The sequence below is a fragment of the Mobula birostris genome, chromosome 22 (assembly GCF_030028105.1).
Source record: "Mobula birostris isolate sMobBir1 chromosome 22, sMobBir1.hap1, whole genome shotgun sequence".
Taxonomy (NCBI): Eukaryota; Metazoa; Chordata; class Chondrichthyes; order Myliobatiformes; family Myliobatidae; genus Mobula; species Mobula birostris.
The window spans coordinates 64,393,439-64,465,527 of record NC_092391.1 but is presented as its reverse complement, the minus strand read 5'-3'; the positions used below and the strand labels follow the sequence as shown (position 1 = coordinate 64,465,527).

The following is a 72,089-nucleotide window of genomic DNA, read 5'->3' as shown; positions in this document are numbered from 1 at the left end:
TATGATGGCTTTGGGCTTCTACTCACTGGAATTCAAAAGAATGAGAGGTGACCTCATTGAGTCCTATTGAATGTTGAAAGGCCTCTGTAGAGTGGAAGTGGATAGGATGTTTCCTATGTAGTGGAGTCTATGACCAGAGGGCACAGCATCAGAATAAAACAGTGATTCCCAACTGGGGCGGGTATGTGTCTTAAGGGGGCGTTAGGGAAAATAGAAGTCGTTGGGGAGGGGGGTCGTTCAAGATTCTTAGAGGTAGCAGTGAGCAGCACCCTAATTTGAAGCACGAGACCTGACCAACCGTTAGAACAGGCACTTCCAAAAAAAAAGGTGAGGGACTGGAACCATAGCCCTGCAGGTGAAGCACACTCGTCATCACAACATGTCTGAAACTCGGCAATCTTATCCAACCGCACCAACCAGGCACACCTTATTGGAGATGTATAAATTATCAACCAGGGTGCCCAACAGTTCCCCTTGACTCATGGCATGGAACGAGTTCAGGCCATTTAACAGTTGGTAAATCAAGTACACCCTCTCACCTTTCTCTACAGATCTACAGAAAGCAGGTCATGCAACAATATAGTGCTGGCGGAACCAAACAGTGAAATAGAACTAATCAGTAAACCTACCAACCCTAAGCATTCCTCTTGAGGTGTTCAAAGCGAACTCTGGTTCATGTGTGCAGCAAGGAACCATCTTGAAGGATTATGAGACCTTATGTGATTGGTCAGTTGCACTAACTGGAATAGTATAAAAGTAGCTTGCCGAACAACAACTCTATCCCGACTAACATTCATATTCCAAACTGAATCCTTCTCAATGTAATTTTCACTGTCGTGAACATCTTCATCTTCACCTCGCCATTTCTTTGCTTGCCGCTCTCATCATCCCAACCATGTCAACTCGTTGCTGTCGTCAGCATCCGGTAGGCATTTTCAGTTTGTGTTAATTTTTTAATTTTAATTTAGCCCCTTTAATGATGGGTAAATACATAAGGCATGATTTCTATTTGTTTGAAGGTAGTCAAGCCATGAATTCCAAACCTGCTAAGAGGCAGAAAATGTGTTAGTACAATGTTACATACCTGGAGTATGGTTTCATTCAATTCCCATCAGATCAGCAACGTCCATGTGTCTGATTTGTAAAATTGTACTCTCTAATGCAGCCATGAAACTAAAAGACACCCTGAAAAGGCTACTTATGGTATTACTCTGTTTCAGAAGATGAAAGAAGCATTTGAAAAGAGTTGCACATTTGAGTCATTTGCTGAGCTGGAAATGACCTTGACAGTGGTCTCATTGCTTCTGATAACATTTCCAAAATGATAGCAAAATGCGGAAAACCTCATACATTTGGTGGCACATTAATAAAGCCTGCTGTATCAGAAGTGCTCACCACTGTTCTCAAAATGGATACCAGTATTTTAAAAACAATTCCTGAGTAATAACTCTGTAGCTCATCGTATTAATGAAATGAGTGAAGACATTGAGTATCAGCTATGCAAAGAGCTACAAAAAAAAAAACAGAATTTGGGATACAACTGGATGAGGCAGCTGTGCAAGACAATGAGGCATTGCTAATATGCAGTTTATCAAAAATGGAAGTTTCAATGAAATTCTCTTTTGTAAAAAGTTAAAAACAACTATCAACGGACAATCAATCTGCAATGAGCTCAAATTATATATTGAGGATAAAAGTATTCCAGTTAGGAACATGATTTCTTGTGCAACAGGTGGAGCACCATATGACAGGTTGCCATGCTGGTTTAGTGGCATTTATGAAAAAAATAAGTTCCAAGTCTTTTTGCAAACTATTGTGCAATTCATTGTCAACATCTTGCAGTCAAAAACCTCAGCCAGTGACTTTGTTCAAGCATGACTCTTGCAATATCTGCTATTAACAAAATTCAAGCTCATCCATTACATAGCAGAATATTTTGCCAGTTATGCCAAGATAATGATGTAAGCAAGGTTTAGGGATAAATAAGAAATTAAAGCAGAATCATTCTTCTCATGCTAGCATATGGTAGACATGATTTTACACTATGGGGGTGCCAGAAAGTATATTGTGCCAAAGATGGACATTGACAAGTATGGACGTGCTTTGGTGATGGTGGGAGGAAGGGTTGGCAAAGTACATTAGAGGGCATTGGGCTGAAAAAAGTTGGGAAACACTGGAATAGAGGAACATCCATTTAGAACAGAGATGAGGGAGAATTTCTTTCACCAGAGTGATGAATCTAAGGTAGTAGTTGATAGGTTGCTGGTTAGTAAAGGTGTGAAGGGATATAGGGAGAAAGTAGGAGTCTGGGGCTGAGGGGGAAAATGGATCAGCCATGATGGAACAGTGGAGCAGACTCGATGGGTTAAATGGCTTAGTTCTATATCTTATGGCCTTGCAATATACAAATAACAAGCTGCAATTTATAATTCAATAACAAAATCTGACCATTTATTAATGTATATTTGCATTTGACACCCTGTTTTCCTTGATGTTCAGTGTATGTATCATTGGAAAGCTTGAGTGTATGGCGCTCTATCCTATTGTTGTAGAGTCAGAGTCAAAGTCAAATTTGAGTTTATTGTCACATGCTCAAGTAGATTTAGACACAGGTAAATTGGTAAGTTGATTTAAAATGGTAAATCAGTTTATTTTTGTAGTATATACTTAAGTACAGTGAAAAGCTTGCCTTGCATACTATTTGTACAGACCAATTTATTACAAAGGTTCATTGAGGTGAAAGGTACAAGGTAAAACGATAACGATATACAGAATAAAATCTAACAGTTACAGAGGAAGTGCAGTGCATGTATACTATTGGGTGCAAGGTCATAATCAGATAGATTGTGTGGTCAAGAGTGCATCTTATTGAACAAGGGAAGCATTAAATTGTCTTTTAACACTGGGACAGAAGCAGCCCTTGAGTCTGGTGCGACTAACTTTCAGGTCTCTGTGGCCCATTCCCCTGGGGGGAGGGAGAAGAGAGAACATCTGGGGCGAATGGGTCTTTGAATATGTTGGCTACTTTACTGAGGCAGTGAAAGGTTTATATAGAATCCATGACTGGTTTGTATAATATTCTGAGTTGTGTCCACAACTCTGCAGTTTCTTGTGGTTTCAGCCAGAGTAATTGCCATACCAAACCATGATACTTAAGGATAGGATGCATTCTTGGACATAGAAAAGTAAAGCAGTCAGGCCCTTTGGTCCATGATGCTATGCTGACCTTTAGCCGTACACCAAGAGCAATCTTACCCTTCCTTCCCAGTTAGCCCTCCGCTTCTCTTTCATCCATGTGCCAATCTAAGAGTCTCTTAAATTCTCCAACTTCCAGTAATTCCCTCCCCCTCCCTTCCTCTATCCCTATTTCACTCTGCCCCCTCCACCAGCTCCCTATCACCTCCCTCATGGTTCTGCCTCCTTCTACTACCCATTGTGCTTTCCTCTATTCCTTCTTCACCTTTCCTGCCTATCACCTCCCTGCTTCCCCTCCCCCACCCCTTTGTCTTTCTCCTTACTGGTTTTTCACCTGGAACCTACCAGCCTTCTCCTTCTCAATTTCATTCCTTACAAGGCGCAGATTGGAAGTCTATGTGGGGCGCCACTCCTCGACAGACTAGAGCAATGTGTGATTTAAGTGCCTTGCTCAAGGGCACAAACACGCTCCCACAGCTGAGGCTCGAACTAGCAACCTTGAGGTAACTAGACGAATGCCTTAACCACTTGGCTACATGCCCAACGCCAGATGCAGAGTATCCATTAATGCAGCCAGCCACTGTCTGAGTGATGGAGTTTCCTACTTTTTCCAGAACATCAGTATGAGATTCTTTCCATTAAGTATGCCATAGGTCAGGATTTGTTGCTGGGTAACCTGGAATTTATTTGACCTCGCAGAGGTTCCAAAAATTATTAAAATGAAGTCTGGTATTATCTGAACCTTTAGTAACTTCAACAGGACCTCAAATATTTGCTTCCAATACTCTTGTATCCTGGGACATAAAGCATAACTATGCAACAGATTTGCCTCCGAGGACTTGCATTTCTCACACATTGGAGACACCTTTGGGAATATTTTATGAATCCTTATTTTTGAGTAATGCAGTCTATGTCGGATTTTAAATTTTATTAAACAATTCCTGGCATTGATGGAACAGGAGTTAACATACTCCAAAGCCTCATTCCATATAACCTCCTCTGTCTCTGTACCCAACTCATTTTCCCACTCTTTTTTAATATTATCCATTGTTGTTTTGTATGGAGTCATACAGATAGGTGATGATGTGTTCTGTCCTGAAACATGATCTTAAATGATTATCTAATTTATCAGGTTTTGCCATCTCAAAACCAGAAAGGTGTGATCTTATAAAGTGTTTTAGCTGGAGATACCTGAAAAAATTACTCTTTTGCATTCTGAATTTGTCCTGGAGCTGCCAAAATGACGCAAAAATCCCTTTTATGTATGAGTCTCCAACGTTGCATATCCCTAATTCTCGCCATGCATCAAAGGCCCCATCTATACATGAGGGGATAAAAGAGGGGTTTGCTGATCTAGGTACAAAAAAAGATAATGTTCTGAGTTTCAAATGCTTCCCCATTTGTCTGCACATCTGTATGGTGCTATGGATAATGGGATTGCCTCTATAACTAGGGTTACTGTACAGCAGCTTAATCCAAGTTGTAAATATTTAACCGAATAGGGGACATAATGATTGCCCCTATGGAATATGATAGGAAATCCTCACGCTCCATCTCCAACCATCCCGGAAGTACAACTGTATCATCTATCCAGTATGCTATATGTCTAACGTTAGCAGCCCAGTAATAAAAAATAAAGTTCGGTAGTGCCAGCCCCCCACTAGTCTTATTCTTGCAGAGATGTTCTTTCCTAATTCGATGGGCTTTATAATTCCATATATAAGGTAGAATTATCGAATCTAATCCTTTAAAAATGGTTTTGGTAAGATAGAGGGGCAGGTTCTGAAATAGACAGAGCAGTTGGGGAAGAAAGATCATCTTGCCTGCATTTACTCTACCCACTAAAGAAATTGGGAGCATCTTCCAAAACTCTATAATCCTTTTAATCGTTACAATTAGAGTGATAAAATTTGCTTCAAATAGAGAACTATACATTTTCGTTATTACAATTCCAAGGTAAGTAAAATTCTCAAGGGTTATTTTGAATGGAAATTGTTTAAGTCCCTCCTGTTCTACTCAGACTGGGAATAATTCACTTTTCTCCCAATTAATCTTATACCCTGAGAAAGTGCCAAATAAATTGACTATTTCCAGCAAACCTGGAATAGTAATATATGGTTTTGTTACAAACAAAACATCGTCCACATAAAGGGACATTTTGATGATAGTATATTCTGTTTTGTACCCATAAATCTCGGGGTGAGAATGTATAGTCTCCGCCAGTGGTTCCAGAGCCAACGCAAACAATAAGGGACTTAATGCACAGCCCTGTCTTGTGGCCCTGTGCAAACTGAATGGTTCCGAGAGGGTCTGATTAGTTAGTATTTTAGCACTAGGGTTACTGTACAGTAGCTTAATCCAAGTTATAAATTTGCCTCCCATTCCAACTTTTTTCAAAACCTCGTAGAGGTATTGCCAATCCACTTGGTCGAACGTTTTCTCAGCATCTAAACTTAATATTATAAGGTCTTCCTTAGGATGTCTTGGGGAATGCATTATATTAAGAAGGCACCTAATGTTATGGAAATAATTCCTTTTTGGGATAAACCCTGTTTGATCTGAGTGTACCAATTTATTTATCTGTTGACTGAGTCTCCTTGACAGCGTTTTAGTCAATTTTTTCTGATCCGAATTTAGCAGTGAAATCGGCCTATAAGATCCTACCTCCTCTGGGTCTTTGTCCTTCTTCGGAATAACCGTGATAATGGTCTCATTCAGGGTTTGGGGTAATCTGCCAGTTCCAAACGACTTTCTATACATCTTTACCATATAAGGTGCTAATAAGTCACTAAACTTCTTATAAAACTCATTACCCATTCCATCCGAACCTGGACTCTTGCCATTTTTCAGGGATCTTACTGTTCTTACTATTTTGTCATTTGTAATCTCTGCTTCCAAAGCCTGACACTCTGTCAGATTGAGTGAACATAGCCTACAAGTGTCCAGAAATGTATGCACGCTCCCCGTCAGTACATTCGATTGAGATGTACATCATCTTTCATAATACTGACAGAATCTTTGATTAATGTCTTTGTGTGAGTCTGATTTAATTTTCTGAATGGCCGGATCACTTTCCAGTTTGCGTAGCTGTCTTGCCAGCAATTTGTGCGGTCTATCACCAAATTGAAAGAAATTCTGTTTTGTAAACATAAAGGCTCCGCACGTCCTTTCTGAGAGTATTTGGTTCAGTTTGATTTTAATGCTGAAACTCTGTTGTATTTTTCTGCGGATGGTCGTCACGCATTCTTCGTGTCTAGTTTACGTATTTTTTCTTCTAGTTCTATTTGTTCTGCTCTACTACGTTTCTTTAGGGAAGACTGAAAATAAATTATACATCCTCTAACATAAGCTTTAAATGTTTCTCATAGTAGTCCTGAGGGTGTTTCACTATTATCATTTGTCTCAAAAAACAATAAAATTTGCCATTCTAAATACTCACAAAACTTTGGGTTTGTAAGTAGCTGAGGATTAAACCTCCAATTTCTATGTATTTGCTCGACTCATCCAGCTTTAGTGAAAAAGTAACAGGGCTGTGGTCTGAGATGACAATATTATTGTATCTTACGTTATCGACTTGTGGCAGTATTTTGTGTTACGTACTCCGTAACTGGGTTGCCAAACCAGCAGAAATGGATGACTCAGTTGGAGTCTGGATTACTGGAACTAAGAAAGTTTTATTAAAGAAATAAGCAACACAGTACTCTAATCAAAAGGATAATAAATACAACCGTTCAGCAATGATAAACACACGTATACACAGAACTAGGATAATAGGATCAATCAAGCTCTATCGTTGTCTAGGGGTAAATGACCAGTTTCAAAGTGACGCAAAGTTCAGTTCAATTGAGTTCAGTTCAGTTCACAGTAATCACTGGTGGATGGGGCGGGGGGGGGGGGCGAAGGAGAGAGAGGGCGAAAGCGAATGAATATTCAAAACGGCTTCCACACAGACCTTCGATATTCCTCGCAGTCAGCTTTCGGGCGAGCCCTTTGTAATGTCTTCTGAGGTCACCGACTGTGACCCCTCCGTTTCAGATACGATCGTTCCTCTGCAGTGAAACTGGCACCCAGACAAGGGCGGACACACATCAGGTTCCCGCCGATCGTACCTTTCCACCCTGTGCATCTATGGCTTGGTCCCGCGACCAGACCTCCAAAACTCCCACCAACTTGTGGAAGGCACACTGCTTCCAGGGTCTCATTACCTCGTGATGTCATGTGTGTCCTGCCTCAGCGAACCTTCCCTTTTTATCCCCCTGCTGGGATATCGCCTGTCCATCACACTTCAAACAGTTCAGGGTTCAAACAGGAGCCGATCTTGACAGTTCTCAGACCGGTGTCTCCTTCCGTTACTCTCTCGTCTCTTCATTAACATTTTCAAATGCTGCTCCATTGTTTTCCTTATCTCTCTTTCTCCTGAAGACAGGTGGCAGATCAACTGTTGATCCCACTGGTGCCAGCACAGGACAGTTAACATCTTAATCTATGTGTACTTTTTTTAACCCTCTTTCATCACACATCTCACCTTTAAGGATTTTTACCGGGGTAAAAATTACAAACATGAATACATTATTTGATACACACAAATATACATCTTCAACAGCTATTTGGCTTATACAGAGAATTTTAAGTTGTCAACACCTGACAGACAGTCAGCAATCACATTTTCTGTTCCTTTTATATGTGTTATTAATAATCCCCTAAACCAGGCTCCAATTTAGCAAACTTCATAGTGGCTGAAAACACTGATGAATTGCGATCGGTGTAACCTCTCATTGGGTTTCGTCCCGGACCACGATAACAAGGGTCGTCCCATCCCGACTTAGTTTTCTTCCGCAAGGGCTTAGTGGGGGGGGGGGAGAGGGGTAGTACCCGCAAAGTTATTGCAAAACTTCCTACAGTACCCCACCATCTCCAAGAGCCTTCTGAGGGCCCCCTTGTCTGTAGGGGTTGGGATGTCAGAGATAGCCCACACCTTAGCTTGCATCGCTGCCAGCTGCCCCTGTGTTACCACAATTCCCAGATAAGTGACCTTCGTGTGGCAAACTCATTTTTTTCAAGGTTCACTATCAAGCTGGCTTCAGACAGCCGTATTACATCGCCAATATACACTTCTGTGTTCGTTAGCCCTTTCGTCCCTGAATTACTCATTCTATAGGAATGTTGCTCACTAGGCTGACCTAGCGTGACAAACACCACCCAGCGTCCCAGTTCTTTGCATCGCCTCGGGACAATCAAACAGACGTGTGCGAGCCATTTAATTACTTCTCCTAAAGAGTTGCTTTGTTCGGGGATTAAGGGAGAGACCTTATCAGCAGAGCTGGCCAAAACAATAGCCTTCTCCCATCTGGTCGATACCATACTCATCTTTTCAAAATGGTTTTTTTCCCTTATCAGGGGGACCCTAGCTTCATTGATTTCTGCGCTAACACTGACTAGGTTTGTTAGCATATCAAAAGCCCGTGACCGTCTCAGTTCGCGTCTGCCATAATCAATAACATCCTTCCTCCTGTGCAGCCAGTAAACCTCTGTCATGATTCCGCCGACTGTTTCCTTCAGCACCTCAAAATGTCCACCGAGGGGTACCTTGTGGGCCAGGTTAAAAATCTCATCCCCAGAGATTTTTGGCACCATCCCCCATTCCTCATCTGCGGTACTTGGTCTCCCTTCCTCCCTTAGCACCTCCCCCTTCACACCATAGCCTACTGACTCTCTTCCTAACTCTGTTTCACAGTGAGCTGTTTCCTTGTCTCGCTCCTGTGCCTGTATAAAGTCCTTCTTTTCTAATGATAAATCTCCCTTAATTTCCCCACTTCCTCCTGTTTCATTACGCTCCTTCTTTTCACTTTCTAGCCCCTCCTCGTACAAGGCTGGCAGAAACATCTCAGCTATCTTTATATCAGCCTCTGCAGCCCTCCTCGACATCCGCCGAGTTACTGCGCAAACGGGATAAACCTGCGAGTCCATGAGCGGGGCCTCAATGCTGGCAGGCTGACTTGTCAATCTCACGGCTGGGAACACAATTCCCCCCGCGAGGTCATTACCGAGTAAGACTTCCACGCCTTTCATCGGTAATTCGGACCTCACCCCGATCGTGACTAGTCCAGAGACCAAGTTGCTTTGTAGGTGTATCTGGTGCAAAGGGACTGCCTCTGTCCCTTCCCCAATACCTTTGACCTTGACCTCCCCAGTCTGGGTCTCTGAACCAAACTCTAATACACTCTTCAATATCAATGACTGACACGCTCCCGTGTCTTTCCAGATCCACACTGGAACTGGTTTTAACCCCTCCTTCACCGACACCAATCCAGCTGAGATAAACCTCTCGCGCCCTTCCAGAACTTTGGCAGACCTTTCCTCTCCTAGCGGTTCGTTTACCAGCTCGATACAGCCAGTCAAAATCGCCGTTTTTCCTTTTTCTGTCTCCTTCTTTGGGGCAAAGCATGTGGACGCAAAGTGTTCGACTTTCCCACAATTATAACAGACGACCCCAGGAGACTTCCTACCAGACTGCTCCCGGTCTACCGTATCCTTCTCACTATTCCCCGGCTTATTTTCTGACTTTTCTGGCGGACTCTCCCCGCCATCCTGACTACCTTTCTGGTGGCCTTTACTCGGGGCAAACTTCATTTTATGCGTCAACGCGTACTCATCCGCTAATTTAGCAGTTGTGGCTAACGTGGCCGCCTCTTTCTCATCTAGGTAGGGTCTCATACCGTCAGGGACACAACCTTTAAACTGCTCAATCAGGATCAGCTGTAGCAGTCTGTCATAATCCCTATCTACCCCCTTCGAGGTGCACTAACGCTCACAATGTGTCTGCATCTCACAGGCAAACTCTAAATACGTGCGGTTCCACTGCTTCCTCGTATTCCGGAACCTCTGCCGGTATGCCTCCAGGACCAACTCATAAATCCTGAGGATGGCCCCTTTCACCACCTCATACCTCTGGGCATCTTCCACGGACAAAGCTGAGTAAGCTTGTTGGGCTTTTCCTTTAAGTACACTCTGAAGCAAAACAGCCAACTTATCCCTCAAACAACAGGAATTCTGCAGATGCTGGAAATTCAAGCAACACACATAAAAGTTGCTGATGAACGCAGCAGGCCAGGCAGCATCTCTGGGAAGAGGTACAGTCGACGTTTCAGGCCGAGACCCTTCGTCAGGGCTGCGTTTCAGGCCGAGACCCTTCGTCAGGACTAGTCAGGACTAGTCCTGACGAAGAGTCTCGGCCTGAAACGTCGACTGTACCTCTTCCTAGAGATGCTGCCTGGCCTGCTGCGTTCACCAGCAACTTTTATGGGTGCCACTTATCCCTCGGCCAGTCCTGACTTGTAGCAACTTTTTCGAAATGGAGAAAGTACCGATCCACATCGGTATCATCAAATGGGGGAACCAGCCTAACCTCCTGGGTCGCCCTGAACCCTCCACCTTGGTTCGGCACGGGCCCCTGCTCTGCCATCATCTTTAACTTCTCCAGCTCAAATTCCCTTTCCCTCTGCCTCTCTAATCGCTCCAACTGTTTGTCCCTCTCTCTCTCTTGCTGTTCTAACTGTCTCTCTCTCTCCTGCCGTTCTATCTGTCTCTCTCTCTCCTGCCTTTCTAACTGTTTCTCTTTCTCCTGCCTTTCTAACTGCCGTACCCGGAACTCGTGCTCGAGTCTCAGTTTTTCAAGCTGCTCCAGCAGGTTTTTCAACAGACACCACCTCCAGCTCCCCTTGGGGAAACACACCTTTAGATACATAGTGCTCTACGATAGCTCTGTGTATCTCCTCTCTTCTCATTGTCGACTTCCCCTTAACAAGATTCAACCGTTTGGCCACAGCTGCCAATTCCGCTTTCCTGGCATCTTCTAATGCCTCCAAGGTCGGTGCCTTTAGAAATTCCTCAATCTCCATTTCTGCTGTTTGCCTTTTCTTTCTTTCGGGAATTTTAACCCAATCAATTACTCCGTCCCAAATTTAGCGTTCAAAATCCCGGACGAGAACCCCACTTATGTTAAGTACCCCGTAACTGGGTTGCCAAACCAGCAGAAATGGATCACTCAGTTGTAGTCTGGATTACTGGAACTAAGAAAGTTTTATTAAAGAAATAAGCAACACCGTACTCTAATCAAAAGGATAATAAATACAACAGTTCAGCAATGATAAACACACGTGTACACAGAACTAGGATAATAGGACCAATCAAGCACTATCGTCGTCTAGGGGTAAATGACCAGTTTCAAAGTGACGCAAAGTTCAGTTCAATTGAGTTCAGTTCAGTTCACAGTAATCACTGCCGTGCCAGTGGACGGGGCGGTGGGGGGAGGAGAGAGAGGGCGAAAGCGAATGAATATTCAAAACGGCTTCCACACAGACCTTCGATATTCCTCGCAGTCAGCTTTCGGGCGAGCCCTTTGTAATGTCTTCTGAGGTCACTGACTGTGACCCCTCCGTTTCAGATACGATCGTTCCTCAGCAGTGAACCTGGCACCCAGGCAAGGACGGACACACACCAGGTTCCCGCCGATTGTACCTTTCCACCCTGTGCGTCTATGGCTTGGTCCCACGACCAGCCCTCCAAAACTCCCACCGACTTGTGGGAGGCGGTGCTTCCAGGGTCTCGTTACCTCGTGGTGTCGTGTGTGTCCTGCCTCAGTGAACCTGTCCCTTTTTATCCCCCTGCTGGGGTATCGCCTGTCCATCACACTTCAAACAGTTCAGGGTTCAAACAGGAGCCGATCTTGACAGTTCTCAGACCAGTGTCTCCTTCCGTTACTCTCTCGTCTCTTCATTAACATTTCCAAATGCTGCTCCATTGTCTTCCTTATCTCTCTTTCTCCTGAAGACAGGTGGCAGATCAACTGGTCATCCCACTGGTGCCAGCACAGGACAGTTAACATCTTAATCTATGTGTACTTTTTGTAACCCTCTTTCGTCACATTTGCCATCAAGGAGGAAATAGTCAATCCTAGTATATACGTTATGAGCTCTAGAGTGGAATAAATACTCTCTCCCTGTTGGGTTGAATTGTCTCCATATCTCACACAGATTCATATTCTCCATATATGTTTTCAGCAGGTTACTTGCCTTTGATGGTAATGCACTCTGATTGGAAGATCTGTCTAAATACATATCCAGAACAAAATTAAAATCCCCTCCAATAATCAGGTTAGTGCTGGAGACCTCTGGTATCAATCCTAGAAGTCATCTAAAAAATTCTGGGTCACCTCAGTTTGGTCCGTAGATATTCAGTAAGGTAACTAGCATAGATTGTATTTCCCCAGTAACTATAACATATCTCCCACCCTTGTCCGCTATTGTTGTTAGGTGATGAAATGGAACGCTTCTGCGAATTATTATTGCCACACCTCTGGAGGGGGAGCGAACGTCGACTCAGACCATGAGAGGCCTGCGTCGGGCATTTTCATGCCTTACAAGGTGCAGCTTGGAAGTCTGTGTGGGGCGCCACACGTTGCACAGACTAGAGCAATGTGTGATTAAGTGCCTTTCTCAAGGACACAAACATGCTGCTACAGCTAAGGCTCAAACTGGCGACCTTGAGATAACTAGACGAATGCCTTAACCACTTGGCCACGTGCCCACCCCTAGACTTCATTGGAAACTTTGAGGAATATATTTGGCCTATCCACTTGCCCCTAATTTTACAGTGAGTTTCATTCTTCAAATGTGTTTCCTGCACGAAGATCACATCGGTCTGTAGCGATTTTAGGTGAGGCAGCACTCTACCACTTTTTACCGGCTCATTAATCCTATTTGCATTCCAGGAACAAAAAGTAATGCGATTTCTTGTCCCCTGACCTCCTACCATCTCAGTATTTAACATCTGTATGATAATGTTTTTGATTTGTTCTGGACCTTGTAAATCTATTGGTCATTAGAAATGAATGGATCCTAAACAGCACTCCCTTACCCCTGTCCCTCCCTCCCCCCACAACCCCCATCACCCTTGAAAGCTCGAAATAACCAACAAAAAACACATATCTCCATACACAAATACACCTAGTCAAAACCCTAGGAATAACTTCTTGATCTCTAACACTTCTCTGAACCAGTTTAGTAGCTCCCCAGTTATACAGATGGTCACAAAGCCAAATCTGGCATCGGAATGACAGAACCGAGAAAAGGAAGCAAACAGAGATTATCGAGATGTTAAAGTAAGTTTGATTCTCAAAGCTATAACTTACTCTAGCACCAGAAGGTCTAGCACCATTAACAACACACTCCTCATATAACACCAGTTTAGAGCAACTCTTATCTGTGCACTCATAGAGCCTTAATCTGACATAGTACAATCCAAATACTGCATAATTCAAAGAATCCTGTTTTCTACAGGGATTAGAGGCAGGGCCTCATTAATGTTCAAAACGCACACAATTTCCTACCGCGGAGTTTTACATGGGGCATCTTCATTCTGTAAGGGTTTCTTCTCACTCCGCACAGTCACTTCTCAGCATTTCCCAAATGACGTTCTGCATACCTGTGAGCTTCTTCTGGATCTGTAAACACCACCTTGGTTCTATTAATTGTCACTCGTAGCTTCGCAGGATAGAGGAGGCCAAACTTTACTCCGGGTCTATTCGCAGCAACCTCCTGACCGGTGTGAAAGCCGCACGTCGTTTAGCACCATGGATAGAAGGTCTCTGAAGATCTGAGTCCATTGTCCTTGATATTGTAGATTCTTAGTACCTATTGCCTTCCTCATATCTTCAAATACATGGATTCTCATGATCAGGTATCGCGGTGGCTTGTCGTCCCCCAGGTGCTTCCGAAGTGCTCTATGTGCTTGGTCTATCACTGGAACTTCTTACAGATTTAGAGCTTCTTTTAGCATCTGTGCCACGAAATCTCTTGTCTACTGCCCATTTTCCTTCTATTGTAGGCCCACAGTTCTCAGATTCTGTCATTTCGAATGTCCATCTAAATCCAGGCATTTTTCAGTAAGTTCAACTTGCCCACAAAGTCGTTTCACCTTGCCTTCCAGCTCCACAACTATGTCCAAAGCTCTATTAGCCGACTCTGCTATCTCTTTCAGAGTTTGATCTTGTGAATTCAACTGGGCTTTCAGTGCGGTAATCGCAGCGTCATTTTCCGCTTTCAACAAAGCAATTTCACTTCTCAAAGCGACCACTACCTCCAGACATCCCACTTCTCCCGGAAGATCCGGGAGTCTCCCGCATATTGATAGTGGCTCCCTGATGCCTGGAAATTATATACAAGATCCTGGAAATCGATTTTTTTGAGCAGGAGGGGGAGAGGGAGAGGGAGAGCGAGCATCCTGATTGGTCTCTCTTTGTGCTAAGTAGACCTATCAGTTTTCTCTGTGGGCGGCCTTTACAGTCGACGTCAAAAATAATGACAGTGTTGTTCGCTGCACTGTTTGCAACAGTGATTTTTCTATTTAAAATATAAAAGACATGTTGAGGTGAGTTTAACAGGTGTCATTTGTTCATTAGCATAGCTAACGTTATTTAAACTAGCTGGCTGGCTGCTACGGAGTTACTCTATTGATGTACTATGTGATGAGGCCAAACTCCCTGTAGACTTGCTTAAACTTGTAATAGAATAAACATGATTATATATTATTTTAATGTCACATATTCTGCATATACCCAACTTAGTTTACAGATTAGACAAAATCACTAAACAAAGTATTACACACACCCGTGGAGGTCGACCCGGGAAGGGGGAGGAGGGGTGCTACCTCCCTGAAATGAGTTTTTGCAGAGTGGGATGTCTGGCTACCTCTGCAACTTTTTCTTCAATTTTCTTACAGATGTCTGACTTCATCGTAGTTAGCTCTGCACGTAGCGACTCCATGGCCACCAATACCACATTGTTGTCCATACTCTGTGCACGTGGCTCCATGTGGCCCTCACTCCTGAGCTCCAAGGCGTCAATTGGGCCTGTTTCTTCATTCGTCCCTGCCTTAGGCATTCCTCTCCTCGGCATTTTGTAGCGCACTCCTTCACTCTTTCTCCTTCTGGTGTGTATTGAAGAGCACCTCCCCTTCGTTTCCCACCCTAAACCTCAAATTGACTTTGTGTAAATGAAGTTTTAATATCAAATCTGCCGGGGCTACAGGAGGGTGCGTCCTACTTGCTCATGGCTCAACAACGCCCCCTCCTATCAGCTTGTATGGCAACTTTGTAGGATCTATGAACCCTAGGATCTCTCTGTTCTTTCAAAGATTGACCTTCCAAAGTGTTTCACTTTACACTTTTCTGAATTGAACTCTCATCCTAGCTCTGCATCTTGTCAAAGTCCAGTTTTACCCATGACAACCTCCTGCACCACCCACTTTCATTTCATCTGCAAGCTTACTAACCCAGCCTTCCACACCCTCATCTGTCATTAATAAAAATCACAAAGAACAGGAATCCCAGGAAATATCCCTGTGGAACACCACTGGTCACCGGTCTCCAGGCAGAACACTCTCCATCTACAATCTGCCTCGGTGAGCAAGCCAGTTCTGAATTTATGCTGCTGATTTTCCCTGGATTCCATGCCTCCCAACCTTCTGAATCAGCCTACCATGGTGAACCAATTTCTTGTCTCCTGCATCCTAAGGGTAACTACTTCCCTGTAGCTCCTGTCTATCACCTCCTCATTCTCCATACGAGTTGAAGGTCATCAAGCCACAGCTCCAGTTTTGAATACCTTTTCCCAGGTGCTGTAACTCAGTGCACCTGGTGTAGATGTGTTTACTTGAGAGACCGGAGGTCTCCCAGACTTCCCACGTCTCACACAGAGAACAAAGCACTGCCCTCAGAGCCATTCTCACTACCCTAACAGATGAGGGATGAACAGATAAGGACAGACGGAGAAGAACTTACAAGACAATGTTCCTCACCCAAACCTGATCTCACCTGAGCCTGATGAGCCAAAGCCACTCTAAACACTGGCACACTCCAAATGAATGGCCTTGCCCCTTGCACTTGAATTATTCTTACTGGCCCTTTCTAATGAACGCCTCTTGCTAATTGGTTGTTCCTCAACTCAGAGGATCTGCCACGAAACTCTGCTTTTGAAATCTTGATTTCCCTGCTGATTAAAAGGTGGCTCTGATGTGGATTGTCCAGTAAGCCAAATAGAAGAATAAAAATTAGATATTGCTTCTCAGAAATGTGAAAAAAATTGTATCAACATAGTCATAACAGAGGCCCAACTCATCCATGCTGACCAAGACCATTTATGCTGGTCCTATTTGGCCCTTATCAGTCTAGCCTTTCAGTCTCCATGTGTCATTTTACAATCTGTTATTGTACAAGCCTCAATCAATTCCAGTATCTGCTTGTTCCATATCCCCACCAGTCTCTGGGTGAAAGTTTGTTCCCCATGTTGTTTTAAATCTTTCCCCTTTCTCCTCAAATCTTTGCCTCTTAGATATGATTCCCCTTTGCTAAAAAAAAGGTTGCATTCAATTTTTAAAACCAATGGGAAGGTTTATAACGTATTTGTCAGACTGCACTTGGAATATTCTAAGCAGTATTACGCCACTTACCTAAGAAATGATGAACTGTCATTGGACAGGGTCCTGAGGAATTTCATGAAAATTATCCCGGGAATAAAAGGGTTCACATATCTGCAACATTTGATGGTTTTGGGCCTGTATTCACTGGAACTTAGAAAGCTGAGGGGGAATCTCACTGAAATCGATCAAATATTGGAAACCCGAGATACAGTGGACGTAGAGAGGATGTTTCCAAAAATGAGGTAGTCTAGGACTGAAACACACAGCCTCAGAATAAAAGGACATCCTTTTAGGACAGAGATGAGGAGAAATTTTTTCAGCCAGTGAATCTGTGACATTCATTGCCATGGGTGGTGGTGGTGGAGGCCATGTCATTGGGGATACTATATTTAAGGCAGAGGCTGATAGGTTCTTGATTAGAAAGGGCATCAAAGGTTATGGGGAGAGGGCAGAGAAAGGGGTTGCGGGGGGTAAAATCAGCCATGATTGGTGGAGCAGACTCAATGCGTTTATTGGCCTAACTCTGCTCCTATGTCTCATGAGAAAAAAATTTCCTTCACTCCAAGCATTAAAGTGGTGGCCTGCCCAAGTTTTACTTATAACACAGGACTTGGATTCACAACAACATTCTTCTCATCTCAATATGATGGAGGAATTCAGCAAATCGGGCAGCATCAGTGGAGAGGAATCAACAGTCGGTTTGGGCTGAGATTCATCAGGACTGGAAAGGAAGGGGGAAGAAACCACTGAAAAGGAGGGGTGGAGAGGGAAAGGGGTACAAGTTCATAGGTGATAGGTGAAGCCAGGTGAAAGGAAAGGTGTGTGGATGGAGGAGGAATTAAGTGAGGAGCTGGAAGGTGATAGGCAGAAAAGGTAAAGTGTTGAAGAAGGAGGAATCTGATAGGAGAGGTGAGTAGACCATGGGAGAACGGGAAGGAGAAGGAGACATCAGAGGAGGCGATGGACAGGTGAGCAGAACAGAAGGATTAAGATGGGAGCCAAGGGTGAGATGGCAGCCAGCATGGGGAATGGGAAATAGATAAGGGGGGAGGGAGAAATTACTGGAAGTTAGAGAAATCAACATTCATGTCGCCAGATCAGAGGCTATCCAGACAAAATATTGTTCCTCGATCCTGAGAGTGTTCACATTGTGGGAGTAGAGGTGGCATGGACCAACGCGCCAGAATGGAAATTGTATGGGTTGCTATCAGCAGTTTATGCCTGTTGTGGACAGAGCAAAAGTGTTCGACAAAATGTCGGGTCTCTACGATGCTCCACCGGGACCATTGGATACTGTAGATACAACAGGCTTGCAAGTAAAGTGTTACCTCTCCTGGAAGGACAGTTTGGGGTCCTGAATGGTGGTGAAAGTGTAGGTGTAGCACTTGTCCCAGTCATTACAGTTTCTGAGGCCAACAGGAGAGCATCCTTCAGAAGGGTGAACCCATGGAAAGCATCCAGCCCAGCAGAGTACATTGCCGAGTACTAAAGACCTGTGCTAATCAATTGGCTGAGTGTTCACTGAGATCTTTAATCTCACTTCAGCTGTCTGAGGTACTCAGATGATTCAAGGAAGATTCAATTACACTGCAGCTTAAGAAGAACATGATAACCTGCTTCAATGTTCCAGTCTTGCAGTAGCACTTACATCCACTGTGATGAAGTGCTGTGGGATGTTGATGAAAAGTATCAAGTCCTGCCTGAGAAGCAGCCTGGATTGGCTCTAATTTACCTACTAGCACAATAGGTCCACAGCAGTTGCCATCTAAACCCTGGAACATCTGGACAGCAAAGATGCATACATCAGGATGATCTTTATTGACTTCAGTTCTGCATTTAATACCATCATCCCCTCAAATCTAATCAATAAGTGCCGGAAGGCCCCAATACCTCCTTGTTCAATTGGATCCTTAATTTTCTCACTTGCAAACCTCAGTTAGTTCAGATTGGCAACAATACCTCCTCCACAATCTCCATGAGCACAGGTGCACCACAAGACTGTGTGCTTCGCCCCCTGCTATACTCATTTCATACTTATGACTGTGAGGCTAAGCACAGCTCTTGCCACATTTTAGTTCACTGATGACAGCACTGCTGTAGGCTAAATCAAATATGGTGATGAATCAGCATATAGGAGAGAGATTGGAAACCTGGCTGAGTGATGCCACAACAGCCTCTCATTCAATGTCAGGAAGACCAAGGAGCTGATTATTGACTTCAGGAGGAGGACACCAGAGGTCCATGAGCCAATCCTCTTTGGGATATCAGAGGTGGAGAGGTTATCATTTAAATTTTATATGATCTGTCCTGGGTCCAGTACCTACATGTCATTACAAAGAAAGCACAGCAAAGCCTTGACTTTCTTACAAATTTCGTGAAGAATCTGCCTATCCTCTAAAATTTTGACATAATTCTGTAGATGTGCAGTGGACAGTATATTGACTGGTTGCATCATGGCCTGGTATGGAAACAACAATGCCCTTGAATGGAAAAACCCCACAGAGAGAGTGGATATGGTTCAGTCCATCACAGGTAAAGCTCTCTGCACCATTGAGTGCATCTACATGGAGCATTGTCGCAGGAAAGGAGCATCCACGAACAAGAACTCCCGCCACCCAGAACATGCTCTCTTCTCACTGTTGCCATCAGGCAGGAGATACAGGTGCCTCAGGACTCACATCACCAGGTTCAGGAATAGTTATTACCCCTCAACCATCAAGCTCGAACTGGAGGATTTTATTCAATTTCACTCACCTCAACCCTGAACTGTTCCCAAAATCTATGAACTCACTTTCAAAGACTCTTCATCTCATGTTCTCAGTATTTACTGCTTGTTTATTCATTACTATTATTTTTATCTGTTTATATTTGCACAGTTTGTTGTCTTTTGCACATTTGTTGTTTGTCAGTCTTGTCAGGTGAAATCTTTCATTGATTCTATTGTGTTTACTGTGAATGTCCACAAGAAAATGAATCTCAGGGTAGTATAGGGTGACTCAAACCTGACTGTCCAGGTAGGCCCACACTTTCTGTTTGCTCCTGCCCCAATGAATGACCCAAGGCTTTGTGAATCAAAAGGTCAAGGTGTTGGGACCAGAGGACAGGGACTCCGCTAGGATTACTCTTGTCTGAGCTGAACGGAAGCTCTGGCCTGCAACTAATGGTCTCCTGAATTGGCTGCAGAGATCCCTTATATCTGTGGACTTACTTTTGTGAGCTTCAGTTCTGAGAGCTATTGTCTTGTTCTTCACATACTTGGAGGATGCCTTGGGGTTTTCCTTAATCCTACTCACCAAGGCATTCTCATGTCCCCTTCTGGCTCTCCTAATTCCATTCTTAAGCTCCTTTCTGGCAACCTTATCATTTTTTGGAACTCTATCAGTATCTAGTTTAGAAACATAGCACAATACAGGCCCTTCGGCCCACAATGCTGTACCGAACGTACCTACTTTAGAAATTACCTAGGGTTACCCTTGGCCTGCTACCTTCCTATTATTTTTCTAACCTTTCATAAGCTTTTCTTCTCTTAACTAGTGTAATGCCCTGGTTCACATCTTTACTGTTATGTTGTAGGTATTTCGTTTAGCAGCTCTGCAAGAGCAGTCTGTTCTGCTTTCATCCTGTTTGGATTATTGTGGAAGATAAGAGATGATGTGAAATGTGTGCCATCCAGTTAGTGGGAGGTTTTCTTGGTGAGGGACGATAAGGTTGGTCTTGGGATTTTGTTTGGCGGGAGATGGAGAGAGAAGACGCTGGGGAGAACCGGTTGTAGCATAAGATCTGGTGGGAGACCCATTTGTACAAGATGGATTGCGAGCGACGTTTGGAAGGTGGTGTGGGCATTCATGCTGACCAAGGGCCCAGCGCGTGAGTGACAAAGAAGTTCAAGATGAGCTCCAACTTGTGCACATTTAACTGTTTAATTAAAATGGGCCCTTTTCTTTTAGTTATTCTTTGCTAACCATTTAATTAAGGTTCATAAATATAATTCCTTTAATCGTATGCAGTGTACTATCTGTTATTTTGTGGCACTAATTTGTAACAAGGTGGCAAATTACACAGCATCTACACAAACCGGGGATTGGGGTGGAATGAGCCATCTCAATCTCACGAGTTTGGCGGGGCTTGATAGCGTCTCCCTTGGCTTAGGTAGCTGAGGAAACTAGGGTGTTTCACTAGATTTTCCACATCATTTGTACACATGATTCTTTTACTTTACCACTGTTTCCCTGTCTCAATGGAATACACCTGTGCAGAATACCATGCAAATGTTCCCTGAACATTCGCCACCTTTCTGCCATGTATTTCCATGAGAACATCTGCTCCTAAGTTCTTGCCTAATAGCATCACATTTCCCCCTACCCAATTAAATGCTTTCCTAAATTGTCTGCTCCTATCCCCCTCCAGTGCTATGGTAAAGGAGATAGAGTTATGATCACTCTGTCCAAAATGCTCTCCCACCGAGAGATCTGACACCTGACCAGGTTTATTTCCCTATACCAGATCAAATACAGCCCCTCCTCTAGTTGGTTTAGCTACATATCGTGCCAGGAAACCTTCCTGAACACACCTAACAAACTCCACCCCATCTAAACCCCTTGCTCTGAGGAGATGCCAGTCACTATTAGGGAAGCGAAAATCTCCCATCACAATAACCCTATTATTATTACATCATTCCAGAATCTGCCTCCCTATCTGTTCCTTGATGTTCCTGTCACTACAGGGGGTCTATATAAAGTTATTGCCCCCTTCCTGTTTCTAACTTCCATCCACACTGTGCCAGCAGACAATCCCTCCATGGCTTCATCCTCTTTTGTAGCCGTGATACTATCCCTGATTAGCAGTGCCACTCCCCCTCCTCTTTTGCCACCCTCCCTGTCATTTTTGAAACACCTAAAGCCTGGAACACTCAACAGCCATTCCTGCCCTTGAGACATCCAAGTCTCTGTAATGGCCACAATGGCACAGTTCCACATATTAATCCATGCTCTGTTCATCTGCCTTGTTGATGATACTCCTTGCATTAAAATAGACATCTCAAACTATGAGCCTTAGTGCTTGTTTATTCTATCATCTGCCTATCCTTTCTCACAAACTCCCTAGATGCTGTCTCTGCTTGTGCACCAACCACTCTATTCTCTGCCTATTCACTTCAATTCCCCCTACCGCCCACAAATCTAATTTAAACCCTCCCCAGTAGCATTAGCAAACCTCCCTGCCAGGATATTGGTCCTGCTCACCTGTCCTTTTTGTATATGTCACACCTGCCCTAGAAGAGGTCTCAATGATCCAGAATTCTGAATCCCTGCCCCCATTCCAATCTTTCAGCCAAGTTTTTATCTGCCACCTCATTCATTCCTATCCTTGCTGTCAGACGGTACAAGCAGCAATCCTGAGATTACTACCCCTGAGGTCCTGCTTCTTGCTTCCTTCCTAAATATGCTTTCAGGACATTCTCCTTTTTTCTACCTATGTTGTTGGTACCAATATGTACCACGACCTCTAGCCACTCATGCTCCCATTTCAGGATATTGTGGACATGCTCAGAAATATCATGAACCCTGGCACCTGGGAGGCAAGCTACCATCCATGTTTCTTTCTTACACCCACTGAATCGCCTCTCTGTCCCTCTAACTATAGAGTCCCCTATTACCGCCATCATCCTCTTCCATTCCCTACCCTTCTGAGCCACAGGGCCAGACTCAGTGCCAGAGGCATGGCCACTGTTGCTTCCCTCAGGTAGGTCACCGCCCCCCCCGCCCACCAGTACTCAGAATGGAGTACATGTTGCTAAGGTGGAAGACCACAGGGTACTCTCCACTAACTGACACTCTCCCTTCCCTCTCCTGACAGTCACGCTCTTATCTGTCTCCTCTGGCCCCGGGTGACTACCTGCCTATAGCTCCTATCAATCTCCTCCTCACTTTCCTTAACAAGCTGAAGGACATTGAGCTGCAGCTCCAGTTCCCTATTTCAGTATCTAAGGAGCTGCAACTTGGTGCACCCGGTGCAGATATGGCTATCAGGAAGGCTGGAAGTCTCCCAGACACCCCACATCTGACATCCAGAACAGAAAACTGGCCTTACAGTCATACCCACTCTCCTTAAGTTCAAGGTAAAAAAAGAGATATGAAAGTAACTTACCTTCTTACCTCACCGAAGCCCCGATGAGCCAAAGCCCTACTACTCTGACTCGTGCTCCTTCTCCCTTTTGTCTCAGAACCTTCTCAGCAGCCTTCCATGATAACAAGCTACTGCGTCTGCACAGTAGACAACAAAAAGGAATGCATATCAGGGGCCCATGCCTTTTTCTTCAGAATCAGGTTTATTATCACCGGCATGTTTCATGACATTTGTTAACGTAGCAGCAGCAGTCCATGCAATGCATAACATAGATGGAAAAGAATTATAATAATAATAAATAAATAAATCAATTACAGTTTATGTATATTGAATAGAGTAAAAATCGTGCAAAGAACTGAAATAATGTAGTCTCGCATAAACGTGCTACTAAAGAAACACATGGAGCCAGAGAAAGCTGAACTCAGAATGCCTTTACTGATTCAAAATCGCACGCTTAAATTTCCCCTCCCATGGGCCCCTGCGACCCACGGGGTGGACGTGACGTCAGACTGTCCCCGGAGGGTCTGTCTCGAGTGGGTAGTTCCAAACGCGCTACCGCATGTCTGCCCTCGGCTTCCGCTGGAGGTTTGAGTCCCGTGTGTGTGGGCCGCCGCAATACAGACTCTCGCTACGCATTTGGGGTGGCCCATGACTTTGGATAACTCTGGGCACAGAGAGGGTTTCTTACCTCCTCCGGGATCCCCATCCAGAATGCCATGTATGTAAAGAATCTCCTCCAGGCTATACCCCTCCCCGAAAAATTGGCCATCATTAAATGTGCGGCTCATCTAAAAGACAAATCTGCAGTGGCTAAAAGGAAACAACAGGGCCGACTTGGCAGCCAGGCAGGCTGCGCAGGAGGTGACCTTTATAGTTTCCACTGCAGAGCGATCGGCCTTCATCATGACTAAATCACCACGAGCACCGGGCACTCCAGACAGGCCTACAGTTCAAAAACTCCAGGGGGACGCCCCAATTCAGAAAAACAACTCTGGAAGACACACGGATGTGCGCATTCGGTGTCCACAGGCCTCTGGCATACCCCAGCTGGCCAAGTTTGTATTCCTGATGCTTTGTTACGAATACTTATTGATTGCCTGCCTACGGACACTCGCCTGGGCAAGGAGTAAATGAGCAATATTTAGCTCCGCACATGGTGACACCCCAGGCTGGAGGAGGCTGTCACAGCAAAAATACAAGCCTGTTTGATTTGCCAAAAGACAAACGCGGGAAAAAGAGTAAAGTGTGCCCCAGTAAAAAAACCCTTGCCAAGTGGTCCTTTTGTATGTATTCAGCTTGATTTTATCAAACTACCGTGTGTACACTGTTATAAGTATTGCTTAGTGATTGCAGATGTGTTCAGTGGATGGATTGAAGCCTTTCAGACTATGAATAATAAAGCTTGCACGGTGGTAAGGTTGTTACTTACAGAGATTATACCAAGATTCGGGGTATCCAGACAGATAAGTTCAGACAATGGGCCTCATTTTGAGGGAAAAATAAATAGAGAGCTGTGCGAGGTGCAGACATTGAACAGCAGTTTCATTGTGCCTACCACCCGAACGCTGCAGGAATAGTTGAACGGGATAACGGTACCCTGAAAAATAAGCTGTCTATGTTAATGTCCAAAACCGGACTGAGCTGGCTGAAGGTCCTTCCGTTAGCTTTGTACCATATTAGAATTACCCCACATTCCACTACAGGGGTATCTGCAGCTGAAATTGTTTATGGACGTCTTGGAAGGACCCCACGCAGCCTCCCACCCAAATTGACCTTAATGTCATGGGGCAGGAATTACAGAAGTACTTTTGCCAACTAACATCCTCTCTAAAGTTTCACCAATCCCAGGTAAAGAATACCCTTAAGGATTCCGGAGGACAAGGAACCAAGTGACCGGAGTTGAAAATTGGAGATTCAGTACTGGTCAGGGATTGGGAGTGTCCCAAACTTGGACCCTGGTGGAAAAGTCCATTCCAGATACTACTGCAAATGCTGACGGCGGTTAAAGTACAAGGCCGGGAACGTTGGATACACCTCAGTGACTGTAAAAGATGGCTCCCAGGCCGCAATTAACCACCTGTGGACTTATTTCTTTGTTGTGTGTCGCATTCGATTCTTTAAAGGACAACTTGTTTTACCGAGCACTCCAACGGCCGCATGGTAACCGTACTGCATGTTATCCTCTGGTACAGTCTGTAGAAGCACTGTTTGTAGCTAACCCATCAGGACTGTTCTGGATAGAACGTGACCTAATAGTGGAGGACAGATCAGGAGCAGAAGGTAAAGGGATGGGGATGTGTTTTCGCCAGGGTACCCCGGCGTACCCTGCCTGAAGGGACATTGTTTGGACCACTGATGTAAGATAGATAAGGGAATATTCTCTTGCAAATATATTCAAGAACAATGCGTGCCCCTGTCTAAGGGAATTCAGTATATATGTGGATATTGTAATGGGACTCATGTGTCAGCTGGTTCAGGGACTTTTGAATACTTCTCCCTGTATCCTGAGGAGTACTTATGGTATGATAATGTGGTCGAACAACAACAAAAAAGAAAAGGTGCACACCTGCCTCACAAGGGGTGCAAGGACTAAAGCTCGCATGCTGGAACTCAGAACCATGCTCGGTACAGCACACAGTGGTCACCCAGAACGACGATCCGCTCTAGTTGCGCATGAACTTTCAAGACTGAATGTCAACATCGCTGATCTCAATGAAGTCCGCTTCCCAGAGGAAGCCAACCTTCAAGAAAATGGCGCCGGCTACACCCTCTACTGGTCAGGCAAGCCAGAGACTGAGAGACGCCTTTCTGGCGTTGGCGTCATGGTCAGGAACTCCATTGCCTCCAAACTTGAAAAATTGCCAACGGGTCACTCCGACCGCATCATCTCCATGCGCCTCCCATTTCAAACCAAGCAGCATGCCACACTCTTCAAGCCGATCCTGCAGAAAAGGACAAGTTTTACTCTGATCTGCGTAACCTCATACGGAACACCCCTGCAGAGGACAAGGTCTTCACCCTTGGCGACTTCAATGCCAGAGTAGGCCAAGATTCAGAAGCCTGGAAAGGAGTACTTGACAGACATGGTATTGGAAACTGCAACGACAACGGACGCCTTCTGTTAGAGTTTTGCGCGGAGCAGCAACTCACCATCACGAACACCATTTTCCAGCAGAAAGACAGTCTGAAGATAACCTGGATGCATCCTCGGTCCAAGCAATGGCACTTCATAGACTGCATCTTGGTGCGCCAGAGAGACATTCGGGACGCCTTACTCACCCGAGTGATGCCCAGCGCAGAGTGTCATATGGACCATCGTCTTGTCCGCTGCAAACTCAGTCTCTATTTCAAACCCAAGCCAAAGAGAGGAGGCGCTCCAAGGAAAAAGTTTCAGGTTGGCAACCTCCAGTCAGCTGAAGTGAAAGCTGACTTTCAGACGAATCTTCAGTCGAGGCTTCAGGATTCCAGTTTCCCCATAGACTCCTCTCCAGAGCTGCTTTGGGAATACCTAAAAACCACCATCCTGCAAACCTCTGAAGAAGTCCTAGGGTTTTCCACAAAGAAAAACAAGGACTGGTTCGATGAAAACAACCAGAAAATCCAAGAATTGCTGGCGAAGAAGAGATCCGCCCACCAGGTGCACCTTGTTCGGCCCTCTTGTCCTGATAAGAAAGCTGCCTTCCGCCTTGTATACAGCAACCTCCAGCGCAAGATTCGAGAGATTCAGAACGTGTGTTGGACCAACCTCGCAAAGAGAACTCAGCTTTGCGCAGACACCGATGACTACAAAGGGTTTTATGAAGCCCTGAGTGCGGTGTACGGCTCTTCGCACCAGGTCCAGAGTCCCTTGCACAGAGCAGACGGTCAGGCGCTCTTCACAGACAAGGCATCCATCCTGAACCGGTGGTTGGAACATTTCTAGACTCTCTTGAGTGCCAACCGCATGGTCCAAGACTCAGCAATTCATCGCATCCCACAACAGCCAGAGAACTGGACAAGATTCCAACCCTATAAGAGACAGTCAAAGCCATGGAGCAGCTGAAAAGTGGCAAGGCAGCGGGAGTTGATGGAATCCCACCTGAGATTTGGAAGCATGTGGGCCCAGCGTTACACACCAAACTCCATGAGTTCTTTGTCTGCAGCTGGGAACAAAGTAAACTACCACAGGACCTCCGTGATGCAGTCATCATCGCCCTGTATAAGAACAAGGGGGAAACGTCCTACTGCTCCAACTACCGGCGGTGGGGGGGGGGGGGTAACTCTTCTCTCTATTGCAGGAAAAATCCTCGCAAGAGTACTCCTGAACAGATTGGTGCCCATCATTGCAGAAGAACACCTCCCAGAGAGCCAGTCTGGCTTCAGAGCCAACAGGAGCACCACTGACATGGTATTTGTTCTCAGGCAGCTCCAAGAGAAATGTAGGGAACAGAACAAGGGATTGTATGTGACATTTGTCGACCTTACCAAAGCATTCGACACCGTGAGCAGGGAAGGTCTGTGGCATATCATGGAATGACTGGGATGGTCCCCAAAGTTCTTCAGCATGGTCATCCAGCTACATGAAGATCAGAGTGGCCAAGTCAGACACAACAATGACCTCTCAGAACCCTTCCCAATAGGCAACAGAGTAAAGCAAGGCTGTGTCTTCGCGCCAACTCTCTTCACCATCTTCTTCAGCATGATGCTCGAAAGGGCCACAGAAGATCTTGATGACGAGGATGGTGTCTACATCCGATACCGCACCGATGGCAACCTGTTCAACCTGACGTGACTACAGTCCCACACCAAGACATTGGAGCAACTCATCTGGGCATTACTCTTCACCGATGATGCTGCTCTTGTTGCCCACACAGAGACAGCCCTGCAGCGTATAACATCCTGCTTTGCAGAGGCTGCCAAGCTCTTCGTACTGGAAGACAGCTTGAAGAAGACAGAAGTTTTCCATCAGCCCGCATCTCAGGAAGATTACCACCCTCCCCGCATCACCATCGGTGAGGTAGAGCTGAAGACAGTCCACCAGTTCAGCTACTTGGGGTGCACCATCTCGACAGATGCCAAGATTAATAGAGATTGACAACAGATTGGCAAAGGCAGACAGCGCATTCGGCAGGCTGTACAAAAGAGTGTGGAACAAGACTCACAGTTACCTGGACTATTCCTCTTCCCACCCTGTCTCTTGCAAAAATACAATCCCCTTCTCACAATTCCTCCGTCTCCACCACATCTGCTCTCAGGGTGAGGCTTTTCATTCCAGGACGAAGGAGATGTCTTCCTTTTTTAAAGAAAGAGGATTCCCTTCCTCCACCATTAACTCTACTCTCAAACACATCTCTCCCATTTCACACACGTCTGCTCTCACCCCATTTTTCCGCCACCCCACTAGGAATATGGTTCTCCTTGTCCTAACCTACCACCCCACCAGCCTCCGAGTCAGCACATCTTTCCCTGCCCCCCCCGCTTTCCGCAGGGATCGCTCCCTATGTGACTCCCTTGTCCATTTGTTCCCTCCCACAATCCCTTCCCACCGATCTCCCTCCCGGCACCTATCCTTGTAAGCAGAACAAGTGCGACACATGCCTTTACACTTCCTCCCTCACCACCATTCGGGGCCCCAAACAGACCTTCCAGGTGAGGTGACACTTCACCTGTGAGTCGGCTGGGGTGATATACTGCATCTGGTGCTCCCGGTGCGGCCTTCTATATATTGGCGAGACACGACGCAGGCTGGGAGACCGTTTCACTGAACACCTAAGCTCTGTCCGCCAGAGAAATCAGGATCTCCCAGTGGCCACACATTTTAATTCCACGTCCCATTTCCATTCTGATATGTCTATCCACGGTCTCCTCTACCGTCAAGATGAAGCCACACTCAGGTTGGGGGAACAACACCCTATATTCCGTCTGGGTAGCCTCCAACCTGATGGCATGAATATTAACTTCTCTAACTTCCGTTAATGCCCCTCCTCCCCTTCACACCCCATCCTTATTTCTTTATTTAATATATTTTTTATTTTCCCCCTTTTTTCTCTCTCTTTTTTCTCCATCTGTCCCTCTCACTATATCTCCTTGCCTGCTCTCCACTCTCCGGGCTCCCCTCCCCCCCACTTCTCTTTCTCCCCAGGCTTCCCGTCCCATGATCCTCTCCCTTCTCCAGCCTGGTTTCCTTTTGCCAATCAACTTTCCAGCTCTTAGATCCAGCCCTCCGCTCCTGTCTTCTTCTATCATTTTGGATATCCCTCTCCCCCTCCCACTATCAAATCTCTTACTATCTCTTCTTTCAGTTAATCCTGATGATGGGCCCCGGCCTGAAACGTCGACTGTACCTCTTCCTATCGATGCTGCCTGGCCTATTGCGTTCACCGTCATTGTTTGTGTGCGTTGCTTGAATTTCCAGCATCTGCAGATTTCCTCGTGTCTGGAACAACAAGCATTTGAAGAAAGGCACAAAGATCAGCGTGTACAGAGCCATTGTACTGACCACCCTCCTGTACGGCTCCAAGTCGTGGGTCACCTACCATCACCACCAATGACTCCTTGAGCGTTTCCACCAGCGCTGCCTCCGCACCATCCTCAGCATCCACTGGAGTGACTTCGTCACCAACATCGAAGTCCTCAAACTGTCATGGTCCGGTCCATGAAGTCCGTATTCCGGTTCACAGTCCGGTCCATCGACCCTTGCTCCAGGTTTTCCTGTCTACCCTGCTTCTATTCTTGTTGAGCTCTAATTGAGGCAGCTGATGCTCGTTGGGGCTGGCTGCATAAATACCTTCAGAGACCAGGGCTTGGCTGCTGGATTGTTCTTGTCCTTACTCCTTGTATCCCTTCCCCTGCCTTCTATTTCCTGGCCTGAAGCCCTGCTTTGCTGGTAACTCTCGCCTCGCCTGAAGTTCTGTCTTGCCTTGTATTGCCTGAAGCCTTGCCTTGTCTTGCTGTCTTGTCCTGGAGCCACCCCGTACCTAGCTCCCTTCCTGTCCTTTGCCTCCGCCGGGTAAGTCAGGCCGTCTTGCCGTTACCCTCGGTTGGTTCTGTCCCTTCCTGTCCCTAACCTCCATCAGGTAAGTCAGGCCGTCTTGCTGTTACCTACGATTGGTTCTGCCCCTTCCTGTCCCTTGCCTCTGTTGGGTAAGCCAGGCTGTATTGCCGTTACCTACGGTTGGTTCTGTCCCTTCCTAACACTTGCCTCCATCGGGTAAGCCAGGCTGTCTTGCCGATACCTACCGTTGGTTCTGTCCCTTCCTGTCCCTTGCCTCCATCGGATGGAGAACTGCGCCCTGCCCAGGAGTACCGCACCATGCCCAGGAGGAGCCTCCAGCCTCAAGCCTTGCCTCAAGTCTCCAGCCTCCTGCCAAACCTCAAGCCTGAAGGCTCCAGTCTGCTGCCTAGCTTCAAGCCTGAAGGCTCCAGCCTCCTGCCCAGCCTCAAGCCTGAAGACCCCAGCTTCCTGCCTTGCTTCAAGCTTGAAGATTCCAGCCTCCTGCCTCCTGCCAAGCCTCGCCTCAAGTCTCCTGGCTCTAGCCTCCTGCCAAGCCTTTCCTCAAGTCTCCTGCCTCTAGCCTCCTGCCAAGCCTTGCCTCAAGCCTCTAGTCTCTAGCCTCAAGCCTGAAGACTCCAGCCTCATCCTTACCTAGTTCTGGGGTCTGAGCCAGAGGCAAGACCCAGGTACTGGGTCGTTGTCCAGTCTCTGGATCGGAGTCCAAGCCCAGGCTCCTAGCTCTCTTGTCCAGTCCTGTTCCGGGTTCCTGGTTTTTGTGTCCATGTCCTTGGCCTCACCATGTATCCTAGTTCTGTCCCTAGTACTTCAGTGTCTGTGTCTTGCACTTGGGTCTGTTCCCAGCCACCTCCTTATGACACGAACAGGCGGAGGTCACCAGCATCATGGCCATGCTGTTGAAGACGCAGCTGCCTTGGGCAGGGCACTTCTCCAGGATGGAGGATCATCGCCTGCCCAAGATTGTGCTGTATGGTGAACTCTCCACTGGCCACCGTGACAGAGAGGCACCGAAGAAGAGGTACAAGGACTCTCTGAAGAAATCCCTTGGTGCCTGTCACATTGGCCATCGCCAGTGGTCTAATCTAAGCTCCAATCACGAGGCCTGGCGACACACCATTCACCAGTCTGTCTGCTCTTTTGAGAACGCACGCAGGGCTGGCATTAAGGACAAAAGGAGAAGGAGAAGAACCATGACACAGCAGCACCAAATCCAGAACAGAATTTCCCTTGCAGCCGCTGTGGTCTGACCTGTCTGAACTGTATTGGCCTCATGAGCCACCAGCTAGCCTGCAGAAGATGTGGGCAGCCCCCTTCCTAAATTTTCATCCACGAAGCCAAGCCATGAGTGATTGAGTGAGAGAGGATTGGAAAAACCAAGTCAGTACTGAACCTCAAGAGAGAGAATTTGTAGAATGTCTAAGGGATGGCTTTTTTAGAACAGCTTGTCGTTGAGCCCACTAGAGGATCAGCTGTGCTGGATTGGGTGTTGTGAAGTGATGACAGCTTAAGGTTAAGGAACCCTTAGGGACAGTGATCATAATATGCTCGAGTTCACATTGAAATTTGAGCAAGAAAAAATTAAAATCCAATGTGTCGGTATTTCAGTGGAATAAAGGAAATTACAATGGCATGAGAACTGGCCAAAGTGACTGGAAAGGGACATTTGCAGGAAAGACAGTAGAGCAGCAATGACTGGAGCTTCTGTGAAAAATGAGGGAAATGCAAGACATACATTCTAAATAAGAAGAGATTTCCCTGCCTTCCCCATATCCCATAAGAAGAGCATTCGACTATCCTGCCTGGCGAGTCGACTGTTTTAACTGAGTAAATCTAAAAAAGGAAGAACAATAAACTGTGGGTGGGTGGGGTGGAGAAGAACTCTGTATACTGCTCTTTTGCCTTTTCTCACTGAAACCTCGAACGGCTAAAGCCTAAAAAACCTCTTCTGTCTCTGACCAAACCAATGATGGCCGGTCCACTTGCCCTGTCTTACCAATTTGTTCTTGTCAATCAATCCTGAACACAAATTGGTCACTGCTCAAAGCACCAAATAGCCATGAGTCTCTGCCTTTTCTACTTAATCCATGAACCTGAGAGAACTACATCTTCTCAGGCACCCAACCTCCATCTGGGTGCTGCTCAATCCATCATGTGTAAAGTCCTCCCCACCACAAAGCAGATCTACATGGAGTATTTTCCATCGTCAGGGACCCCAACTGCCCAGTACATGCCCTCTTCTCACTGTTGCCATCAGGACAAAGGTAGAGGAGCCTCATGCCCACACCACCAGGTTCAGGAACAGTTCCTGCTCCTCATCCATCAGGCTCTTGAACCAAAGGAGATAATTTCACTCAACTTCACTTGCTCAATCATTGAAATTTTCTTGCAACCTCTGGACTCCTTTCAAGGACTCTTCATCTCTTGTTCTTAATACTTACTCTTTATTGTTTTCTTTTGTACTTGCACAGTTTGTTTTCTTTTGGTTGTTTGTCTGCTCTGTTGCGTACAGTCTTTTATTGTGTTTCTTGGGCGCACTGTTCATCCCCACAAGAAAACAAATCTCAGGGATGTTTGTGGTTGTCTTGAAGGACAGTGGGTGATGATAATGATTACAAGCCCAGGCAAAAGGTAAGGAGATCTTGAGATGCCCAGTCGTCAAGATCCCCCTCTTGGCCTCACCAGTTTAGTCCAAAAGAAAGCCTATGAAGCAATACGTTTGGCACTGGCTTGGATGCAGGAACTACCAGAAGGATATTCAATGATGCCCAGCCACCTTAAGGGTTTCATTCCTAATTTGCCATCTGGGTTTACTCCCGTAGCCTTTGTCTCTCTCGAGGCTGCCCACAAGGCAGTGGGACTATTTACTCAGAGCTGGGGATCTGGTTCATAAGTACCAGGGCGTGTCCAAACAACAGTGGGCCTGCATGCTACATGTTCAGGGGCCAGACCTCCTCCCCATCCTCTGTAGTTCAACCTGAGTGCGAAAGGAGTTCAATTTCCATGTGTCACCAGGGAGGAGGCAGGAAGAGACTTACACGTTCAGCTCTCCTTTTTGCAAGACTGCTAGCCAATGGTGGAAGCTGAAAGTGAGAGTGACAAGCACTACCCACTACACTAACACACTGGACTCATCACAACAGCCATTTTCTGTATGTATACTGTTACATGCTCAAGGAGATCTGTTTCTTTTGTGAGAATGATGTAATGGTCTTTTGGAGGTCACCTGATGTGATTTTCCCGCCAATGTGAGGTCACGTGATGACATGTGCCCCGTGACTATATAAGGGTCGACCCAGGTGACGCAGTTTTGAGTTTGAGTTTATAGATTTCCAGGTAGAACGTGTTGTGCCTCCGTTTCTGTTGCGTGTTTGTTTTTGTGACGCAGTTTCATTTTTAAATTGGAAGGTGCATTCTCTTACAAGATATTGTATGATTGAACTGGAAATTTGTGGCTGGAAGTGCCAATTTACTCAATTCCGACAGTTTTGAAGGGACAGTGAAGAATTCATCGAAGTTGGCATCGTTTGGCAGTTTAATAAAGAATCGACCTTATTGAGTCTTGGTTGGAGAAAACCTGCAGCGAGATAACTCTTGCAAAAGCGCAATGAGTTCATGCAAAAAGGTGCTCTCTCTCTCTAAAAGGAATTTAAGGTCAGTTGATTTAAACTGTTTATTTTCGGCATCGGGAATCCTGTGGACAGAACCAGCAGTAAAGGTGCGTCGGTGAAGAAATCTTTCTCCAGAGAAGTCTTTCCCAATTGAGTGTGTAAAACAGTTGGACTTTCGAAGTTATCGCTTTAAGAACTATATCTGACTATATCGCTTTAAGAACTGTTTTTGCATTTAACACTTTAAGAACCAGAGCTGAGTGGCGAGTTGGTGAACAGCTGCGTACCTGTTAACTTCGGTTAAAGTTTTCCTTTGGTTTTTTTTCCTTATCGTTTATACGTGTTTAATAAATGTTTGGTTGTTTTTATATAACCTGTCTCCATTAATATTCATTGTTGCCGGTTACGTAACAATACATGTGGTGACATGCATGTACTTTGTAGTTGTCAACCCAGGGAAATAAACAGCCAATATTTATTTATTCATTGAGATACAGAGTGGAATAGTCACTTCTGGCCCTTCGCACCAAGCCACATAGCCACGCACCAACTCAATGCAAGCCTAATCACGGGACAATTTACAACACCCTGTTAACCTACCAACCGCTATGTATTTGGGCTATGGGAGGAAACTGGAACACCTGGAGGAAACCCATGCAGTCATGGAAAGAATATACAAACTTTTTACAGGCAGTGTGAAGAAGTGAACCCAGGTCCCCTGTACTGTAAAGTGTTGTGCTAACCACTATACCACCGTACTGCTCCATTAGGACCCTTCATCAGAGCCTCAGCTCAAAATGTTGACTGTCAATAACCCCCCATAGATGGAGCCTGATCTGCTGAGTTCCTCCAGTATTTTGTGTGTTACTCTGGACTTCCATCATCTGCAGAATCATCGCGTTTATGAAAACAGTTGTTGGATCTGAGTTTATTTTCTGTTCTTTGGGGTTCTTCTGGGAGTCAGGAATGATGAACACTCTAATAATCATTTATTTTCTAACATACTAAGCAAACTAAATAAAGAGCTGAGAAAGAAAGCTAGGAGGTGAATGAACAGCGAAGAATGTGAGGATGAAAGAGAATAAAGATGAAAATGGCGCCTTTGAAAAATCCACCACCTTTATAATCCGGATAACTGGAATTCCTTAGATAAGAATAAACTAATTGATGGTTGCATGTAGGTAATGGAAAATGAGAAAGGTAAGTCCTCCCCTCCCCCAACCTTCTCACCCTGACTTTCTAGTCCTGATGGAGTGTCTTGGCCCAAAATATCGATTGTTTTCTCTTTTCCATAGATACTGCCTGGCCTGCTGAGCTCATCCAGTATGTTGTGTGTGTTGCTTGGATTTCCAAATCGGCAGATTTTCTCTTGAAGGTGATAAACTGTTAGCTTAACTGCTGTACCGCTTTCTGTCAGTGAGTTGAGATGAACAGCTACATACTGTGAAAAATACACGAAGAGATAACGGATATATTGGTCGTGATGTTTCAAGAATCACAATGTGGCATGGTCCCTGAGGACTGGAAGATTGCAAATGTCACTCCACTCCTTAAGAAGAGAGAAGGGCAAAAAAAAAAGGAAATTAGCCTAACCTCAGTGGTTGGGAAAGCGTTGGAGTCTATTATTAAGGATGAGGTGTCAGGGTACTTGGAGATTAATAGTAAAATAAGTCAAAGTCAACACGGTTTCTGTGAACTGAAATCCTGCCTGACAAATCTGCTGGCGTTCTTTGAGGAAGTAACAAGCAGGGTGGACAAAGGAGAGGTAGTGGATGTCATTTACTTGGATCTTCAAAAGGGGTATTTGATCAGGTGCCACACATGAGGCTGCTTAACAAGATAAAATCCTATGGTGTTACAGGAAAGATACTGGCATGGATAGAGGAATAGCTGACAGGCAGGAGGCAGCAAGTGAGAATAAAGAGAGACTTCTCATGCTGGCTGCCAGTGGTGATCCTCAGGAGTCGGTATTGGGACCACTACTTTTCACATTGTTTGTCAGTAATTTGGATGGCTTTGTGTAAAGTTTGCAGATGATGTGAAGATAGATGGAGGGGTAGATAGAGGAGGCGATGCAGTTGCAGCAGGACTTAAGACTAATTGGAATAATGGGCAAAAAAATTGCAAATGGAGTACAGTGTTGGTAAATGTATGATAACAAGGAATAATAGTGTGGACTATTATTTAAACGGGGAGAAGGTTCAAACGTTAGAGGTGCAGAGAGTCCGAGGAGTCCTCGTGCAAGACTCCCAGAATGTTAATGTACAGATTGAGCCTGTGGTAAAGAAATCAAATACAATGTTGGCATTTAGTTCAAGGAGAATAAAATATAAAAACAAGGAGATAATGCTGAGGCTTTTTAAGACACTAGTCAGGTTGCACTTGTAGTATTGTCAACAGTTTTGGGCCCCATATCTCGGAAAGGATCTGTTGTCATTGGTGAGAACCCAGAGGAAGTACACGAGGATGATTCCAGGAATGGAGGAGTTAGCATATGAGGAGCGTTTGGCAGCTTTGGGCCTGAACTCACTGGAATTTAGAAGAATGCGGTATTCTAAAGGGAAAATGAGACAAATGTTCTGATGAGGGAAAGAAAAGACAACATAAAAGCGAAAGGGAAAAGAAAGGATTGTGTGTATGGGAATCTCAAACACAACAGCAGATCACTTCTGCTGTGCCTGTCAGTTCAACAGCATTTAAATGCCACCAATCTTTGAATATAGACCCTTGAGGAGACAGCACATCAGTAATTGCAAGAAGAAAGGAAATACAAAATCTGAGCTGAAAGCAGTGAAATGTTATTTGCTGGCTCTCATTTTGGAAGGGAGTCACTCAGCCACTACACCTGCAGATACACCAGTAAGTTCACACCAGAGAGGGGCCATTCACCCACTCCCAAGTGTGGAAAAGAATTCATCCGAGCATCCAATCTGTTAAAAACACCAGAGGTTTCACACTTGGGAGGGGACATTTCATTTAGTCCAAGTGAGGGAAGGGATTCATTCAGTTACCTGAACTCCTGAAACACTAGCCAGCTGACACAGAGAGGTTACAGTACACTTGTTCCGAGTGTGGGAAGGATCTCTCCAAGAGAAGCTCCAGCAAGTTCACAATAAGTAGAGCTCACACTTGTATCCTGAGTAAGCAAAGAGATTCGTGTTGGCGCGTGACCAAGTGGTTAAAGCGTTCATCTAGTGATTTGAAGGTCGCTAGTTCAAGCCTTGGCTGAGGCAGCGTGTTGTGTCCTTGAGCATGGCACTTAACCACACATTCCTCTGTGACGACACCGGTGCCAAGCTGTATGGGCCCTAACGGCCTTCCCTTGAACAACATCGGTGGCGTGGAGAGCGGAGACTTGCATTATGGGCAACTGCTGGTCTTCCATACAACCTTGCCCAAGCCTGCACCCTGGAAACTGTCCAAGGTGCAAATCCATGGTCTCATGAGACTAACGGATGCCTATAAAGCACAGAGATTTACTCAGTCCTGCCACCTGCTGAAACTCCAAAACCTTTACGTCAGGAAGTAAATTCAAACAAGCTCTGTGTTAAATCTTTAACAATCATGGTGGCTGGATTCAGTTGCAAGTTCCCAAGGGATTGTTATCGTCAGATCCTTCCGTTCTTGCTGCAGGGCTGAACCAAGGTAACTGAACATGAGTGGGGTTGTTCTGCTGAAGTCAACTTTAAATTAAACAGGTGATTAATAGAATCATAGAAAACCAACAGCACAATACAGGCCCTTCAGCCCAAAAAGTTGTGCCGAACATGTCCATTTCTTAGAAATTACCAGGCTTACCTATAGCCCTCTATTTTTCTAAGCTCCATGTACCTGTCCAAAAGTCTCTTCAAAGACCCTATCATATCCGCCTCCACCACCATTGCCGGCAGCCCATTCCATGCACTCATCACTCTCTGAGTAAAAAACTTACCTCTGACATCTCCTCTGTACATACTCCCCAGCACCTTAAACCTGTGTCCTCCTGTGGCAACCACTTCAGCCCTTAGAAAAAGCCTCTGACTATCCACACGATCAATGCTTCTCATCATCTTCTACACCTCTATCAGGTCACCTCTCATCCTCTGTCGCTCCAACGAGAAAAGGCCGAGTTCACTCAACCTGTACATGCCTGTAAATCTCCTCTGCACCTTTTCTATGGCTTCCACATCCTTCCTGTAGTGAGGCGACCAGAACTGAGCACAGTACTCCAAGTGGGGTCTGACCAGGGTCCTATATAGCTGCAACATTATCTCTCCGCTCCTAAATTCAATTCCACGATTGATGAAGGCCAATACAGCGTACACCTTCTTAACCACAGAGTCAACCTGCTCAGCTGCTTTGAGTGTCCTATGGACTCAGACCCCAAGATCCCTCTGATCCTCCACACTGCCAAGAGTCTTACCATTAATACTATATTCTGTATCATATTTGACCTACCAAAATGAACCACTTCACACTTATCTGGGTTGAACTCCATCTGCCACTTCTCAGCCCCGTTTTGCATCCTATCAATGTCCCGCTGTAACCTCTGGCAGCCCTCCACACTATCCACAACACCCCCAACCTTTGTGTCATCAGCAAACTTACTAACCCATCCCTCCACTTCCTCATCCAGGTCATTTATAAAAATCACGAAGAGTAAGGGTCCCAGAACAGATCCCTGAGGCACACCACTGTTCACCGACGTCCATGCAGAATATGACCTGTCTACAACCACTCTTTGCCTTCTCTGAGCAAGCCAGTTCTGGATCCACAAAGCAATGTCCCCATGGAAACCATGCCTCCTTACTTTCTCAAAAAGCCTTGCATGGGGTACCTTATCAAATGCCTTGCTGAAATTCATATACACTACATCTATTGCTCTTCCTTCATCAATGTGTTTAGTCACATCCTCAAAAAAATTCAATCAGGCTCGTAAGGCATGAGCTGCCCTTGACAAAGCCCTGCTGACTATTCCTAATCGCATTATATCTCTCCAAATGTTCATAAATCCTGCCTCTCGGGATCTTCTCCATCAACTTACCAACCACTGAGGTAAGACTCACTTGTCTATAATTTCCTGGGCTATCTCTACTCCCTTTCTTGAATAAGGGAACAACATCCATAACCCTCCAATTCTCTGGAATGTCTCCTGTCTCCATTGATGATTCAAAGATCATCGCCACAGGCTCAGCAATCTCCTCCCTCGCCTCCCACAGTAGCCTGGGGAACATCTCATCCGGTCCCGGTGACTTATCCAACTTGATGCTTTCCAAAAGCTCCAGCACATTTTCTTTCTTAATATCTACATGCTCAAGCTTTTCAGTCTGCTGCAAATCATCACTACAATCACCAATATCCTTTCCCATAGTGAATACTGAAGTAAAGTACAGTATTCATTAAGTGCCTCTGCTATTTCCTCCAGTTCCACGCATACTTTCCCACTGTCACACTTGATAGGTCCTAGTCTTTCACGTCTTATCCTCTTGATCTTCACATACTTGTAGAATGCCTTGGGGTTTTCCTTAATCCTGCCCGCCAAGGCCTTCTCATGGCCCTTTCTGGCTCTCCTAATTTCCTTCTTAAGCTCATTCCTATTAGCCTTATAATCTTCTAGATCTCTAACATTACCTAGCTCTCTGAACTTTTTGTAAGCTTTTCTTTTCTTCTTGATTAGATTTATTACAGCCTTTGTAGACCACGGTTCCTGTACCTTACCATAACTTCCCTGTCTCATTGGAACGTAGCTATGCAGAACTCCACACAAATATCCCCTGAACATTTGACACATTTCTTCCGTACTTTTCCGAGAATATCTGTTTCCAATTTAAGCTTCCAGTTTCCTGCCTGATAGCCTCATAATTCCCCTTACTCCAATTAAACGCTTTTCTAATTTGTCTGTTCCTATCACTCTTCAATGCTATTGAAAAAGAGATAGAATTATGATCACTATCTCCAAAATGCTCTCCCACTGAGAGATCTGACATCTGACTGGGTTCATTTCCCAATACCAAATCAAGTACATTATCTCCTCTTGTAGGCAATCAAGTAAGGCCTCTCCTCTTGTGCTGTGGATATTCTGGATCTATGCAAATAAATAAGTTGTATTGGATGCCAACACCCAAGGTACAGCAGAGACACCATTGAGTCTAGCTGGATCCTGCTTGAGCTCCTTTTCCACATCAGAGTTTTAAATCATCCCTCGTGTTCACCTCAATGACAGGTTGCAACTGGGCACCACTCTGTGGGTGAAGAGCTTTCCTTGAATTGCCTCTATTACTTTCTGCAATAAGTTGATGAGCTCAGAATCAGAATCAGGTTGATTATCACCAGCATGTGACATGAAATTTATTAACTTAGTAGCAGCAGTTCAATGCATTACATAATATAGAAGAGAACAAAAACAAATAAAATAAAAATATTAACAATAAACAAGTAAATCAATTACATTATATGCAGATTAAAAGCGTGCAAAAAAACCAGAAATACTGTATATTAAAAAAAAGTGAGGTAATGTTCAAAGATTCAATATCCATTCAGAAATAGTATGTCAGAGGGGAAGAAGCTGTTCCTGAATCACTGAATGTGTGCCTTCAGGCTTCTGTACCTCCTACCTGATGCTAACAGTAAGAAGAGGGCATGCCCTGGTGCTGGAGGTCCTTAATAATGGACGCTGCCTTTCTGGGACATCACTCCTTGAAGATGTCCTGGGTACTTCGTAGGCTAATATCCAAGATGGGTTGACTAGATCTACAACCTTCTGCAGCTTCTTTCGGTCCTGTGCAGTAGCGCCCCCCCCCACCCACCCCCCATACCAGACAGTGATGCAGCCTGTCAGAATGCTCTCCACGGTACATCTATAGGAGTTTTTGAGCGTCACTGTAGCTTTGTCCCGAATATTCCTCATTCCTCAGGATTCTGGGCTAAAAAAGAATGACATGGGCAGTTAAACTCCTTCCATACTCTTTTCCATTTTGGGGTAATTTTCTGGGTAGGCGAGGTAAACAGCACCTCGCCACCTCGCCTACCCAGAAATCTCCGCGATTCAGTATCCAAAGCGCAGGCATAAAGGTCGGAGATTGTTCCCAAATGTGCGCATGCGCGCAGTACAGTAAAGGCTCTGGAGAGTCGGCGGCAGGTAGGAGCGGGTCTCTGGGCTGGGTTTCATCAGTCCCGACATCCAAATCGCGGCTGAGGACTAATTGCTGCGAGTTTCGAACACGCGTTGCCCCGCGCCCTGGGACAGTCCCGGTCCTTTTCCTCTCGCTCAGTCCCACGATCCGCGGCGGGTCTCGGGGAGTGTTCCGTTGATGAGCGAAGGAGTTGGCGCCATTTTGGCGGCACATGCGCATCGCTGGGACCGTGACGGATAGACAGGTCTCTCGGATCGTGGGGGTTTCTGGGTATTGAGGCAGCCATGGGTGACACTTCTAGCGCATTCCTCACCAGTCCGTAAAATGTGTTTGAAGACACAGGTGGAGGAAATGGGAGCGGATGGATCTCTCCTACACCACCAGATATCAGTATCTAAATCCAAGATTAGGAGTTTAGAACAATATTGTTCCGAGTTAAGGCAAACACGAGGAAATCTGCAGATGCTGGAATTTCAAGCAACACACGTAAAAGTTGCTGGTGAACGCAGTAGGCCAGGCAGCATCTCTACAAAGAGGTACAGTCGGCGTTTCGGGCCGAGACCCTGCGTCCTGAAACGTCGACTGTACCTCTTCCTAGAGATGCTGCCTGGCCTGCTGCGTTCACCAGCAACTTTTATGTGTGTTGCTTGTTCTGAGTTAATCTTGGTTGAAGAGTCTACCGTCCAGTAAATTAAAATGTCAGTGATGCTGCGGGAGGGGGTTATGGGGGAACACAACAAAATCCTTCCATAAGTTTTTATTCGTGAGAAAATAAGTTTTGTTCTAGCTTCCCTTATTCTGGACTTTTCTACCTGTGAGGTCATGATTTATACAATACTCTTTGAATACATAATGATATCGAATACCTTTGCCCCAGGCAACATTGATACTACAAGTAGTACGTTCTAATGAGAAAGACTACTGCCCCTCCCCTTCATAATTCATTGCATTGCCATTGATAAGTTCACCACCTCAATCTGTCAATCACCTGGGGCAAGTCTCAGAATAATGAGAAAGTCTCCAAGATCAGCCATGTAATATTATGTGCACTTTGTAGTGCTGTGGGGGAGGGCTCGAGTAATTAAAAGTCTTCAGGATCAGCTCTGTGTTATTTTGTATTCTTTGTAGTGCCATGGAACATGACCAGAACTTGAATCAATACTAATGGAGAAAGACAAACTGAGCCAAGTCACAAATTGAGCACAGGCGGAAATGGCCCGTTTTGATGCAGACAAAACAGTTAGATAATTTGATCCTACAACTTGTACTGAACCTCGTTATAACAGTGTGATGTTAGAGCTCACCATGGAGACTAAAATTATCTCATCTGAAATGTTGTCCTTCACCCATTGATGCCTTTTGCAAATCTTTCTACAGGTTAGAAATGGCAAAGAATTTCTGTGTGGTAATCTCAAACACAACAACACGTCAGTTTTCCTGTCTCTATCCAGATATTTAAAGAGTGACCAGATATTTCCTTTGTAACACCAATATATCTGTTGTTGATCCTTGGAGATGAAAAGGTATCTCATCGCAGCTGGAAATGTACTTTGTGTCTGAAATGAAGTTTTCTGTTGGAAACAATGAAATCCATAGGAACTGGGTGCTGAGAACACACCAGCATTTGTTCACTAGAGATCGGTTGTTCAACTGCAGTGATTGTGCGAGGGACTCACATTTGACACCTGACTTGATGAATTACCAGAGGATTGATAACAGGGGGATATCATTCTCCTACTCTCAGTGTGGGAAGAGATTCACCAACTCAGTCTACCCACTGTCACACCTATGAGTTCACACTGAGGTAAGGCCATTCACCTGATCTGTGTGTGCGAAGAGATCCACTCGGTCATCCAGCCTGAAGATACAACAGCTAGTTCACTCCATACTGAGACGGTTCACTTGTTCCGATGCCAGGAAGTGATTCATTCTATCATCCAAGTTGACGATACATCAGAGAATTCTCATCAGTGAGAGACCATTCATTTCTTACATGTCTGGGAAGATACTCACTTACTCAGCCCACTGCCGACACACCAGTGAGTTCACGAGGGAGAGAGACCGCTCAACTGTTCTGTGTCTGGGAAAAGACTCACTTGGTCATCAGATCTGCTCACCCACGAGCGAGTGCACACTCTGGAGAGGCAGTTCATCTGCTCGGAATGTGGGAAGGGATTCACTCACTCATCCCACCTAGAGAGATACAAACGAGTTTACGAGGGCGCTCATCTGTTAAGTGTGTGGGAAGGGATTCACTCCGCTGTCTCACCTACTTGCCATCCAATTAGTTCATACTGGGGAGAGGACATTCACCTGCTCGGACTGTGGGAAGAGTTTCACTCTGTCTCCTCACCTCCTGGCGCACCAGAGTGTTCACACTGGGGAGATGCTGTTCACCTGCTCTGAATGTGGGAAAGGCTTTACAAGGTTACACCACCTACAGTCACACCAGCGAATTCACTCAGGAGAGAGGCCGTTCACCTGTTCTGTTTGTGGGAAGGAATTCATTCAGTTAAGCAATTTCGGGAGACACGAATCAGCTCATGGGGAGAGGCTGATCACCTGCTCAGACTGTGGGAAGGGAATCTGTCGGTCATCTGAACTGAAGGAACATCAGCAAGCTCACACTGGGGAGAGGCCATTCACCTGCTCAGACTGTGGGAAGGGATTCACTCGGTCATCTCACCTGCTGGCGCATCAGTTAGTTCACACTGGGGAGAAGCCATTCACATGCTCAGACTGTGGGAAGGGATTCACTCAGTTAAGCAACCTACGGACACACCAATTAGTTCACACTGGGGAGAAGCCGTTCATCTGCTCAGACTGTGGAAAGGGATTCACTCGGTCCACTGATATGAAGCTACATCAGCGAGTTCACACAGGGCAGAGACCATTCATTTGCTCAGACTGTGGGAAGGGATTCACTCAGTCATCTCACCTAATGGCACACCAGTTAGTTCACACTGGGGAAAGGCCATTCACATGCTCAGACTGTGGGAAGGGATTCACTCAGTCATCCACTCTTTTGGCACACTACCGCATTCACACAGGAGAGAGGCCGTTCACCTGCACAGACTGTGGTAAGAGATTCAATCGGTCATATAAGCTGAAGGTCCATCAGCGAATTCACACTGGGGAGAGACCATTCACCTGCTCAGACTGTGGGAAGGGATTCTCTCGATCAGATCAACTAAAGGTTCATCAACAAGTTCACACTGGGGAGAGACCATTCACGTGTTCAGACTGTGGGAAGGCATTCACTCGGTCCTATAAACTGAAGGTCCATCAGCGAGTTCACACTGCATAGAGACCATTCACCTGCTCAGACTGTGGGAAGGGATTCACTCACTCATCCAAACTTGTGACACACTATCAAGTTCACACAGGGGAAAAGGATTAAATATCTGCACGCTGGATATTTAACCTTCACAGTTGTTGAATCCGGAGGCAAGTTCAAAGTGTGTGTTGGTGTTGAACTCTGCAATTATTGCTGCACATCACACCTGGTCCTGGTCACTGGACGTGGGAGGAATTTTTTCTGCTGATGTTCACCTTTAATGGGAGAGGTTTCCCTTTAATTTCTTGCATGACTTTCTGCAGATTGAAAAAGAGGCAAGATAACTAAATTTATGTTTTACATGTTCTGCCTCCTGAAATCTCTGGGCCGAGGAAGAGTGACATTAGTGGTTAAAATGTGTGGCCACTGGGAGATCCTGCTTTCTCTGGCGGACAGAGCGTAAGTGTTCAGCAAAGCGGTCTCCCAGTCTGCGTCGGGTCTCACCAATATATAGAAGGCCACATCGGGAGCACCGGACGCAGTATATCACCCCAGCCGACTCACAGGTGAAGTGTCGCCTCACCTGAGGGCCCCAGACAGTCCTTCCTACGCTCTGTCCGCCAGAGAAAGCAAGATCTCCCAGTGGCCACACATTTTAATTCCACAACCCATTCCCATTCTGACATGTCTATCCACGGCCTCCTCTACTGTAAAGATGAAGCCACACTCAGGTTGGAGGAACAACACCTTATATTCCGTCTGGGTAGCCTCCAACCTGATGGCATGAACATCGACTTCTCTAACTTCCGCTAATGCCCCACCTCCCCCTCGTACCCCATCCGTTATTTATTTTTATACACACATTCTTTCTCTCACTCTCCTTTTTCTCCCTCTGTCCCTCTGACTATACCCCTTGCCCATCCTCTGGGTTCCCCCCCCCCTTTTCCTTCTCCCTGGGCCTCCTGTCCCATGATCCTCTCATATCCCTTTTGCCAATCAACTGTCCAGCTCTTGGCTCCATCCCTCCCCCTCCTGTCTTCTCCTATCATTTTGGATCTCCCCCTCCCCCTCCCACTTTCAAACCTCTTACTGACTCTTCCTTCAGTTAGTCCTGACGAAGGGTCTCGGCCTGAAATGTCGACTGTACCTCTTCCTAGAGATGCTGCCTGGCCTGCTGCGTTCACCAGCAACTTTGACTGGGTGATACTATATGGCAGAAGAGAGTTAATGCTTCTAAACCGTTTGAATGGCACTGTTCTTGCCAAGAAATCTGTGAGCTTTAGAATGTGCTGTCACTGGGAATCAAGTGCGCAGGTGCCAGAGGTCTGTTGGATCCAATTGTTTAATTTTCATTTTAATTTTCTTTGCAGTTTAACAATTAATTATCTGCTTGTATTTTAAGTAGGTTTCGTGTGCAGAACAGTTTAATATGCCTCCAGTGACCGTACAAAGTATCATTCTGGAGCTTCTTTGTTCTTTCATTAAGTAAGTGTTTCCTCTGGTTAATTTTTACCGCAATGTAGACTAAGTACTTTTTAACTAGATTATTGTTATGTATAGATTTGGAATTTTTGTTATCTTTGGGTATAAAGTAGCTATTTTATGCTAGGGACCTCTTTAGTTTCTCTCTCTTCTTCAAGTAGTAAACCCCTGTCACTGTTGCTGTCAAATTATAATAAAACGATCATGAAGCGACAAGTTTCATGCCTCGTTTCTGACCTCTAAAGTAACCTTGGACTTAAATACCCAAATGAGCCAATTGGCATAGCAGAATTTAGATCTCAGAATAATCCAAGATAAAGGAAGAAAGTTTGGTGTCTAAAGAAAGGGGGTAAGAAGTTACTTTCATGTTTCAAATTTGTCAGAGAAGGAAAAACTAGTTTTGGCATCATCAGATAGAAATCAGGATGGAGTACTGTTGTGTTCTGTTTTTAAAAACTTCTGTTAAAAAGAAACGTAATCTCATAGGGCATCAAAAAATAAATTTGGAGAAGCATGGAGCAGAGATTAAAAATAATAAATTTGTGTAATCTAGCAGAGCATGGGGAAAATATTAAATTCAAGTTGGACAACCTGTTAAAATTTTAAGATTGCGGTCAAGATAGAAGTACGTATGTTTTTAAGATCGAATCAGAACAATGGCCAATGTCATGAAACGTTTCATTTTGATTAGATTATTGAAATATTTCATCAATGTTGAATGTAATGAAAAGTGGCTCCTAACTGAAATTGTGAATATATGCATAAGACATGCTTCTACTGATTTAGAGATAGGATCCTTTGGTTGGTTTGATCAAATGTGAGAGTGGTTAAAGAGATAGTGGGATGAGTAAAGTCTTTTACTAATTGAAAGAAACACAAATCTTGTGGTAAATTACAAAAACAGCATGATAGTGACAGTAATTCAGTCAAAGTCACAAACACAAAATACTGGTGGAACTTGTGTTTGTATGTGTGTTGCTCTGGATTTCCAGCATTTGCAGAATTTCTTGTGTTTTTAATTCAATTGATGTGCATTGCTTGGGGCTCAGAAACAAACTTGAACAATATCAGAATGTGCAGGTGCAACTTCAAGTGGGCAAACCTACTCATGATGCTGCCAGAATGCTACTGCTGGTGCTTCACCCAGGAAAGCCCCTACTTCGCAGCTCTGCCGTAAGAAACATAATGGTCTCCCTATACAGTGCCACCATTTGAACTCCAGATAATTACATCAAACAGTCGCTGGAGACCAACTTTTGGGTGGCACACGAAACACTGGAGAAACTCAGCAGGCCAGGCAGCAACTATGGAAAAGAGTAAACAATGTACTTTTCGGTCTGAGACACTTTGTCAGGATCCACTGTTAATAAATGTATTGTCAAGCTAGTGGCAGACCCATCAAATGTTGCTGAACCACTCAACAGTCTCCTGAAGGACAGCAATTGCTCAGGCAACCCTGTGATTCTTAATGAAGAACAACTGAAAGCGTTTGAAGCTTTAAAGGTAACATTGTGTATTGCACCTGCATTAAAAATCCCTGATACAGATAAATCATTTACCCTGTGTGTCACTGATAAACACATGATAGCAGATTTAATTTCAAATACATGGAGATTGACAGTGTTGGAATTGGTTGTTCTTTGTTTTTATGTAAGATATTAATTGAATTAATGAGTTTTTACCAAGACTGAATTTCCAGTTTCACGAAGATATAACTTGTATTTTTAATTCACATTTTTCACAATATGTGGTGTTAGACTCCACCTACCGGTGGCAAAACAGTTATATAATGGTGTAGCTTTCATTTTTTTATTGGCTAAGTGTTAAACAGACTATACCTGTGTGTCTTCCAATAGGCCCTTCCTTATACCTGGAATTTGCCTTATTTCAATATAAAAGTGTCTTGGTTCTGCAAGATTGTTCTCTCGTTCTTCAGTTTCTGCTGATCTAGCATATTGTCATGTGTTCTGTGCCTGTTTCTTTGTTTTAAACTTTAATAAACTATTGTGAAGCAACAAGTTTTCAACTAATTTTTGGAGTCCTGATAGAACCAGCGGGTCAGAAATCAGCAGATCCAACAGGATGGTGATGAAAAACAATTTGAAAATTCCACAGGCAAAGAAGGAACTTTTAGTGCATATCTAACAGGAGGTAAGAATGTTCTCTGTTCCTGAATTGTCAGAGAAGTCATCTGAGTACAAAGTAAATGGCAGGATACTTGGTAGTGTGGAGGAGCAGAGGGATCTGGGGGTACATGTGCACAGATCCCTGAAAGTTGCCTCACAACTGTAGTTAAGAAAGCTTATGGAGTTAAACTTTCGTAAGTCAAGGGATGGAGTTTAAGAGTCACGAGGTAATGATGCGGCTCTACTTAGGCCACACTTGGAGTACTGTGTCCAGTTCTGGTCGCCTCACTGTAGGAAGGATGTGGAAGCATTGGAAAGGGTACAGAGGAGATTTACCAGGATGCTGCCTGGTTTAGAGAGTATGGATTATGATCAGAGATTAAGGGAGCTAGGGCTTTACTCTTTGGAGAGAAGGAGGATGAGGGGAAACATGATAGAGGTATACAAGATATCAAGAGGAATAGATAGAGTGGACAGCCAGCGCCTCTTCCCCAGGGCGCCACTGCTCAAAACAAGAGGACATGGCTTTAAGGTAAGGGGTGGGAAGTTCAAGGGGGATATTAGAGGAAGGTCTTTATCACAGAGAGTGGTTGGTGCATGGAATGCACTGCCTGAGTCAGTGGTGGAAGCAGATACACTAGTGAAATTTAAGAGACTACTAAACAGGTACATGGAGGAATTTAAGGTGGGGGTTATATGGGAGGCAGGGTTTAAGGGTTGGCACAACATTGTGGGCTAAAGGGCCTGTACTGTGCTGTACTATTCTATGTTCTATTCTGATTCAGTATACCATCCAAAGGAAGTTTACGGGTGAGAAGAAAACTCTGTTATTTCTGGTGGATCTGAGCTTCTTGTGCACAACCCTATGAAAATATTTTGGGTCCTATTGACACTGTGGGTTGATAGGATATTTCATACACAGCTCTGGTAAAATATTGGGTTGTGACTCTATTAATGTTTTGAGTTATAACTCTACTCATATAGTTTTGGTCGTAACTCTACATTTTTGCTTGCAATTCTAATAACTGTGATTGACATCTAAGTTGAAGAACAATTATTGAGATCAAACTGGAGCAATGGCCAAAGTTGAAAACCAAGCTGCAGAATCTCCAGCAAGGAGAGAACAGATAACTGAGGGTTGTAGTGCTTACTTGAACCCTATATGAATTTGATGTGATTAATGAAAAAATGCGGAAGAACTGTACTATTGATGTAGAGTCTAGTGAAAATTGGTTTATGAGTGAAGTTGGAAAGTTGTGGAATAAGAATCGGAAAATGTAGTCGGGAATTTTTTTTAAATGCCTAGTAAGATGTACCCCAGGCTGCTGTGAGAAGCAAGGGAGGTGATTGCTGAGCCTCTGGCAATGGTCTTTCTATCATCAGGGAGAAGTTCTAGAGTTGCAGATGTTGTTCCTTTATTCTAGAAAGGGAGTAGAGATAGCCTAGGAAACTATAGACTAGTGGGCCTTATTGAAGTGGTTGGTAAATTGATGGAAAAGATCCTGAGAGGCAGGATTTATGAATGTTTGAAGAGGCATAATATGATTAGGAGTAGTCAGCATGGCTTTGTCAAAGGCAGGTCATGCCTTACGAGCCTGATTGAATTTTTTGAGGATGTGACAAAACACATTGATGAAGGTAGAGCAGTTGATGTAGTCTATATGGATTTCAGGAAGGCATTTGATAAGGTACCCCATGCAAGGCTTATTGAGAAAGTAAGGAGGCATGGGATCCAAGGGGACCTTGCTTTGTGGATCCAGAATTGGCTTGCCCCAGAAGGCAAAGAGTGGTTGTAGACAGATCATATTCTGCATGGAGGTCAGTGATCTGCATTTTGATTGGCTCTGGTGAGCAGTGGTGGTTCAGGAGCGTTTTAACCGTTTTTTTTTAACGTTATATGTCAATAACTTGTCCTGTCTGTGATAAGTGTAAAGGGGCTAAGGCTTCCCTTATTCATATGTACTGGGCCTGTCCTAGTGTAGAGAAATTCGGAAGTGAAGCTTCTTTCAACCCTATCTCATATTCTTAATTGCCATTTAGAACCTAACCCTCTGGTTGCTCTTTTTGGCACCTTGGGTGAAGTAAATATGCACTTGAGTCCATCTAAATGTCGAACATTATATTTTGTCTCTCTCTTGGCTAGACGATTGGTTCTTCTTAGGTGGAAAGATGCTGTCCCACCCAGTCACGCTCAATGGCTTAGTGATATTATGGCCTGTTTAGACCTCAAAAAGATTAATTATTCACTTCTTAATTCAGACATAAAGTTTCATAAAGTGTGAGGACCTTGAATATTTTCATAACTCTTCTTTAGGGTAAGTTCATCCTTTTTTTGTATGCTACAATCCTTTACTTTCAGCTTTTTTTTGTAAGTTATACAGTTTTTTATTGTGAATTACTTTTGGTAGGTCGGCATTATACTTTCTTTTTTCCTATATATATTAACAGTTCTCTGGGGTTGAATGCTCCAATTAATTTTTTTTTCTTTTACATGCAGAAATGGTTGGCCTGAATTTTTTTTGCAGTGGGAGGTTGGGGTGGATACTAATTTTAAATACTTCTCTTTTGGGTGCTTTTTCTTATTGTTATGAATTACATGTTGGATTTGTTTGTTTTGCACTGTATGAACCTCCATTTTGTTGTTGGGTTTTTTTTCTGTAGTTTCACTGTAGAAATGCATTAAAAAATTAATTAAAAAAATAACTTGGATGATGGAATTGATGGCTTTGTGGCAATCTTTGCAGATTTACAAAGACAGATGGAGGGACAGGTAGTTACGAGGAAGTAGAGAGACTGTAAAAGGACTTAGATTAAGACAATGGGCAAATAAGAGGCAGGTGGAATACAGAGTTGGGAAGTGTATGGTTATGCACTTTGGTAGAATAAATAAAAGGGTAAACTATTTTCTCATTGGTCAGAAATTTCAATAAATGCAGGTCCCTGTGCAGGATTCCCCAAAGGTTAACTTGCAGGCTGAGTCGGTGATCATCATCATCATCATCAGGTGCCATGCCCAGATTGAGCTGTGACTGCCATGGCCCACACACTCCTGTTTCGGGTCAAGTAGATCAATTCATTGGTATTCATTTCCAGTTCTCTGGCTGCTGTCTTCATCATCAAACAACACACATAAAAGTTGCTGGTGAACGCAGCAGGCCAGGCAGCATCTTTAGGAAGAGGTACAGTTGATGTTTCATTGAAAGGGGGAGGGGGGGAAGCCCAGAGGGTGGGGTACGAGGGGGAGGTGGGGCATTAACAGAAGTTAGAGAAGTCAATGTTCATGCCATCAGGTTGGAGGCTACCCAGACGGAATATAAGGTGTTGTTCCTCCAACCTGAGTGTGGCTTCATCTTTACAGTAGAGGAGGCCGTGGATAGACATATCAGAATGGGAATGGGATGTGGAATTAAAATGTGTGGCCACTGGGAGATCTTGCTTTCTGTGGCGGACGCCCTCCCCCTTTTCCTTCTCCCTGGGGCTCCCGTCCTATGATCCTCTCATTATCCCTTTTGCCAATCAAATGTCCAGCTCTTGGCTCCATCCCTCCCCCTCCTGTCTTCTCCTATCATTTCGGATCTCCCCCTCCCCCACCCACTTTCAAATCTCTTGCTAGCTCCTCTTTCAGTTAGTCCTGATGAAGGGTCTCGGCCCGAAACGTCGACTGTACCTCTTCCTAGAGATGCTGCCTGGCCTGCTGCGTTCACCAGCAACTTTGATGTGTGTTGCTTGAAATTCCAGCATCTGCAGGTTTCCTCGTGTTTGCGTCTCCTATCATCATTTGTCTTTGCCTTTCTCTTGCTTTCTTCTCTTCAATCTTTCCCCTATGTTTTATGTTCTATAATTACTGTGCATTCTAATTTCTCTTTCCTAATCATATGTCCAAAGAAGTTACATTGCCTTTTCATGATCTCACACATTATTTCTCTTTTTGTGCTTGCCCTGTTCATGACATCCTTGTTAGATATTCATTTTGTCCATGATATTCTTTGCATCCGCCTCAAAAGCCACGTCTCTGCTGTTTCAATTCGTTTCCTCATGTTACTAGATCTTGTCCAATAATCTGATCCATATAACATAACTGGATAAACATAACATTTCAGTACTCTGAGACGGGCTGTCATGCCTAGTTTAGTGTTGGTCATTATACTCTTCATTATCGTAAAGGTGTCTTTTGCCATCCCTATTCTTCTTTTGATGTCCATGTCGCACCTGCCATCTGATGTCACCCAGCTTCTTAAGTAGCAAAGGTTTTGTACTTGTTTTATGTCTTCCCCGTTTATTTTCAGCTTGCAGATAGGATTCTCCTTCTTTTTGGATATCACCATATATTCTGACATTTTGCGATTGATTGATAGACCCTTTTTTGCACTTTCTTCAACAACTATATCAACTAAATTTTGTAGTTCTTCCTCCATACTTGCAATTAACATTGTCATCCACATATCTGAAATTATTGATGTTTTCACCGCCAACTTTGATTTCCCAAGATATCTTTTATTTTTTGTAATATTGTTTCACTGTACACATTAAACAAATCAGGGGAGAAAACACACCCTTGTCTAATGCCTCTCTTGATTTTAGTAAACTGACTTACTGCTCCATCTATTCTTACAGCAGCAGTTTGTTCCCAGTACAGATTTCTGATTAGGCGGAGGTCTTTCGAATCTAGATCTAGAGTTTCCTGTAATATTTCAAATAACTTATTGTGCTTCACTTTATCAAATACTTTGGTGTAGTCGATAAAACAAACAAACAAATCTTTTTGCCCTTGAATAACTTGTTCTGATAGTATCTTTAACGATAGACAATAGGTGCAGGAGTAGGCCATTTGGCCCTTTGAGCCAGCACCGCCATTCATTGTGATCCACAATCAGTACCCCGTTCCTGCCTTCTCCCCCTATCCCTTGACTCCACTATCTTTAAGAGCTCTATCTAACTCTTTCTTGAAAGCATCCAGAGAATTGGCGTCCACTGCCTTCTGAGGCAGAGCATTCCACAGATCCACAACTCTCTGGGTGAAAAAATCTTTCCTCAACTCCGTTCTAAATGGCCTACCCCTTATTCTTAAACTATGGCCTCTGGTTCTGGACTCCCCCAACATCAGGAACATGTTTCCTGCCTCCAGCGTGTCCAATCCCTTAATAATCTTATAATCTTAACATCAATATCGCGTTTCTTGTACCTTTGTCTTTCACAAAACCACATTGTTCTTTACTTATTTCAGCTTGTATCTTACTTTTAGCTCTTGTCATCAAAATATTTAGAAGTATCTTAGTGATATGACTCATTAAACTTATGGTCCTATGTAATTCACATTCTATTGCTCCAGGTTTCTTTGGAAGAGTGAGAAATACTGATATTTTCATCTCTTCTGGTATTACAGTGTCCCAGTCTCATAAATGTCATTGATTAAATCAGAAAGTTTTTCAATTCCATAATCTTAAAGGGTGATAATTTGTTCTATTACTAATTCATCAGGACCTGCTGCCTTTCCTTTCTTCATCTTATTTATTGCATTATGAACTTCAGATTTTAAAATACTTAGACCTTCAATGTTCTTCATTTCTGATTTTTCACCTCGATCATCTTCAAACAATTCTTGTTCATAATCTCATCTTTTTCCATGATAATGGTACTGTCCTTTGCTTTCAAACATCCACCTGAAGGACAGAGGAGCTTTTTACCAGTGACATTCTTGATAGGGGTCCTGATGAAGGGTCCCGGTCCGAAACGTCTTCCTAGAGATGCCTGGCCTGCTGCATTCACCAGCAACTTTGATGTGTGTTACATTCTTGATTTGATGGTGTACCCTTTTTGGATCAGTAATAGGGATTCTTTATAGTTGCTCACATTCCTGGTTTAACCATTCTTCTTTGGCTTTTTGACATAAGCTCTTAACCTTTTTATCTAAGGACTTATAGTCATAGGATTTGCTTTCTTCAGTCTCCTTTCATCCATTAGATTTTTGATTTCATCTGTCATCCATTTATTCTTTGTGCTTTTTTTTCTTTTAGGAATCACTGACTGCTGATTCTACCAAGGCATCCTTCAGAGAGTTGAACTTCAATTCCGCATGATTGCTATCATCTTCAAAAGATTCTATTTCTAGACTTTGAAATCTATTCCTTACTTCAATTGTAAATTTTTGTCTTAAGTTTTCTTCTTTAATTGCGAGTAGTCAAGGGATTGTTCAGATTTTTGCTTCTTTAGTTTTTTAAGTTTTACTTTTACATGACATATTAGTGGGTTATAGTCACTATTACAGTCTGCACTGGGATATGTTTTGCATTGAGTCACTGAGTTTCTCAATCTTTGGTTTATAGTAATAAAGTCAATTTGATTTCTGGTGCTAACACCTGGACTTTTCCAGGTCCACAAGCAGACAACCATTTGATTTAGCAATTGTACAGGTATATGCACCAACAACAGATGGAACAAATGAGGACATAGATAAATTCTGCGAAGAGCTTGAACAAGCAAAGAATGGATGCAAATCTCAAGATATTGTTATTGTCATGGGAGATCTAAATGCTAAAGTAGGACGAGGTGCTGATGGAAATACCATAGGAAAATTTGGACTAGCGGAAAGAAATGAAAGGGGCGAGATGAAAGAGATAAGGAAGGCAAATGCGATGTTAGCATTCATTTCAAGCAGACTAGAATGTAAAAGCAGGGATGCAATTTTGAGGCTTTATAAGTCACTGGTGAGGCTTCACTTGGAGTATATTGAGCATATTTCGGCCCCTTGTCTAAGAAAGGATGTGCTGACATTAACAAAGGACTTTCACAATAATGATTACAGGATTAAAAGGCTTGTCATGTGAAGAGCGTTTGATAGCTCTGGACCTGTCCTCACTCAGATTCAGAAGACCTAATTGAAACCTATCAAATGTTGAAAGACCTTGATTGAGTGGATGTGGAGAGGATGCTTTCTATGGTGGGAGAGTCTAAGACCAGGGGACACAGAGGATCATCTTTTGAGAACAGGTAAAAAGGAATTTCTTTAGTCAGAGAGTGGTGAATCTGCAATTCGTTGCTACAGGCAGCTGTGATGGCTGACTCATTGGGTATATTTGAGGCAGAGGTTGATCGATTCTTGATTTTTCAGGACATGAAAGGATACGGTGAGAAGGTGGAAGATTGGGTCCAAGAGGGAAAATGAATCAGTCGTAAAGAAAAGGCAGAGCAGATGTGATGGGCCAAATGGCCTAATTCTGCCCCTATATCTTATGGCCTTAACTGCTAACCCACGTATCTAATGCCATACCAGACATCCCACCCTGCAAAAACTCATTTCAGGGAGCTAGCACCCCTCCCGGGTCGACCTCCAAGGGTGTATGTAATACTTTGTTTAGTGATTTTGTCTAATCTGTAAACCAAGTTGGGTATATGCAGAAAATGTGACATTAAAATATGTACTTATATAATCATGTTTATTCTATTACAACTTTAAGCAAGTCTACAGGGAGTTTGGCCTCATCACGTAGGACATCAATAGAGTAGCTCCTTAGCAGCTAGCCAGCTAGTTTAAATAACGTTAGCTATGCTAATGAATGAACGACACCTGTTAAACTCACCTCAACATGTCTTTTATATTTTAAATAGAAAAATCACTGTTGCAAACAGTGCAGCGAACAACACTGTCATTATTTTTGATGTTGACTGTAAAGCCCACCCACAGAGAAAACTGATAAGTCTACTTAGCACGAAGAGAGACCTCTCCTGCTCAAAAAAATCGATTTCTGGGATCTTGTATATAATTTTCAGGCATCAGGGAGCCACTATCAATATGCGGGAGACTCCCAGATCTTCCGGGAGAGGTGGGATGTCTGCCATACAATTCTGAAGAACCATTTTGTGCATCGCAATCATTTCTGTTGTGACCTTGTTCAAGGTATCAGCAGTGTCACTGCTCACCTTGTTTGATGCTTGGGAATTTTTTATAATCTCACTTGTACTCCTTACAACACGACAGAATGGAAATACAATAGCTGCAAAGCGCTCCTTCTGAAATGCCTTGTTTATCTCTAGAATCAGGAGGTGCAGGTAAGGCATGTGTGCACCTCATGGCAGGGAAAACGTACCCTATATAACAAAATCCCAACCAATTATATGAGAGAGATGCGCAAGCAGTGCTTCCACACAGCAAGTACGTGTTGTTCCATGAACTTAGACTATTTTTGATTCTATCACAGGTATACCCATAAGAGTGATGTTTTTCTGGTTCTCAGTGGAAATTCCACAATCGTTACTCCATTTAGGGCAATGTAGGGTATGATTACATAAGCTGCGCCCTAGGAATGGTACCTTCTGAACTCGAGCAAAAGCCAGCTTCTGTGGTTAAACAGGTTTGCATCTGGTTATGTCTTGGGCTTAAATATGAAAAGGGTCAGATGTGTTGTTTCTCAAATCATGTTGATGGTATTCACATAAGTAGAAATTTAGAAACAATTAAGGCCCTTCGGTCCACAATGGTCCACTTTAGAAATTAGCTGGCGTTACCCATAGCCCTTTATTTTTCGAAGCCCCATGTACCTATCCAGGAGTCTCTTAAAAGACCCTATCGTATCTGTCTCCATCACTGTCGCTGGCACCCATTCCACGCACTCACTACCCTCTGTGTAAAAAAACTTACCCCTGACATCTCGTCTGTACCTACTTCCAAGCACCTTAAAACTGTGCCTTCTCGTGTTAGCCACTTCAGCTCCAGGAAAAAGCCTCTGACTATCCACATGATAAATGCCTCACATTATCTTGTACACCCCTATCAGATCACCTCTCCATCACTCCAAGGAGAAAAGGCCGAGTTCACTCAACCTATTCTCATAAGCCATGCTCCCCAATCCAGGCAACTTCCTTGTAAATCTCCTCTGCACCCTTTCTATAGTTTCCACATCCTGTAGTGAGATGACCAACACTGAGCACAGTACTCCAAGTGGGGTCTGACCATGGTCCTATATAGCTGCAAAATTACTTCTCGGCTCCTAAAATCAATTCCATGGTTGCTGAAGGCCAATTCACCATATGCCTCCTTAAACTGTGCAGCAGCTTTGAGTGTACAATGGACTTGGAACCCAAGATCCCTCTGATCCTCCACACTGCCAAGAGTCTTACCATTAATACTATATTCTGCCATCATATTTGACCTAACAAAATGAACCACCTCACACTTATCTGGGTTATATCACATGTAACCATATAACAATTACAGTACAGAAACAGGCCATCTCAGCCCTTCTAGTCCGTGCTGAACGCTTACCTCTCACCAAGTCCCATCTACCTGCACTCAGCCCATAACCCTCCATTCCATTCCTGTCCATATGCCTATCCAATTTTTTTTCAAATGACAAAAACAAACCTGTCCCTACCACTTCTACTGGAAGCTCGTTCCACATAGCTACCACTCTCTGAGTAAAGAAGTTTCCCCTCATGTTACCCCTAAATTTTGCCCCTTAACTCTCAACTCATGTCCTCTTGTTTGAATCTCCCTTACTCTCAATAGAAAAAGCCTATCCACGTCAACGCTATCTATCCCCTTCATAATTTTAAATACCTCTATCATGTCCCCCCTCAACCTTCTACACTCCAAAGAATAAAAACGTAACTTGTTCAACCTTTCTCTGCAACTTAGGTGCTGAAACCCAGGTAACATTCTAGTAAATCTCCTCTGTAGTCTCTATTTTGTTGACATCTTTCTTATAATTTGGTGACCAGAACTGTACACAATACCCCAAATTTGGCCTCACCAGTGCCAGAGGGTTGAACTCCATCTGCCACTTCTCAGCACAGTTTTGCATCCTATTGATGTCCCGCTGTGACTTCTGACAGCCCTCCACACCATCCACAACACCCCCAACTTTTGTGTCATCAGCAAATTTACTAACCCATCCCTCTACTTCCTCATCTAGGTCATTTATAAAAATCACGAAGAGAAGGGGTCGCAGAACAGATCCCTGAGGCACACCACTGGTCACCGACCTCCATGCAGAATATGACCCGTCTACAACCACTCTTTGCCTTCTGTGGGTAAGCCAGTTCTGGATCCACAAAGCAATGTCCCCATGGAAACCATGCAACCTTACTTTCTCAATAAGCCTTGCATGGGGTACCTTATCAAATGCCTTCCTGAAATCTATATAGACTACATCTACTACTCTACCTTCATCAATGTGTTTAGTCACATCCTCAAAAAATTCAATCAGACTCGTAAGGCATGACCTGCCTTTGAGAAAGCCATGCTGACTATTCCTAATCATATTATGCCTCTCCAAATGTTCATAAATCCTGTCTCTCAGGATCTTCTCCATCATCTTACCAACCACTGAAGTAAGTCTATAGTTTCCAAGGCTATCTCTACTCCCCTTCTTGAATAAAGGAACATCTGCAACCCTCCAATCCTCTGGAACCATTGATGATGCAAAGATCATTGCCAGAGGATCAGCAATCTCCTCCCCCATCACCCACAGTAGCCTGGGGTATATCTCGTCCGGTCCCAGTGACTTATCCAATTTGATGCTTTCCCAAAGCTCCAGTGCATCCTCTTTCTTAAATATGCTCAAGTTTTTCACTCTGCTGTAAGTCATCCCTACTATCGCCAAAGTTCTTTTCCGTGGTGAATACTGAAGCAAAGTATTCATTAAGTATGTCTGCTATCTCCTCCAGTTCCATACACACTTTTCCACTGTCACACTTGATTGGCCCTATTCTCTCACGTCTTATCTTCTTGCTCTTCGCACACTTGTAGAATGCCTTGGGGTTTCAGTGATTCAAATGATACAGTCTGAGACGATAAATGGAGTGTATGACCACTGTGACAAAAGACCAAGTTATCAGAAGATTGATGCTAATGAGAGAGATAAGTGAGACAATGGAGCAGCATTCAGAAATGTTAATGAGAGACGAGAGAGATTAACGAAAAGAGACACAGTTCCGAGTATTGTCAGACCGGTTGCTTTGAACTTGAGTTGTTTGAAGTTTGATGGACAGGCGAAACCCCGGCAGGGGGATAAAAAGGAACAGGTTCGCTAAGGCAAGACAGACACCACGAGACCACAAGATAACGAGACCCTAGAAGTGCAGTGTGCCCCCCCCCCCCCACAAGTTGGTGGGAGTTTTGGAGGTCTGGTCGTGGGACCGACCATAGACGCACAGGGTGAAAAGGTACGATTGGCGGGAACCTGGTGTGTGTGTCCGCCCTTGCCTGGGTGCCGGCTTCACCGTGGAAGGACGATGGTATCCGGAACGGAGGGGTCACAGTCGGTGACCTCAGAAGACACTAGAAAAGGGCTCGCCCAAAAGCTAACTGCGGAGGAACATGAAGGTCTGTCTGAGTTCGATTTGCATATCATCATTCGCGCTCTCTCTCTCTCTCTCAACGGCACAACAGCGATTGCTGTGAACTGTACTGAGCTGAACTGAACTCTGCGTCACTTGAGACTGATCATTTTACCCCTAGACTGCGATAGAGCTTGATTGATTCCTATTATCCTAGTTCTGTGTACATGTGTGTTTTATCATTGCTAACCCGTTGCATTTATGTCCTTACGTTTAGAGTACTGTGTTACTTATTTCTTTAATAAAACTTTATTAGTTCCAGTAATCCAGACTCCAACTAAGTGGTCCATTGCTGCTGGTTTGGCAACCCAGTTACGGGGTACGTAATACCACGATGTACTCATGTTTCTCGTCAGATTGATGGACCACAGGTAAAGTATGTACATCAATATCGCTTGAATGTTTAATGAAAAGCCTGTACTGAATCTGCAGGAATGCCTGACATTGAGCTATGTCATATATGTATTAACACATTCAACAATCCCAAACATTAACAGCTTCCTCATTTCTGTGTGATACCTGTAAGCATACATTGTGAGTCATTTCAACAGGCATATCATCAGTAAGGGAAGTAGGTAAACAAAAAATAACAATAGACATCAAAATAAAATTAATAATGTCCACTAATTACATTCCTGCTTAAAGACTTCCCACAGCAATTGTCTTATTCTGATGTCACTTCAGGTCGCTGGCAGAGTCTGGTATGTATCCACTTCTTTTCACCTTCTACCTTGACTGCTGAATTAATAGTACGAGGGGTCATGTAACGAGAGCATCTTGGACCTCCAGGTGGTCCACAGCAGGAGTGATTGATAAGTTCGTGGCCTATGGTAGAAGGAGATGAGTTATACAGCTCTCGTTACATCACGTGCAGTTCAACTCTTTGAGTGAAAATGCAGAAGTTTGGAGTTTATCCTCATCTTCTACTTTAGGCTACGAACTTATCAATCACCCCTGTTGTGAACCACTTCTGGAGGTCTAAGACGCTGACTTCTACAAAGAGGGGATCCGTATGCTCCACAACCACTTGACTAAGTGTGTAAATGTAGGGAAAATAAATGTGCTAGGTTTTCTAAAATTGACTCCTTCTACGTTAGGCCATGAACTTATCAATCACACCACATACTTGGTAAGGACCTTCCAATCAAGCTGCTAGTGATTTCTTATGAGGTTCTTTGACCAGGACCCATTCACCAGGATTCAATGTGTTTCCTCCTGATAGACTCCTGAAGTAGCATGTTGAGAAATAGACTGAACAAGTCAGATTAATTTCACACAATAGTCAACTATACTATCTGTCATAATGTGAGATCAAGAGCTCCTTATAGTGACACCACTTAAGATGGGCTCAGTTTAGTTTTCTTGTTTGGAATTGCTCTAGTGCTACATAAAACCAAAAGGAAGAGCTGTAGACTATAGTACGCTTTCCTCGAGATACTTAGCCATTCTTTGATGCTATTCATTCTTTCAACTTGTGAACATGACTCTAGATGATGGGGAAAATGAAAAGACCATTTAATCTTCATCAGTCGACATAGTTCTTGATGAGCATTTCCTGTGAAATGAGTTCCTTGGTCAAAGTCGATGTGTAATGGCAACCCCTGCTTGGGAATATAGTCTTTTATCAGTGTTTTGGTTGTGTGTATGCCAGTAACTTTTCTTGCCACTATTACCACACAACTGAATATCCTTGGCACTTTGGTAAAGGAATGTAGTCCACTTGAAGATGTAAAAAGAGCAGGTGGGGCAGAAACACTTCGCTGAGGTAGTTTTTTTTCTACTGATCCAGGATTTTCCGACATGTCATGCATCTCTCAACAGTTTGTTGAGCTTACATCCTGATCTTTGGATTCCATTACCATTGGGAGAATCTGTCAATTATCTTTTGTTCTCCAATGTGTCCAGGGGAGTGTACCTGCAGTACCAGACAAGGAAGCAGTTCAGCTGGGGCCATTAGTGTCATATCCCCATACTCCATCGCCATTTAACAACCTACTATTTTCCATCCAGGACCACTTCTCTTGGTTTGAACATTGATTTTGCATTTCTCAAATATCTTGTAAGTTTAGCCGTGATACAGAGTTTAACTTGGTTTCCGTAGTTTCAGTTATCAGATTTTCTCCTATTTCCTTTGTTCCTTTCCTTGCTGTCCTTTTTTGCAGTTTTGTCTGCAAATGCATTTCCACGGCTTTCCATTGTGGTCATTTTGGAGTAACCTTTAGATTTTAATAAAGAAACTTCTGGTTGTATGACTTCCATAAATTCTTGTTCTCGTTGTCGTTCTTGACTGGAGTTCCCAGAGCTATAAGAAATCCGCTTTGTCACCACAATTTTCTAAAATCATGAATGACTCCAAAAGCATATCGAGAATCCATGTAGATATTAGCTGATCTTCCTTCTGCTGGCTTACAGGTTTCAATCACAGCTTTCAGTTCTGCCTGTTATGCAGAGGTACCAGGAGCCATGTTAGATAGATAGATAGATATACAGATATACTTTATTGATCCCGAGGGAGACTGGGTTTTGTTACAGCTGCACCAACCAAGAATAGAGCATAAATATAGCAATACAAAAACCACAAACAATCAAACAACAATATGCAAACTATGCCAGATGGAAATAAGTCCAGGACCAGACTATTGGCTCAGGGTGTCTGACCCTCCATGGGAGGAGCTGCAAAGTTCGATGGCCACAGGCAGGCACAACCTCCCATTACGCCCAGTGTTGTATCTCGCTGTAATATGGCCGGAGTCCAACAGCAAAAAATTCAATATCCGGCCTACAAACACGTTCCTCGATCGTAATATGACCAGGATTACACCTTCTGTTGCTAACCAGAACAGCAAGCCCCCAACTCCTTTATGCTTACCGCTCTCAGTGCACTTTTGGTCAGCCCAAACGGTCTGGAAGCCCTCCATGGAAAAGTTTTGGTCGGGTATGTCCTGGTGCAACCCCGTTTCAGTAAAACACATAACACTGTACTCCGGAAATGTTCTCTGACTCCTGGTTAGCGCCGTCAACTCATCCATTTTATTACCCACTGAACTCCTCTTCTCCATAAGTCTCTGTTGTCTCGACCCGGTCCTCTTTCCTCGCCTTTGTGATCCCCCTCTGCATCCCCTGTGTGTTTTCCTCCAGATTTCAGAAGGGGTGTCTGCCGTTCTGTTCGCTAAACCGGCCGGCATAAGCGCAATCAGCTGGTCCCTGGGATAAACAATGTGACCATATTGCTTCCCTGCTAATGAGACATGTCCAAATATAAATATTTCCAGCGCTAAAAACCCAAATAAAACTCTCTCTACCAGCATGTTAGAGAGGGTGCAGCTACAACGTATTGCCGTGCAAAAAAACAACAAATAACGTAAGTTTAAAAAAGTAAGAAAACTAGTCGGAACGGCTGTAACAGGCTGCATGCACGACTGGCGCATGCGCACTTCCATGTTCCTGAGGCCAGCACTTCATTTGCTGGGAGAACAGCCCAACCAGGCATTCGAATTCATCCTTCAATGGTTGAGGACCCATCAGAGTACTAAATCAGATCTGGGTTCAACAAAGGCACTACTTTATGCTGATTTGTTCTTGCACAGTTATAATCATCATGATCTTCCATCTTTACTGGCAACAGTGCAACTGGACTTGCTCATTGAATGGTGATATTAGGTGCTTCAACAACAGTGGATACTTGGACCACCAAGCAGATGTCACTTGAGAGGCCTTGTACATAGTAGTGTATGCATTGAATGCAGACATCAAATATTTAAAGTCTGATCCAGCACAGAGCTTGAAACAGCCATGACTGCCAAGTAACACACATCAAAGTTGCTGGTGAACGCAGCAGGCCAGACAGCATCTCTGGGAAGAGGTACAGTGGATGTTTCAGGCTGGGACCCTTTGTCAGGACTAATTGAAGGAAGAGTTAGTAAGAGATTCTCTTACTACAAATCTCTTACTAACTCTTCCTTCAGGTAGTCCTGACGAAGGGTCTCGGCCTGAAACGTCGACTGTACCTCTTCCTAGAGATGCTGCCTGGCCTGCTGTGTTCACCAGCAACTTTGATGTGTGTTGCTTGAACTTCCAGCATCTGCAGAATTCCTGTTGTTGATGACTGCCAAGTAGGTTGCTACATTGCCTAATTTAGCAGAGGAAAAAGCAACAGGAGCCTAGTGATCTCCATGTTCTTGAATTAAAACTGTCGTTATGTTACCACAATTCTGATCGACATACAGGGTCTTCCTCTATCAGGGATTCACAATGTAAGTGCAATACTTAGTATTGCCTTTAGAGTTTGAAAACCTTCCACCTGTTCTTGATTTAGAGTCACAGAGTCGTTGGAGTGTTTGCTGCCTTTCAGCAGATTAGTGAGGGTTTGAGCAATTTCAGCATACCAATTTGTTATAGTTGCACAAACCCAGAAATATTTAAAGTTGCTGGACTGTTGTAGGTGGTTTTGCTGATATAATGGCATTCAAACGATCTTCAGTAATTTTTCATTTTCCTTAGGAAATTTTATGTCCCAAGTAAATCACTTCCTCTTGTTGCAATTGTGCCTTGTCCAAAATTGCTTTGTGTCCTTGAAGGCTAGACAATCAAGCAAACAGAGTACATCATGATGATCTGTGGTCTCGGAGGCAATTGATGTATCATCAAAATGTTGTGTGATGGTTGAGTATAGAAAATTCATAGGATGTTATCTCTGACGAAGATAACCTGACGAAGGGTTCCAGCCCGAAACATTGACTGATTGTTTCCACGGATGCTGTCCGACCTGCTGAGTTCATCCAGTGAGTGTTGCTCTGTATATGTTTCCCTGGACGGAGTTTGAGAAGTAGGAGCTTCCCTGGGAGGAGCACCAGCAGGAGCGTCCTGGCAACGACTCCAATAGGACCACCCACTTTAAGTCGCGCCTGTACTTTCTGACATTGTTTGAGCTTGTTTTTGAGCACCGAGCAATGCACATCGATTGAATTAAAGACACAAGATGTTCTGCGGATGCTGGATATGCCGGGGTTTTCTCTTTAGACTTTTTACTGTCTATCATACAGTTTTAGTAATTTATAGCAAATTTCATGTTTCTTTTGATCAGTAAAAAACTTTATTCATCCCATTAACTCTTTTAATATCCCGCACATTCGATCAAACCGACCACACGGTCTTATCTCTAAACCATTCCTTGCCTCTTATCCCAGGCTTTCACAACATCATCTAGGAGCCACGTTTCATTTATCAAAATGGAATATTTCACAGTCTGCCCATTGTTTTGATTCATAGAGATCTCGAAATTTTCAGATTTTAAAAAGTTGTCCTGCAACCCGAATTTAATTCTCTCCCCTCCCCATGCTCTGCTAGCTTGCACTAATCGATTAGCTTTTTATCTGTGCTCCACTGCTTGTACAAATTTAACTTTTTGATGTTCTACCAGATTGCGTTTCTTTATCACAGATGTCTTTAAAATTAGCAAAACAGTCCTCAGTCGTGATTTCCATCCAACGATGTAAAAGCCAGAACTAGTTTTTTTTCTCAATTTGGAACATAAAAGGGAGTTCCTACATTTGTTTAGGCCATGAATATTCTCTTTTTCTTGGATTATTCTGAGCTGTAAATCCTGCCAACTATGCCAATTGATGGATCTTTAAGACCAAGATTCTTTTGGAAGTCAGGAACAAGGCTTCACGAAACTTGTTGCTTCACGATCATTTTGTTAGAAGTTGACAGAACGGGAACAGTGACGAACATCTACTACTTGAAGCAGAGAGAGAAGCTAAAGTTGGTGCCCAGCATAAAACAGCTACTTCTATAAGAGAAATTCCATTGAAATCTATAGATAACAATAATCCAGTTAAAAAGTCGTCAGTACTGCAGTAAAAATCAACCAATGAGGAAACACTTACTCACTTAATTTAAGAACAAAGAAGCCCCAGAATTTATACTTTATATGGCCACTAGATGCATATTAAACTGTGATGCATACAAAGAATACTTAAATACAAGCAGATAATTAATTGTTAAACTGCAAAGAAAATGACAATTAAACGGTCAGATCAAACAGACCCTTGGTGCATGTGCACTCAGTTGGCAGTGATAGTACATTCTGAAGCTCACGGATTTCTGGGTAAGAACAATGCCATTGAAAGTGTTTACAAGCATTGTCTCCCCTCTGTCAAAGAGTATCATGTAGTCAATATTTTATGAGAACTCAGTTGACAATAATTGCACAAGCAATATACTCAATGTCAACAGATACTGTATGTCAACTGTCAAAGTCAACCTAGATCTTTTTTTCCTAAATCAGCTTCCAAATGTTGCTACTCTGCCATTCATTGCCATGCACCCCTGATCTGTTTACCTGCTCATCAGCATCTGTTCCTGCTCTGTCCAGAGCTCCAAACTCTCCCCTGTGCCTACCTGTCTTTGGTTTCTGATTCCGTTCCACTGAACATCCAACTAATGGTTCTCCATTCTACTTTCAGTGGTGTCCTGTAACAACTGACCTCTGTGAGACACAGCTCTTCAGCAGCGAAAATGACACATAGTTGAAATGAGCAGGGAATAAGGAGGTGAACTACCAATGTCATTCTTCCTCGGCCCAGAGATTTCAGGACACAGAACATGTAAAACGTAAATTCAGTTATCTTGCCTCTTCTTCAATCTGCAGAAAGTCATGCAGTAAATTAAAGGGAAACCTCTTGTCCCATTAAAGATGAACATCAGCAGAAAAAATTCCTCCCACGTCCAGTAACCAGGGTGCAGGACTGGGTGTGATGAGCAGCAACAAGGATTGCAGAGTTCAACACCAACACTCACTTTTGAACTTGCCTCTGAATTCAACAACTGTGAAGATTAAATATCCAGTGTGCAGCTTAATTAATTCTTTTCCCCTGTATAAGCTTGATAGTGTGTCACAAGGTTGGATGAGTGAGTGAATCACTTCCCACATTCTGAGTAGGTGAATGGCCTCTCCCCAGTGTGAACTTGCTGATGGACCTTCATTTTAGATGACCAAGTGAATCCCTCCCCACAGTCTGAGCAGATGAATGGCCTCACCCCAGTATGAACTAATTGGTTGGACAGTAGGTGAGATGATGGAGCAAATCCCTTCCCATGCACTTAACAGACGAATGTCCTCTCTCTCTTGTTAACTTATTTGTATCTCTGTAAGTGGAATCCCTTCCCACATTCAAAGCCACTCCAGAGTGTGAACTCACTCATGGGTGAGCAGATCTGATGACCAAGTGAATCTCTTCCCAGACACAGAACAGTTGAGCGGTCTCTCTCCCTCGTGAGTTCACTAGTGTGTCTGCAGTGGGCTGAGTGAGTGAATATCTTCCCAGACATGTAAGAAATAAATGGTCTCTCACTGATGAGAATTTTCTGATGTATCGTCAACTTGGATGCTAGAATGAATCACTTCCTGCAATCAGTACAAGTGAACCATCTCAGTATGGAGTGAACTAGCTGTTGTATCTTCAGGCTGGATGACCGAGTAGATCTCTTCCCACACACAGATCAGGTGAATGGCCTCACCTCAGTGTGAACTCATAGGTGTGACAGTGGGTAGACTGAGTGAGCGAATCTCTTCCCACACTGAGAGTAGGAGAATGATATTTCCCTGTTATCAATTCTCCGGTAATTCGTCAAGTCAGGTGTCAAATATGGTGAGTCCCTCGCACAATCAATGTAGTTAAACAACTGAACAAATGCTGGTGTGTTCTCAGCACCGGGTTCCTATAGATTTCATTGGTTGCAACAGAAAACTTAATTTCAGACACATTTCCAGCTGGATGAGATACTTCCTCATCTCCAACAATCAACAACAGATGTATTAGTGTTACAAAGGGAATACCTAGTCACTCTTTAAATAGCTGGACAGAGACAGCAAATCTGGCATGTTGTGTTTGACACTATAGAAATACTTTGCTATTTCTAACCTGTAAACGATTTATAAAAGATATCAATGGGGAAGGACATTTCAGATGAGTCTCTGGTGAGCTCTGACTTTACACTTTTACATAGAGGTTCAACACAAGTTGAAGGAACAGCTGCTGATCTTGTAACTGGTCATATATCTGGACTGACCATCAAATTCTCTTGACATTTTCCTGTCTATTGCAGAATGGACCATGTCTACACATCTTCAATCTGTAACTTGTCTCAGTTTGTCTCTCTCCATTAGTATTAATTCAAGTTCTGGTCATGACCCAGAGCACCACAAAGAGCACATGACTGATCCTAGAGACTTTCCAATTACTTTGACCCCTCCCCCCCCCAGGGTGATTGATGGTGGTGATCTCATTGATGGCAATTGCAATGAATATGAAGGAGAGGGCAGTGGTCTTATTCACTGGAGTGTGGTGCTTTAGTGATGTAAAAGCTACAGGTCACTTTTTGCCCAGGATATCTTTTGGTACCTGGAGAGAATGAGATAAACATATTCTCACGGGTAGACAGGTCCAGAACAAGAGGAGGGAACAACCATTATTTTCTCAAGAACTAAAACTGATGGAAGATTTTGTTCTTTTTTTTTTGATTGCAGCACTAACTGACCTTTTCATTGTCTGGAAGGCAAACTCTTTTAACTCGGAACTATACTTTTGTTCCACATTCCTAATCTTTGGATTTAGATAGTTGGAACCTCGCAGTGTCTGAGAGATCCATCCACTCCCATTTCCTCCACCTGTGCTTCTAAACACACCTTGGGGACTGATGGGGAAAGCACTGGCAGTGTCTGCAAGCACCTGTTCCACACTAAAAAAAAAATCCTTTTGTGGAAATTTCAGCAACTACTTTAATGCAGCAAAGTCCGATAAACAATGTACTCAATATCAACAGGCATTCCAAGAGTCAAATGTTAATGTGCAACTACTTACAACTGGAGATTTAAAACACAAGAGATTCTGCAGATGCTGAAGCAGAGAGTAGTACAGACAGAGTGCCGGGGAGCTCAGCAGTTCAGGCAGCATTTAAGCAGAGGAATAAACAGTCTACATATGGTGAAGGCTTTCGACCTGATACATCGACTGTTTATTCCTCTGCATAGATACTGCCTGACCTGCTGAGATACTCCAGCATTTTACGAAACAACGTTTTTTTCCAGTCAGTTTCCAAATACTGCTGATCTTTCATTTGTAGCCACATCCTCCTGGTCTGATTCCCTCCTCTTCCTCCCTGTAGGCTCTGGCCTCCACCTCTTTCTGGAGTCTAAAACCTTGGGCTCTTGCAGGCTCCCCTTTGATCTATGACCCTGCTTCAGAAAAGATTTACCTAACATTCTGCTCTCATACTTTCGTGGAGAGCTGTGAATTTGAATAACCCAGCAGTATGAGGCACAGCACTTTGAAATCAGGAAAATTACCCCAAAATGGAAACGAGCAAGGAAGGTGGTGTTTAACAACCCATGACATCCATCTTTAGCCCAGAATCTTGAGGAATGACGAATATTTGGGACAAAACTACAGTGAACTCATCGACTTATTCAGTCTGCAGAAAGTTATTCAAAGTAAGCTCTTCACCCACAGGGAGGTGACTACTTGCAACCTGTCATCATAGGGAGAACAAGAGGTGAGCAGGAGGGATGCATGTAAAGCAGGGAGTAGCTGGAGTGAGTGGCCTTTCCACTGTACATTGGACTTGTGACAGAGACAGTAAACCTCTTGTGACACAGCATTTGAAATAGAACTGATTTATTTGTCACAGATTCATGGTACTAATCCCCAGTCTAATTTAAGGCTAACATCAGCTAACAGACCCCTCCATTACTCAGTGACCAGGATTCAGTTCTGAGTGTGATAAGCAGCCTCAGGAAATGCAGAATCTGACATTAACAATCAGTTGGGAATTTGCACCTGGATCCAGCCACCGTGATGGTGTTTCAGCCCTTTGGATGACTAAATAAATTTCTTTGGTTACTCAGGCCTCTACTTATTGTGAACTCACTGGACTCACATGGTGGGACAACTAAATGAAATATGTCCCACACTCGGAACAGTTGTACAGTAACTCCCCTGCGTGAACTGGCTGGTGTATAAATAGGTGCAATGCCCTGGTGAATCCCTTCCAAAATGAGAACCAGTGAATGACAACTCACTGCTATCAACTGTGTGGCCACTCATCAGGTCAGATCAGGGACATGGAAATGAATTTCCATTCTCCTTGATGACCCAAATCAAATCTGATCCAAAGGCTCAAAGCTTCATTTATTTTCAAAGCTTGTATCCACATACAATTTAAAGTTTGTATTCTCCAGAGAGCCACGAAAACGAGAATGAATATGAAGGTTGTTCAGAGAGAAACATCAAACTCTACCCCCCCCCCCCAAATCAAATGGCATCCTATTCATAAAACCCATTCCCCTACACAAAACAGAACATTGACACCCCCCAAAAAAATCCTCTGCACAAAAACTAACATCATCAACCCTCCAAACACCTCTCCCAACACAAAACAGAACAGGAACGTTGACAACCCACCCCCCAAAAAAAAACATTCTCTGCATAAAAAAACTAACAGAATATCAACCCCCAAACCCCCTCACCTTGCACAACAAAATGGAAAAGGAACAGGCGATAAAAAATACAGAATATAATAACCATAAGCCTGAAAAAGTCCACAGTCCATAAATGCAATGGTCCAATCCATAAACACAGAAAACCATGATACCATCCTACAGTAACACCGATGTTCATCGAAAGAGAAGAGAGGGACAACACATGAGGCAGAAAGGCCTACCTGCCTTCCACAGCAATTGGCCACTTGCAGACCCTTCTCTGGCAGTAGTAGTGAGCAGGCAGTCAGCGCTGAAACTCATGCTTGATCCTGCATTCACCTCGATGTTTCAATCCGCCTTGGCACTTTAAATGGTGAAATGGAGTTGAACATGGCTCACTGCCCACTCGAACTTCCTTCGCATCAAGGTCATCCAAGTACTTGCTCACTTCCCAGAATCTTCTCAGAGACAGCAAAGTGCTAGGTCAATCAAACAATCTCCAAACTGTAAATCACAGGCTAACGGTCCCAGAAACATATTGAAGGTGAAAAACAGACATAAAAGAAGTAAAAGGGATGTTTTGTGAGCAATCTGGAAGATGTTGACCAAGGGAGCATTGTACATTGGGGCCATCTTGACAGGATTTATTACACAACACCCAATCCAGAGTTGCCTTTCCCCTAGTAGGCTCAGCCACAAGCTGCTCCAATAATCACGTTGGCATTCTGCAAATTCTCTCTCTTAGGATCCAGCACCATCCTGATTTTCTACATATCTATCTACATATTGAAATCTCCCATGACTATCTCCTATGCCTTTTTAAATTACTTTTCTCTACCCCATTGTAATTTGTACCCCACATCCTGGCTACTGATCTTAGGCTATCAGAGTCTTTTTTACCTTTGTAGATCCTTAACTCTATCCACACATTAGGATTCTTCATCTTCGGATCCTGTGTTACCTCTTGCTAAGGATTTGATCTAATTTTTTACCAATAGAGCCAACCTACCCCCTGTAACTACTTGCCTTTCCTTTCGATACAATGCGCATCCTTGGATGTTCAGCTCCCAACTCTGATATTCTTTCAGCCATGATTCAGTAATGCTCACAGTATCATTATTGCCAATCTTAAACAACATACAAGATAATCTAATGTATTCCAGCAACAATGAATATAGAATTGAGTCAAGTTTTACAAACAAACATAAACATTTATTAAACTCTGCTCAACAATAGTGAAAAGTATTCAAACGACTAACTTAACCGAAAGTTAACTGCTATACGGCAGCTCCGGAACAGTTCTTAAAGTGGTGATAAATTCGAACACAGTCTTAAAGTGGTAAATTCAAAAGTCCAAATAATTTATACAGTCAGTAAAGAGAAACTTCTCTGGAAACGGACTGTTTCTCATAATATGGTTTTATCATAGTTATAGGACAAATCAATGTTGGCTTTCTTCGATCTGGTATTTTTATCACATAATCCAGGTCATTGACTTTAGATATAACCTCGTAATGACCATGAAATTTAGCTTGTAAAGGTTCATTTGCACTGGGAAAAGAACCAACACTTTATCTTCAGGCTTAGATGACCTCATCCTAGCTTCCTTATCATACCAAGTTTTCATTTTCTCCTGAGCTGATTTTAAATTTATCCTGGCTAAGCTACAAGCTTTATGTTTTCTTTCTTTAAATTTTAAAACATAATCCAGCAAATTAGTATGTACCTCTTTATTAATCTACTGTTCTTTTAACAAGGCCAAAGATCCTCTAACTCTATGCCCAAACACAAGTTCAAAAGGACTAAAACCTAGGGATTTCTGCACTTACTCCCGTACTGCAAGTAGAAGTAAATGTATGCCCTCATCCCAATCCTTTTCATTTTCCACACAATACATCCTAATCATGGTTTTGAGGGTAGAATGGAACCTTTCGAAGGCTCCTTGTGATTCTGGATGGTATGCAGACGAGGTAACCTGTTTGGCTCCCAGCTTATAAACTATCTGCTGGAATAATCCAGACATAAAGTTACTACCTTGATCAGATTGTGTTTCCTTAGGTAATCCAAAATAAGTAAAGAATTTTATAAGAGCCTTTATTACAGTTTTAGCCATTATATTCCTGAGTGGTATTGCCTCTGGAAACCTGTGCACATGATGGTCAGCAAATATTGATGGCCCGCTTTACTTGTTGGCAATGGGCCTATACAGTCTACAATAATTTTGGAAAACGGTTCACCAAATGCAGGAGTAGGTTGCAGTGGGGCCACTGGAGTAACTTGATTAGGTTTACCCGCAATTTGACAAGTATGACACGTTCTGCAAAATGTCGCCACATTCTTTCTTAAACCAGGCCAGTAAAAATGTTTAAAAATCTTGTTTGCAGTTTTCTTCACACATTGTTGGCCACCCAAGGGCATACTATGAGCCATAGTTAAAATCTCTTTCCGATAAACTTTAGGAACTATTACTTAGTGACTAACTTCCCATTCTTCACTTGCAGGAATTGTAGGTCATCTCCATTTCCTCATTAATACTCCCTTCTCAAAATAATATCCTACTGGCACCTTCTCAATTTCACTATCTGGAAGAGCTTGTTCCTTTAATTTGATAATCTCAGGCACTCTACTCTGCTCTGCTATCATCTCCTTCCTAGATAGAGACAAATCTTCATGGTCAGACTTAGTACAAGAATCTTGATCAAACAATGAAGGTAAGAAAGTTTCTGACACATCATCAAAATTCGAATCCCGAGTTGAACAGTCATGGTAGCAGACCCATCCTGCACATCAATCTTTTTGGCCATAGCTCGGGTTACAACACAGGAGGAATCCTTGTTAAAATCCATCTTTGGTTCCTCAGAGGTGGGCTTTATTGTCAAATGCAC

At 43.8% G+C, this 72,089-nt stretch overlaps 1 protein-coding gene across 5 annotated transcripts; it reads left to right on the top strand.

Moving 5' to 3' along the window:
• Positions 1-40,481: 40,481 nt before the first annotated feature.
• Positions 40,482-65,248, top strand: LOC140186519 (uncharacterized). 5 transcript variants are annotated; one of them, XR_011882896.1, is made up of 3 exons: positions 41,325-45,267; positions 54,193-54,377; positions 57,299-57,527. XR_011882896.1 is itself a non-coding variant. In XM_072240910.1 (2 exons), the coding sequence occupies exon 2, from the start codon at positions 42,892-42,894 to the stop codon at positions 43,810-43,812; it is 921 nt and encodes a 306-aa protein (XP_072097011.1). In that variant the 5' UTR covers positions 40,482-40,510; positions 41,883-42,891; the 3' UTR covers positions 43,813-49,793. The 5 variants fall into 5 exon arrangements, 2 of the variants coding, with proteins under 2 accessions (XP_072097011.1, XP_072097010.1); XR_011882895.1 differs by lacking the exon at positions 57,299-57,527 and adding an exon at positions 54,499-54,737; XM_072240910.1 differs by lacking the exons at positions 54,193-54,377; positions 57,299-57,527 and adding an exon at positions 40,482-40,510 and having other exon boundaries at positions 41,883-49,793.
• The last annotated feature ends 6,841 nt before the right edge of the window (positions 65,249-72,089 follow it).

Coding starts and splice junctions, on each gene's coding strand:
- LOC140186519 (XM_072240910.1), top strand. CDS start 42,892: ATGCTGTTCACCTGCTCTGAATGTGGGAAAGGCTTTACAAGGTTACAC.